The 72,089-nt window shown below is 37.8% G+C and overlaps 2 long non-coding RNA genes and 2 gene segments (V, D, J or C); 3 read left to right on the top strand and 1 right to left on the bottom strand.

Annotated features, from left to right (window-relative positions):
• Positions 1-40,355: 40,355 nt before the first annotated feature.
• LOC141369020 (uncharacterized) lies at positions 40,356-42,658 on the top strand. The gene is made up of 2 exons (XR_012372506.1): positions 40,356-40,683; positions 41,107-42,658. It is a non-coding gene; the product is annotated as an uncharacterized lncRNA (long non-coding RNA).
• Positions 42,659-44,587: 1,929 nt separating this feature from the next.
• On the top strand, positions 44,588-47,910 carry LOC129441966 (T cell receptor alpha variable 19-like). The segment is given in 2 exon segments: positions 44,588-44,636; positions 47,576-47,910. Coding segments are annotated over 2 exon segments (384 nt in total).
• An 8,009-nt stretch (positions 47,911-55,919) lies between these two features.
• LOC141369023 (uncharacterized) lies at positions 55,920-58,703 on the bottom strand. The gene is made up of 3 exons (XR_012372507.1): positions 58,403-58,703; positions 56,163-58,333; positions 55,920-56,093 (listed from the first exon to the last, which is right to left on the bottom strand). It is a non-coding gene; the product is annotated as an uncharacterized lncRNA (long non-coding RNA).
• Positions 58,704-66,516: 7,813 nt separating this feature from the next.
• On the top strand, positions 66,517-67,577 carry LOC129443348 (T cell receptor alpha variable 12-3-like). The segment is given in 3 exon segments: positions 66,517-66,707; positions 66,796-67,001; positions 67,440-67,577. Coding segments are annotated over 3 exon segments (480 nt in total).
• The last annotated feature ends 4,512 nt before the right edge of the window (positions 67,578-72,089 follow it).

The raw sequence follows: 72,089 nt of genomic DNA on the forward strand, positions 1-72,089 counted from the left end.
CCAAAACGACACATTTTTGGACTTGACAGCACAATAGAGTTTCAATTACAATAAACCACCATCATTGTGATCAGTGTTTGCACTTCATCCGCTCGTTTGCATTTTAAAAAACACACCCAAAACGACACATTTTTGCTCAAACCTACAAAGTGGCAATGCTAACATTTTCATCATATGACCCCTTTAAGGACCTTCCCCAGATAGCATGCAACTATTGAAACAATGTTAAAAATAGTAGATTTGTCAATGTTAATACCATTGAATCAATATCACGTTTGCACCCCCCCATTAATATTGAAAAAATATTGAAATTTCAACAAATCACCATTATTGTGATCAGTGTTTGCTTTAGTTGGGCATTGACTCTTGTGTTTTAATGGTAAGTTTTCTTTGGTTCTTGCAGCACACTGCAAAAAATGACTTTCTTACTTAGTATTTTTGTCTTGTTTTCAGTAGAAATATCAAAAAAATTCTTAAATTAAGATGCTTTTTCTTGATGAGCAAAGTGACCTAAGTAAAATAAGTAAATAAATAAGTCTAGTTTTGAGACAAATAATATATGAAGTTTGGGTGAAATTGTCCTTGAAACAGGCTAAGTTATCTGCCAATGGGGCGAGAAAAAAATTGTGAAATAAGATTTCTTTTTTCTTAAACACTTAATTCAAGTAAAATTTTCTCACCCCATTGGCAGATAATTTTGCTTGTTTTAAGCACGAATTCACTTAAATTGTATATTTTTTGTCTAAAACTAGTATTATTTTCTTAGGTCATTTTGCTCATTAAGAAAATACATCTTGATTTAAGAATTTTTTGATATTTCTACTGAAAACAACACAAAAATACTAAGTAAGAAAGTCATTTTTTGCAGTGCAGTGTTTTAAAATGCATCTGCTATGGCAAAAAAAACAAAGATCTAATGTTATCAAGTTGTTTAATTCTTGTAGATATACCTAATTAATATTAATGAAATACTGTTGAAGATATGTAAGAAATTGGATACTTCAGTACTAGTTGGAAGCAGTGTCAGATCTGTTATTTTGAGAATTATAAAAACACATTTAGAAGGTTAAACTACTAAATCTATCTCTGACATCATGAATTGGTCTATGAATCTCATCAATGGTGACGATCAACACAAGAAAGCTTCATGCTGCAATGCATGCTGGGTATCATCGTAGTACTCAACTAATTTTTGACTCCCAGCATGCATTGCACAAAAAGCAATCAGTTCCAACGTAATTTTCAAACACATCTTTATTTTCCAATGCACATGTGTTTCTACATAAATATACACATACAAATAGTAAAAAAAAAAATAGCGTAGTTAAGAGTCAATGACCCAACTAAAGCAAACACTGATCACAATAATCATGTTTTGTTGAAATTTCAATATTTTTCAATATCATTGGAGGGTGCAAACGTGATAATGATTCAATGGTATTAACATTGACAAATCAACAATTTTTAACATTGTTTCAATGGTTGCATGCTATCTGGGTCTGCACCGACTACTGGATCAGCAGTGCTGCAGCCACCTTACAAAAACTATCAAATACCATGAAAGATGAGAGTAGCCACATACTGTAGGTCAGGCACTGCAGTTGCCCCAAAATCTGCTGCAAAAGTCATGATGAAAACACACTGTATTTTTATTGGCCAGACTCTCTGATGACAACGACATTTGTTTAATGTTTATCCTGAAACCTTCAGTTTCACTAATACTCACAAATGTGTGTTTTTAGAATGAGTTATGAAAGTATAAACACCTTATATCCTTATAACCTTAATATGTGATAGTGCCATTTATAACAAAAGTGAAAAGACTTAATTCACTTTATTGGTATTTTATTGATAAAGACTTATCTGTTTCTATATTTTTGAACATACAGTATAAAGATTAAAGAACTATCTTACAAATATTATAAAACAAAAAAAATGTAAAATATATTGGGCGCAAACTGCGAGCTGGAAGTGTCCAGCTGCACAGCTATGTTTTTCATCTTTCCTCGCCTGTTTGCCTATAGTTTAACTCAAACACACCATGTAGTTATTTGACACACATACTTTTTACAAGAGGCTCCACCTCACTAATGTTTATGGAGTGTACACTTTACGAACCACACCCATCGAGATATTAATATTTAACACAGTTTAACTTAACTAATAAACTAATACTTTATTGATTTTAAAAACACCACAGCTTTATTTCACACTTCACAGATAACATACAGTACAGTAAAGTTGTATCCAGGATAAGATCTGAGCATTTTTTTGAAATGTCACTGTACTGTATGACTGCTAACATGAAGACACAGATGACTTTACTCATGATTCTCACTGCAGTTTCAGGTAAATATACTTTTATCACATTAAAAAATCACCAGACTGAGCTACCAGTAAATATCATTTGATTAGATGATACAGTATGTTTAAAGGACTGAGTTGTAATATGTTTTAATAATTCTGATGATAGAAATGTAGTGCATTTTATTTCAGGTGCATTTTCTGATAAAATTGGACCAAGAGAAGAAGAAACAAATATAAACAGACGTGAAGGAGAATCTGTAACACTGAGTTGCACATATAAGACAACCAGCAGTTATGTTTATCTTTACTGGTACAGACAGCATCCTAACAGTGAACCTCAGTATTTACGACATGAAGGTTCTGGATCATCAGAATCATCCACTCAACACAATATTAAGAGTGTATCTCTCTCAGATTCAGCTTTATATTACTGTGCACTGAGAGCTGCAGCCCAGTGATACAAAATGCCTGAGAGGCTTTACAAAAACGTAATGTGCTTTAAACTGTCTTTAATCAAACCACATCAAACCACTATTCGTTTTTATAAACCACAGCTCTAGAAATAAGAGTATGTGGTCACACCTGTGAATTTGGGAGATTATAATATAATTTATGTGTTATTTAAACTGTAAGATGTCTCCTCATGTCACCTCATGACAGGGGAAGATAAATAAACTTCTAAGCACATGTAATTGAATCTGCATACAGAAGTCATCACCACAAACACTGACAGTCAATTTGCTTCAGAGGGGAACAATGTGTCTCACACATCCACTTTACTATAAAATACAGTATGTGACTCAATTTGTCAGATTCAGCTTTATATTATAGTAGGAGCCCAAAAGGAGGAGCTTGCTGAAAACATCCTCTGTTAGACTGAATGAATAAGAGTAAGTTTATGTTGAAGGTGAAATAAAACATCACCCTAAAAATGATGCTGATTGTTTATATTTTACTGTTTTCTTTTGCAGGTACGTATTCTTTTCCAGACTGTCAGGAATTGATTTGTTTTACTCTTTTTCTATATAAGACTCTATGCGAACTACATGTTAAACAGACATTTTATCTTTTTTTTTCTCCAGTAGAGAGTTTTGGGAATATCACTCCAGTTCACACTGAGTTGTACAGGACAGATGGAGAAAATATTTCTCTATCCTGCAACTACTCTTCAGCGGTGAATCTATATTGGTTTTGCCAATATCCCAGATCAGCCCCTGAATTTCTTTTCCTCATTCTACATGCTACAGGTAAAGTTTTACAAAAGTCTGAAGTTGTGGATCCTCGATTTACTGGAAAACTGAATGAGAAGAAAACCCAAGTGATTCTGGAGATCTCTTCTGCTCAACTAACAGACTCTGTAATGTATTACTGTGCCATGGAGCCCACAGTGACAGGAAACTGAAGTACACTGTACAAAAACTCAAACAAAGTTACAGTAACAAAATCTACAGACACAACACAACATATTTTCATCAACATCAGTGATTCTTCAATTCCAGTAAAATCCCTGGTGTTAAATAAACACTGCTTGGTGTTTATATGGACCCCTTCAAGGTTTGTAAACATTGAATGACTATCAGGTGCACACGCAGCATGTGGTCAAACTGTTCATACCATTTCAGCTTTCTAGTTTAATCTAACAGGGCTGAAAAATGATGACTTACCTGAAATGATGAAAAGTGAGCACTACAAACAAGCCTCTTTGATCTTTGCATTGTCCCAGTCTGCACGTTTAATTGCTTGTAGCCACAGATGTTGTATTTTTTGTTTTTGAGATTCTGCAGGAATCCTGAAAAACTTAACGGCAGACCTGGTGCGATTTTCAAAGCCCACGACAAGATACCGAATAATGCGCAACTCAATCTGCTGTAATGACTTTTCTGACCCCGACATGCGCCGGGAACCGCCTGTGACGTGAACTGTGAAGGGGTCTATAGGCAGATATATCTTCATGTCATCTCCCAGCTAGAAATAAAAAGTTCTAAGAACGTTCCCTGAAAGTTCCCGAATGTTCCCAAAAACATTCTGCCAACGTTAAAAGCGGCCAGTTTTTTTTTGGGTTCTGGGAACGTTTCTGTTGTCTGAACGTTGGAGGGATGTTGCATTTTGCCATTTTTAAACGTTATGACAATGTCATGTTTTAATGTTCACACAATGTTTAAAACAACAGCTGTTTATTTTATTGACTTGTTTAATTGTTATGTAAATGATAGAGAAACATTGCATTTTATTATTTTATAAAACATTATTTCTTTATGTAGTAAATATATTGCTGTAGAAAACACAATTCACTTACTAGGTTTGGATGTTGATGTTTTGTTTCGTTTTGAGTCGCCCTGGTTGTGATTGGTGTTTGTTTTGGTTGGTCTCTTGGCACTTGACTTTTTGCTTGCTGGTTTTTTCCTGGTTGTGTTGGCTTTGTGTTGATGCACCACATTTGTTATGAACATGCCAAGTTAATAGTGTTATTCTGTGGTTGTTGGTACATAACAGTAAAGATCATCACCTAATTAATTTACGAATCAAAATTTTATTTTCTGTCAAAAATGTAAATGAGATCCAGCACTTTCACAGCAGTTTGTCATTAAGGAGTTTTAGAAACTTTGGACAAAAAATATCAGCTGTATAACTGGGATGCACAAACATCAAGAATCAGACTATGAATCTCAATCATGGTGACAATGAAATGATAAACTTCATGCTGCAATGCATGCTGGGTATTAACAACTTACAAATCTCATTCAGGACTCTCAGCATGCACTGCAGCATGGATAAATAAGGATTTTTTTAACAATTTTGGTTGTCACCCTGGTTGAGATTCGTGGTCTGGTTCTTGATGTTTGGGCATCCCAGCTGTGCAGCGGATGTTTTTTGTCCAAAGTTTCTAAAACTCCTTAATGACAAACTGCTGTGAAAGTGCTGGATCTAATAAACATTACTGACAGAAAATAAAGTTTTGATTAATAAATGAATTAGGTGATGATCTTTACCATTATGTACCACCAACTGCAGAATAACACTATTAACTTGGCATGTTCATAACAAATGTGGTGTAGTAACACAAAGTTAACACAACCAGGAAAAAACTAGCAGGCAAAAAGTCAAGTGTCAAGAGACCAACTAAAACAAACACTAATCACAATAAGGGTGACTTAAAATGAAACAAAACATCAACATCTAAACCTAGTAAGTGAATTGTGTTTTCTGCAGCGGTATATTTGCTGAACATTCAGAAATAATGTTTTATAAAATAGTAAGGTGCAATGTTTCTCTATCATTTACATAACAATTAAACAAGTCAATATAATAAACAGCTGTTGTTTTAAACATTGTGTGAACATTAAAACATGACATTGTCATAACGTTTAAAAATGGTAAAATGTAACATTACTCTAACGTTCAGACAACAGAAACGTTCCTAGAACTTAAAAAAACTGGCCGCTTTTGACGTTGGCGGAGTGTTTTTGGGAGCATTCGGGAACTTTCAGGGAACGTTCTTAGAACTTTTTATTTCTAGCTGGGCTGCTGGGTTAATAAGCAGCAAATTGAAGCAAATGAGTGGAAATAAGCAATACATGAAATAAGATTAAATAAGCAATACATACTGTGTAAGTTATTCTTTTGTGTGTGATGTATTGATTATTAATAATCTTTGACACTGTTTCTATGATATTTGTCAGATGGCTGTGAAGAGGCGGAGCTTGACACATGTCTATAAAATCAATGTAAAACACACACTAACATCACAGATCAGTGAGATGAGCAGCAGATGTCTCTTCTGACCTCTTTTAAACCCTTTTGACTTCTGCAATGTTGACATTTATATTTATATTACTGACTGTAACTGGAGGTAAAATCTTAAATTTGTCATTGCATCACAACAATGTCATTTGAATAAACTTGAACTATACTAAAATCTATACTAATCTAACCCTTTTTTGTAATGCAGGAAACATAGCCACAGATGTCATCACACCATACAGAGATACAGTATTTGTCAGTGAATCTGAGAGTGTGACACTGTCTTGTAACTACACTGGATCTGTTGATAGTCTTCAGTGGTATCGACAATATTCAGCTTCACCACCAGAATTCCTCATATTGGATTACTATGGATCAGTAAGAGAAGCTGATCTTCCAGTTTCAGGAATCTCCATCAAACACAGAAAAGCTGACAGCAGTGTGGATCTGAAGATCTCATCTGTTAAAGTCACAGACTCTACTCTGTATTATTGTGCGCTGATGCCCACAGTGACAGGAAACACAACAACACTGTACAAAAACCTCACTGACTGAGCTGTAAGACAAGAAATTGTCTCAAATGTTGAATGTGTCAAATATGAGATCGCTGATCTGAGCATCTTTTCTGAAAACCATGTGCAATGTTTTGACCATAAACAATTGTGTCTATTTATTTGTATTCAAAAGACAGATGTACTGTTTATTGCTCATACTGCAGGGTTAATGTTACGTCAGCTATTGTAGAAATATAATTTCTTTTATTTTGTATTTAACAAATTTGAATCTAAACCGTTAATCTGAATACATTAGCCTCTCATTTCAATATGAATGCAGTTATATACAAATATCTATTATGAATGCATCAGTTTTTTTTTCATACATTATAATATTTGTCATCTGCCACAAGATGGAAATATTTTAACAAACATCAGCTGCAGTCAAAGCAACATGTTTGTAATTTCAATGTAAAACACCAGGGGATTCTTTTATAAAATGCTGCATAGAGACCATCCTTCATTTCATTTAATCTTACGATCATTTATCAAAAATGCATACGTGTGATTCATAAAACGAATGTTGCATATGTGAAATCTATAAATTGCCAATTTTCTTGAACTTGTGCCCAGCTGAGCAGTTTTAGAAATCCGCCTATAAAGGGGTCATAGCGTGAAAATCTGACTTTTTCCATGTTAAAGTGCTATAGGATGATCTTTGTTGACATTTTTGTACGCATGCGCGAGTGGTTGTGTGCAGAGGTGGGTAATCCATGTGCCATGAGTAAAAGTCCTATCCAGTATTTTGTTCCAATCACCTGGATTTGCTAATTAGCACAGTTTTTCAGCAGAAGGTGAGCTCCTGTCTCGCTGGTGTTTTAAGCCCTCAACGAAGCCTTCACTGCAGCACTGCCTGAAAGGCAATCCCCATGCCCCGAGCGTTTCAGCCAATCACAGCTCTGGTGCTAGATATCGAGCCTTCCGCCAGCTTCTGGCAGTTTGAGCTCACCGTTGGTCAGGTGAGTAGCGCAGATATGGTAAGATAGGAATGTGACTGTATTTACTTTCAGCTTGAATTTTTCGAGTGTTTAAAAGGCGTGTTTCCACATTTTCACACATTTATTACTCAGTTATTTTCTCAATTTTCCCAAAACGAAAAACAGTCGTGCCATGGACACGTGAAAATGCGGAAACACATCACTTAAACACTCGAAAAATTTCAAGCTGAATTCAAATACAGTCACATTCCTATATTACCATATCTGCGCTACTCACCTGACCAATGGTGAGCTCGAACTGCCAGAAGCTGGCAGAAGGCTCGATATCTAGCACCAGTGCTGTGATTGGCTGAAACGCTCTGGGCACGGGGAGTGCCTTCCAGGCAGTGCTGCCTTAAAGGCTTCATTGAGGGCCTCCTGCTGAAAAACTGTGCCAACTAGCAAATCCAGGTGATTGAAACAAAACACTGGAGAGGACTTCCACTCATGGCACATGGATTGTCCACCTCTGCCCAGATCTCACATGAGCTTTGAATGACTTTGATTTTGTCACCAATACAAATGTTGAGCTTCTCTCCAAACCTTCTCCGGTCTTCAAATGTTAAAGTGCTTATATATTGTGATTTCGCCCGCTAACTCTCTTGAAAGTGCTCATCGCATCTTTACAGCCAGCCATACTGTTTGTTTTGTTGCCACACAACCACTTGCGCATGCGTGCAAAGATGTCAACAAAGATGTGCTTCTATCAACCTAGAAAATGTGAAAAAGATCAACCCAGTAACTTAGTTTTGGTAAACCATTTGCTGCAAGCATGTGAAAAAATAGGTCATTGTAATTTGGCTCCTATTGTGATGTCAGAATAGGATAATACCGCCCCCTTTACCTGCACTATCCAACCACAGCACAGCCATTTAGTACAGAGAGAAAGAGAGAGAGAGAAAATAATTCACAGCATAATTGAGTTAAAGGGGACATATTATGAAAATCAGACTTTTTCCATGTTTAAGTGCTATAATTGTGTCCCCAGTGCTTCTATCAACCTAGAAAATGTTAAAAAGATAAACCCAATAACTTAGTTTTGGTAAACCATTTGCTGCAAGCATGTGAAAAATAGGTCATTGTAATTTGGCCCTTATTGTGATGTCAGAATAAGGTAATACCGCCCACTTTATCTGCACTATCCAACCACAGCACAACCATTTAGTATGGAGAGAAAGAGAGAGATAAAATATTTCACAGCACAATTGAGTTTCAATTGCAACAAACCACCATCATTGTGATCAGTGGTTGCACTTCATCCGCTCATTTGCATTTTAAATGACACACCCAAAACGGCACACTTTTGCTCAGACCTATTTTAGACTTAGTTTACATCTTTAAAAAAATCTCATAATATGTCCCCTTTAAATTGCAACAAACCACCATCATTGTGATCAGTGGTTGCACTTCATCCGCTCATTTGCATTTTAAATGACACACCCAAAACGGCACACTTTTGCTCAGACCTATTTTAGACTTAGTTTACATCTTTAAAAAAATCTCATAATATGTCCCCTTTAAATTGCAACAAACCACCATAATTGTGATCAGTGTTTGCACTTCATCCGCTCATTTGCATTTTAAATGACACACCCAAAACGGCACACTTTTGCTCAGACCTAGATTAAGATTTATTATAAAACGTCTCGTTCTGGTTCTTCATTCTGATTGGTTGAAATGCATTCTAAGCCGTGATAAAATACCCCGGTAACCCCACGGTTCAGACCGCTTTACAGAAGTATCACTGCGCCAATGTTGCTGCGTACTGATTTATGAAAATAAACACCACAGTCTTTAATCATATTTGAATTTTTCTACATTTGCACAATTATGGCGATATCCAGATAAATGTCAAATATTGTCGAGTCATTTCGTCAATAAAGAGAAAACATTCTCTGAGTTGTTTTTGTCTTAAATTGATATTTCCGCTATTATCCACTAGATGGCAATCTTACCCAACTTAAATACATACGCATTCACTCAACACAACAGCATTGTGGTGGATTTAGCATGACGTGTAAGTTTTGATGGCTCTTAATCTGATCTCTTACAAAAGTTATTCACTTAAACGGAATTATCTCTGCTTTTTGCTGAAAAATTGAGAGGTGATAACTGATAAGAGAACAAATTAAGGTAGGATGAAACTTTTTTTTTTTTGGAAAGCGGATGGTCTGTTCTTTCATTTGATATTTTATGTTTATTTAAAGAAGATAATTTTTCTGTAAGGCATTAAACTAAAACTGTGTGGCAACTTAAAAAAAAAAAAAAAACGCTGACGGGGAAAGAGTTAAGCATGCTTCCAAGCATATCTGATCATCACTTCAACAGTTGCACGATATAAAGGTTAATGTATAAATTAAATTAGATGAATGTTGATTTATATTAAATGAACACCACACAGTGTTAAATCATATTTTCATTGTGTCTTTGCTGCGTCTGTGATGGTTGGGAACTGCGCTGTGTTGCAGCCACACTTGATTCTGAGGAACTACTTTGTTTGGCGGAAGACTAATATTTGTACTAATATAATTACACTTATTTGTGTTTTATTTTATGAAATCCTGCTATGTATATGAAGTAACCGTTTTATAAAAGCAATAAGTCCCGCGAAGCAGTGGGGTTACAGTGCATTTTATAACAGCTAAGGGCTTTGCGTCGTGCCTAACAACGCCCCTTAGCTGTTATAAAATGCACTGGTAACCCACTGCTTCTTGGGGCTTATTGCTTTAGTTTACATCTTAAAAATATCTCATAATATGTCCCGTTTAAGATTTAATGTGATACATTCTGTGATAATATCATATCAGAAAGAAGATTTGTCTACTAAATCACGTGTGTGGATGCTGGAATAGTTGAGCACTTGTATTTTGTTCTGACAGCTGTTTAGAAGTTAAAGGTATCATCCCGGTTTAGAAAATAACTCTGCAAGTTATAATTTTAGTTTTTTTTTTTAACAGAGATGATGATAGAGAGGCAAACGTGAAAGATTGCAGCTTTTGGAGTCATACACCCAACAATGTTCATTTGGATTTCGCTGTATTCATCTATTGCATTTTGTCTTTCTTCATCATTTTAGTATTACTTTCTCCAAAAAAAAATCCAGGACAATTTAGTTAATTTGACACAGAATGACCAGCAGGTGTTCACCAGTAATGTCTTAATCATCACTTCATTATCTCATTAACTCCAACACTGATTCAGTGTTACATTTTTAACACCCGTCTTTTTTAAACACCCATTTGGGAGTGGATTATATAAACACCAACAGTGTTTATTTAACACCGGGGATTTTACTGTGCATGTGAAAAATTAGGTCATTCAGTTCATTTGTGAGTGTGAAACTCTTGTAAGTACACTGCTTCTGTCTATACAGTAGTCTTCACTGACATTGACAATAGCTTCACCAAAGCTTCTTATACTGGATCATCCTTTAAAACAATTCAGATCAACTTCACCAATTCTCAATGTGTAAAAGCAGATAAGTGTTGTTGTTTTTTGTCACATGACCACTAGGTGGAGACATTTCACTAAAAATAATAAAACATAAAAAAGTCTATCCAATTATATATCTATTTACATCAGTTTACAACTTTACATCTGATACAAATGCATAAAAACATTGAATAGGACTGCTACTAAGGTCAAACGTTGTGACATTTTAAATCTGCAGGATATTCTGGCCAAACTGTCTATAGTAGTAAATAATTTACAGTAAAAAATGTCATTGTTACCAACCACACTGTACAAAAATATATGCTGGATTTACAAATACAGTGCTTAAAAATTCCATGTAATACTTACTCTCACCTACTAAACCCAGACTTTATTTTTTTCCAGTGCAGTGCACAACAACGTTTCAATTCGAAATGAAATGAATAAGGATTTATCTACAGTACATGGCTATCTATAAGTTATATAAAATATCTTAACTCTTGAGTAAGAATGAAGTCAAATCAGGGAGAGAGGAGGAGCTTCATAATGTAAATCTGAAGATCTTCTCATTTCACACTGTGATTAAACTTTTCTGTGTCCTCTTGAAGTCAATGTTGTATAATGGATATTTATACCTTTATTGTCCTCTATGTTCTAGCATGTATGTATATCTATTTACATTTACATTGTACATTTGGCAGATGCTTTTATTAATTTATGATCTTCTGGTAGTAACAAGTTTCTCATTATTGATCTTACTGAAAATGTATGTTTTCTTTTTTAGTGGTTGTTTCTGCCCTCACACCAGACAAAGAAGAGATTTCTGCTGAGGAGGGTTCAGTTGTTACTTTATCTTACAGTTATTCCTCTGCAGATTATCTATACTGGTACCGTCAGTATCCTGGATCAGCTCCTGAATTTCTTGTGCTTATTCTTGATGGCACAATAAATAGCAAAACATCTGATGCAGATCCAAGAGTGTCTGTGAAGCTCACTAAACAGAAACAGAAACATGTGCATCTGGAGATCTCATCTGTTAAAGTCACAGACTCTGCTCTGTATTACTGTGCCATGAGGCCCACAGTGACAGAAAACCATACAGCTCCATACAAAAACACCAGAGAGAGAGAGAGAGAGAGAGAGAGAGAGAGAGAGAGAGAGAGAGAGAGAGAGAGAGAGAGAGAGAGAGAGAGAGAGAGAGAGAGAGAGATTGGATATTCAATTCAACTTTATTTTAACAATTATACATCAGAAACAGATAACAAGACAACACATCCAAAAATCTTTCACATAAAAAAACGTATATAAAAAGACAACACCAATTTACTTCCCTCAATTACAGAACACAAAACCTTGATTTGCACCCCAAATATCTATAAACATTGTTAGACAATCTACCTTTTTACAATAAGCAAATTTAATTTTTAATCTTGCTGCCACTAAATCTAAAAACATATGAATCACATTTTTCACACCCTGCCCCAATAAATAGTTTTATCTTGTTTTCCAGATGCAGTGCAGTGCCCGATTAAAAGTTGATTAACACCAAAGTATTTTTTTCTTTGAGCAGTGTACTTTAAGCAACATAACTTTATCAATTGGACATTTGTACAAAGCAAGCCAGCAACATTTATGGGAAGATTCAAGTCCGAAAAAGTATTTTCATTCTGTTGATGAATTACCTACCTGGTTGATCTATTTCAACCGAGTGAGACTGCTGGGGGGCGATGAACCCAATCAAAGATGAGGTTGAGGGACATGAAACAAGACTTTACTAGACAAACACAAAGGAAAAACCCACAAGGGGGAAAATAGTACTAGAAATAAAACAGACTAGACAGGACTGACTCTAACAAACAGAACTGAAATAAGGACTCGACCCAAACACGGACTGGACACAAGGTGATCGACGCGATGCGGGGGGACCTGACAGACAGCACAACATAATCAAGGACAATAAATACACAAAGCACGAGCACAGGACACTAGACAACAGGGCATTATATAAGGGAACAAATCAAGAGGGAACAGTGGAAACTAATTAAACAATGATGGGCTAATGAGGAGACAAGGGGGGTGGGGACATAAAGAGACGATTCGAGATCAGCCGCCTGAGTCATCCAGCACATTTTTTGAAGAGGAGCTGCACAGGCTGTAATGATGACACATCTGTTTCACGATTGGTCGGATTCACCACATGACAACAATCACGTGTGTTTTGTGTTTATTTTCACGCCCTCAGTTCCACAAATCCTCACAAATCTGTATTTTTATAACAGTTAAAGCTATTTTCATGTAGTCGCGATGTTATATTGTGTCATCTTCATCAAAATAAAATGGATAAAAAACGTAGACCCCACTTGGTATTTGGGTTACACTTTATTTTGATAGTCCACTTTAGAATTTCTACTAACTATAAATAACTTTGCAACTACATGTCAACTAACTTTCAATAATTTGCAACTATACGTCAACTAACTGTCATTAGAGTATTAGTAGACTGTAAGGGTTAGGGAAGAGGTTTGGGTTAGTGGAATAAGTTGACATGCACATTCAAAGATACTTGGTGAATGTCTGTTGAGATATCATCGCAATCAAGTGTTAGTAGATATTAAGTAGACAGTTTACTAATTATCTAAAGATTGGTTGTTGATAAGTAGTTGATATGTAGTTGCAAAGTTACTTATAATTAGTAAAATGTCTAAAGTGGACTATCGAAATAAAGTGTTACCGGTATTTAAATATATGCGTATGTTGAACTTTATTCTTGTAAAAACAGATGCTGTAAGCCTCTTCAGTTCCACTCATGCTTATACACAGACATTCAAAACACTTTTTATGTTGTTTACATCTTACAAATGATGTTTACTGCAATAAAGCAAGCAAACGCCACGTGATTAGCCATGCCTGACGTAAATGTGGCAAACTACGGGAACCATGGCGTGTCTGACTTCACGTCTCCGTTTTCAGCTCCTCCCCGCCTGCACGTGGCTAATCTCGCCGATCGGTTACATCCAGCCACAGCCGATGTCGAACACACCTAGTAATGCTGCGTTCCAGGCAACCTGTATTGTAAATGTTGGGATGAATAAATCTAAGTCTAGTGGTTATACAAATTCGTTTCTGTTGTGTGAAATATAAACAGCTCACAGTACAAATAATTCAACACCAATACAAAAGTTTACAGGAATTCATTAAAAATATAAATTTACATAGTAATGAACAATTGAATTAATGTAAAAACTACTACAGGAATTAGAGTTTTTAGAATTAAGAAGTCATCAGCTGACATCCCCAGGCCAATGAGCATTAAGTCGTCAGCAAGTCTTTTCCCATCGTGCTTTTCGTCAACGCAGTCGGTGGAGAGTAACTGCGCTCGGCTGTAGAATCCGACGAGTCCGCCTCTCCATTGCGAGAGTTATTTTGCAACGTCAGCGTGACATCAGAGCAAGTCGGACGTAAGTCAGACACTTTTCTAACCGACATGCATCATGCGCTGATCACCGGTGATCGATTCTGCGCAGAATTTGCTCATCTCAAACAAGCCTATCGTCAACATGGTGGATGCTGTCCATACTTAAAGCAAACGTACGTACTGCGCACGTTAAGTAGGTACCCAGTGAAATTCAGTACCTACACAGAAAGTATGCGATTTCAGATTCAGCCTATGACAGGACGGCAGGATCACGACAGAGAAGTTAAGAAGTCTGATTGTGGAAAGCTGTCATTTAGTTTAAAGGGGTCATAGCGTGAAAATGTTAGCATTGCCACTTTGTAGGTTTTAGCAAAAATGTGTTGTTTTGGGTGTGTCTTTTAAAATGCAAATGAGCTGATGAAGTGCCAACACTGATCACAATGATGGTGGTTTGTTGGAATTGAAACTCTATTGTGATGCGAATTATTTTTTCTCTCGTTCTTTCTATCTGCACTAAATGGCAGTGCTCTGGTTGGATAGTGTACATTAAGGGGGCGGTATTATTCTAATAAGATATCCTTATGACATCATAACGAAAGTCAAATTTCAATGTCCTATTTTTGCTCACACCTACAAAGTGGCAATGCTAACATTTTCACACCATGGCCCCTTTAAAGGGGTCATATGATGAAAATGTTAGCACTGCCACCCTGCAGGTTCGAGCAAAAATGTGTCGTTTTGGGTGTGTTTTTTAAAATGCAAATGAGCGGATGAAGTGCAAACACTGATCACAATGATGGTGGTTTATTGTAATTGAAACTCTATTGTGCTGTCAAGTCCAAAAATGTGTCGTTTTGGGTGTGTTTTTTAAAATGCAAATGAGCGGATAAAGTGCAAACACTGATCACAATGATGGTGGTTTGTTGTAATTCAAACTCAATTGTGCTGTCAAGTCCTTCTTTTCTCTCTTTTTCAGAGTTCAGATTAAGGAGGCGGTATTATTCTAATAAGATATCCTTATGACATCATAATGAAAGCCAAATTTCAATGACCTGTTTTTGCTCACACCTACAAAGTGGCAATGCTAACATTTTCATCATATGACCCCTTTAATGGTGCAATACAAAATACACAAACTTGCCACAGGGGGGCAACATTATGTGTGACCCTGAAGTATCCTTCTTAGGAAGGATTAGAAATGAGCTATAGTATTGAGACAGAGACACATTTGAAGGAGCACTATAGTAAGAGACAGAGGTATATTTGTAGGTTTCAGTTTCTCAGTCATGGTTAAATGGGTGATTTTTACTCTGCTCTTTACAACATATGAATTTGGTAAGAACATTCATTGTTTACAATTTAGTATTTGTTTTAGTTACTTAAAGGGGACATATTATGAAAATCTGACTTTTTCCATGTTTAACTGCTATAATTTTGTCCCCAGTGCTTCTATCAACCTAGAAAATGTGAAAAAGATCAACCCAGTAACTTAGTTTTGGTAAACCATTCTCTGCAAGCATGTGAAAAAATAGGTAATTGTAATTTGGCTCCTATTGTGATGTCAGAATAAGGTAATACCGCGCCCTTTATCTGCACTATCCAACCACGGCACAGAGAAAGAGAGAGAGAGAAAATAATTCATAGCACAATTGAGTTTCAATTACAACAAACCACCATCATTGTGATCAGTGTTTGCACTTCCTCCGCTCATTTGCATTTTAAATGACACACGCCAAAACGGCACACTTTTGCTCAGACCTAAGACTTAGTTGACATCTTAAAAAAAAATCTCATAATATGTCCCCTTTAATAAATGTTTATGATTCATATTTAAATATATTTCTACAGTGTGTTGGGCTAAATGACTGCAAATGAAGGAGATCAGATCACTTTAATGTGTACTTATTCTACCACTGATACACAAGCATATCTGCAACATTCATGTTGAGCAAATATTCATTTGGTGGAGGATCAACTAAGGAGGATTTTAAGAAGAGATTTTCAGCAACACTGGATTCTACATTGAAATAATTTCCTCTGATAATTCAGGATCTTCATGTGTCTGACTCTGCTGTGTATTATTGTGCTCTGCAGCCCACTGTCACTAACACATTCAACACTCATACAATAACCTTGTCTGAGTATATTCATTAGTATATAAACATTGAATTAAAATTAAACAAGCAGTGTCTTTTTTTAATTTACTGATTTTTTTAATTCAGTGCCAAAATTTACTTTATATGCAACATTAATACAGTTTGTCTATATATCCTGTGAACTTATATTGAAATCAATCAAGATGTGTCATTATATGGAGCATGTCAATTTGTTAAACAATAATGTCATATAATCTCTCAAATAATTTGCACTTTGTGGTTTAAATGACTAAATATCACAAATGATCTAAAAGTTTTAAATTAACTCAAGAAAAACTCAACACATACAACATCTTCACCACTAGGGGGAAGCATTGCTTAAATTCAGACATGATGCTGCAACATTGCTTGAAATTTCAAGAGATAAACAGAGACTCACATCAGATCATATAACATCTTTCTCTGTGCGATTGTGTTTAACTCACAGCAACAATGACACGGTGGATGATTATTGCTCTTTTATTCAATGCTCATCTTTTTGGTAAGAACATTCATTATTAACATTTATCTGTTTAAATTACACATGTGATAAATACAATGATGCTGTAATTTTAATATGAACAAAGATCATCATGAATGTTGTTTCACATTTAATTTTAGGATGTAACTCTCAGGACAGTGTTGACCAGAAAACAAGATTTCAAACAGCTCTTGAAGGAGCAGCTGTAACAATCTCTTGTACATATAAAAGCACTGATCCGTCTCCAACTCTCTTCTGGTACCAGCAAAAAGTCAATGGATTCCCAAAGTACATGCTGAGCAGATTTAATAATGACGACAAAGAGTTCAAGGCGAGATTTAATGCAAATATTGACACATCTTCAAAATCATTTCCATTGATAATTCAGGATCTTCATGTGTCTGACTCTGCTGTGTATTATTGTGCTCTGCGGCCCACAGTCACTAAACACATTCAACACTCATACAAAAACCTTGAGCAGCTAAATATCTAAACACAACTGCACTAGCATTAGTAAGATTTACCAAACAGCTGCAGGTTGCTGGTTTAAGCTTCATACTCAGATAGCCACTGGATGCTGTAACGGAACAGGACCGCAACCGCAAAACGATAGAGCCGGACTCATTCCTGAGTCCAAACGCACATCGGGCCGAAGCCGTTTCTGGTCTGTTTTTCGGGATTGTTGCGGACAGAGGTGTAAAATGTGCCATGAGTAAATGTCCTCTCCAGTATTTTGTTTCAATCACCTGGATTTGCTAATTAGCACAGTTTTTCAGCAGGAGGTGATCGAGCTTCTGGCTCGTTGCGCTGCCTTGAAGGCTCCGTTGAGGGCTTAAAACACCAATAAGCAAGGAGCTCACGTTCTGCTGAAAATTTGTGCTAATTAGCAAATCTAGGTGATTGGAACAAAATACTGGAGAGGACTTTTACTCATGGCACATGGATTTCACACCTCTGGTTGCGGATATGTGCCAGCTCCGATTCAGCACCGCCTGATAGTCAGTATCGGCTGAGATTCGTATTGCAGATCTGGACCAAATCAATGTCAGACACAGCTAATGTCTTTCGGTTACCTATGGGAAAAGTGATCTGGGCCAGATCTGTAAAATGATATAAATACTGAACTGATGGCAGTTAGAGGGGTCATAGCGTGAAAATCAGACTTTTTCCATGTTTAAGTGCTATAATTGTGTCCCCAGTGCTTCTATCAACATAGAAAATGTTAAAAAGATCAACCCAATAACTTAGTTTTGGTAAACCATTTTCTGCAAGCATGTGAAAAAATAGGTCATTGTAATTTGGCCCTTATTGTGATGTCAGAATAAGGTAATACCGCCCCCTTTATCTGCACTATCCAACCACAGCACAACCATTTAGTATGGAGAGAAAGAGAGAGATAAAATATTTGACAGCACAATAGAGTTTCAATTGCAACAAACCACCATCATTGTGATCAGTGGTTGCACTTCATCCGCTCATTTGCATTTTAAATGACACACCCAAAACGGCACACTTTTGCTCAGACCTATTTTAGACTTAGTTTACATCTTTAAAAAAAATCTCATAATATGTCCCTTTTAATGTTTATCTAAGATTTTGTCTGTAGTTTAGTTGTAAATGTGTTTTGACTGCTCTCTATTTCATCATTAATGTTCATTCATCGTGTAATTATTTAAGTGTCACTTTTTAACTCTGTAAAATGGACTCATAGACACTGAGCCATTTAATAACTTACCCTGATGTTGTTATGTATTTGTTTGTATGATACAACCTTTGTGTATGTCCAATGTCTCTTTTTAAATTGTTGGCATAATTAAAAAACAATTTGTAATAATTTAACAACAAACTTTGTTTCTTTGTGCAGCTGTCTATTCCATCACCTGGATCTGCATATATTAAAATATGAATAAAATTATATTAGTTAAATAAATACAAGAAGTTGTTAACATGTTAATATATTTTCAAGACGGTTTTCTGGCAATCACATCTGCATTTTACCATTTAAAAATAAGAGTTCCTAAACACTTAATAAATTAAAAAAAAATCTGTAAACAGGTAAGATTTGTAAAATGTACAAAGGTTCGCTGTAATGCATACAACTGTGTTGTTGTGTACGGTTTTAATTTGTGTTTTTTACAGATTTTTTCTGGTACACTCTAAAAAAAATCCGTAAAAAAACGGACAAAGTACTGTGTAAATATGAAGGAATTTTCCGTATTTATGTTTTACAGGCATTTATCCGTTGTTTTAATAACATGTTGCATATGGGTACAATAACTCCTGCTGCAATCTTTCACTTTTGCCTCTCTATCACCATCTCTGTTTGAAACCTAAGATTACAACTTGCTTGCAGAGTTATTGTCTAACATGGATGATAACAAATGCTGTCAGAACAAGATACAAGTGTTAAACTATTCCAGCATCCACACATGTGATTTAGTAGACAAATCTTCTTTCTGACGTGTAAGTCAAATGGATATTTACCACAACATTTATCACATTAAATCTCCAGTTTGTGTTTGTTTTAGATTCATTTGAAGTCACCACTATGGTGATTAGTGTTCCCTTTAGTTAGGCTTTTGTCCCTTGACCTACCAAAACTGACTCTACTCTTTTAGCATTGCAACAGTGTTTTTGCTTGTAGCAACTACAACTTGTTTGTTGATTGAGGAAGGAGAATTTTCTATGATGTCATATAAGCTTAGTTGTTTTTGTGTTATGCTGTCTAACATTTAAATATGAAATGATAAAATAAGAATAATGAACTTAAATGTATAAGAGTGGGACCAGGGACGGATTATGGCGATGATGTGCCCTGGGCACGGATGTCTCAAAGGCCCCCCTTTACCAATTTTTTGGGCAACAGCGTTGCACCTGTATGCACAGGGCTGTTGGTTCGCCTCTGCCTGTATGCCCCATTTTACAGGATTAATTAGATAATTAGTTTATTTATATCTCACCAGTATCTGACAACATACTGTACAACATACTCAATCAAAAAGCCCGGTTGCATGAAAGTCCTTAAGCTAAGAAATCCCTTAAAGGGGTCATATGATGAAAATGTTAGCATTGCCACCCTGTAGGTGTGAGCAAAAACAGGTCATTGAAATTTGGCTTTCATTATGATGTCATAAGGATATCTTATTAGAATAATACCGCCTACTTAATCTGAACTCTCCAACCACTGCACTGCCGTTTAGTGCAGAGAGAAAGAGAGAGAAAAGAAGGACTTGACAGCCAATTGAGTTTGAATTACAACAAACCACCATCATTGTGATCAGTGTTTGAACTTTATCCGCTCATTTGCATTTTAAAAAACACACCCAAAACGACACATTTTTGGACTTGACAGCACACTAGAGTTTCAATTACAACAAACCACCATCATTGTGATCAGTGTTTGCACTTCATCCGCTCATTTGCATTTTAAAAAACACACCCAAAACGACACATTTTTGCTCGGGCCTGCGGGGTGGCAATGCTGACATTTTCATCATATGACCCCTTTAAATATAAGGTTAAGGGTGTTCTTAATAAAAAATGGGTTGCAAGAAAAAACCTTAAGTGAACCTTAAGGCTGTCAATAAGTATTTACCCTTAAATGCTAAAGTATTACCTTAAGTTCTGTTATTCGTTGCTACAAAGTACTAAAGTACCATTATTCCCTTAAAACTTAAGTGACTATAACAGGTACCTTAACCTCACACGCGATGGCTGATTATATGTTTATTTAAGAAAATGAAGTAGCAACGCGAATTTCTAAAGATCGAAATAATCCCTAGAGTATAGTGATTCGCATTTATTAGGAGAATAGCGGTTTGATCGTCCGTCAATCTAAACAGTTTCCAGTTTGAATGACTTTCAGGTTTTAAACATGCGGCACTTTACAGTCTGTTATTTGCGATGTTTCATTGTACACAAATCCGCCGTCTGTTGAGCTGCGTGCGTTGATTTGTTTACGCTGTGAGATTTTGTAATTATAGCAACCGCTCCTCCTCTGCTGTCTTTTGGCAGAGACTATTGTAAAATACTTAGAATAGACACTTAGGTAAGGGTGACAGTTAAGACCTTTGTTGCAACGCTCTTAAATAAATCCCTTACCTCAGAGATTTTTTTCTCCCTCAGGGAAACCCTCACTTAAGGAGTTTCATGCAACCGGGCAGGCACACCTCTCCAAATCATATCACAGGAGAAAATTCTTATTTGAAAAACGCAGAATCAATTGAAAACATGCGCTGGCCGCGAGTGTAAAAGCTTTGTGTGTCCAGCCCCTTAAATCTTAGAATAAAAAGTTGGTTTAAATTTACCTTAGCTTCCACAACATCATAAATAACCTAATACTACAGTTCCCTCACAAGATCGCATTCAATGGCCATTAAAGACAGTGAATTTAGACGTCCTTGACACATTTTGCTTAATTAGTTCGTTTTTTACTCTTGCCATTAGAGAAAATGAACGTTCTACTTCACAGTTGCTGACTGGCAAGGTGATGAAAAGCTGTCCTTTTTGTGCTTTCTTATCACTCATCCACTTGGTTGTGGTTTTAAACTCATTTTTGTTTTGGTTTTTGAGTAACCGTCTTCTACGCGTGACTTTTATATTACGCAATAGTTTTCACTCGCCTCTAGATGTCCCTCTCAACAGCGCAGCAATACATAAAAATTATTTATTTGATTTATTTACTAGTTAATACTTTGCAACTGCAAAAAACACATTATTCCTCAATATTTAACACAATTTTACTGAAAATAAAATTAAAATAAAAATATTTATTTGAAAAGAATAGACACAGTAAATTTGACAGGGCCCCCTGGTGGCCAGTGCCCTGGGCAAGTGCCCAGTAGGCCCGTGCGTTAATCCGTGCCTGAGTGGGACTGTATGCTGATCTAAAAACACAATGTATTGAATAAGATGGCTGAAAATTTGTCGGCTGTGGTTTTTGCTTCAGAGACATCAACACTTTGGGTACAAATCTCAACAATGGTGAGAGTAAATGTTAGGAGAGTTTTCTACAATCCTGGTACCCAGCATGCATTGCGGCATGAAGCTTTGTTGTTGATTGTCACCATTGTTGTGTTTCATAGGCAGATTGAAGTGTCCCTTAAGGCTACGGAAAATGTTCTGTAAATTTACGGACAGTGTTGTATAAATCTACAGAATGTTCAGTTTTTAAAGGGGTCATATGATGAAAATGTTAGCATTGCCACTTTGTAGGTGTGAGCAAAAACAGGTCATTGAAATTTGGCTTTCATTATGATGTCATAAGGATATCTTATTAGAATAATACCGCCTCCTTAATCTGAACTCTCCAACCACTGCACTGCCGTTTAGTGGAGATGGGTCTGTCTGCGGACCGCAAGAGAGGGGCGTGCCGTTAAGGGGCGTAACTTTTAGCAGGGGGCATAACTTTAAGTTGTCCAAGTTACACAGAACCACGCGAGACGTCAGGACGAGATGTTGTCATTCAGTCTTCTCTGCCCGCATAGAGATACGGCGGCTAAAGGCGTTATTAAAGTTGCTCATCCAAGCGCCCTCATGTTTGTTCGTACCAATTTTAATGGACGGGAAGCTGACTGACGAACATCCTTTTCCAGAGAAATGGTTCGGCTACGACACATGTTAAGAAGTCACGCCAGGGGCTGAATTAAGGTCGACCGTTTCAGGTAAGCTCGCTAACGTTAGCTATGTGTTGTTAGCCTAATGTTAGATTTGTGAAGTCCGTTCTGTGATTACACTTATGATCAGTAGTAACGAGTAGTTACTAACGAGTAGTTAACAAAATGCAACAAATCTTGCATGAGTTTCATTGCTCACCTATATATTTTCCTGTTTACGATAGTAACGTTAGATATTAGTACATTAGAATTTTACAGTTATTCCTGTAAGTTGTCGACATTTCAAATGACAGTTAATTAATTAATGACCTATTAAACGTCATAACAACACTGGAGTTAAAGGATGTGTGTACTACTGTCTCGTTTATAATGTATCTCTCTCAAACCCTATTCTGTTTAAGTATGGGTGCCATTGTATATTCTCATAATGTAAGCTTATTTTAAGTACAAATGTAAAATATGTTTGTTTATGGTTATTATTTTCACAGCTGCATTGATGTAAAGTGATGCAGTGGACAACTTGTGAGGGTGATACCATCCACATGCACCTTAACTGTGATGCAGACATACAATAGGATGATCCATCTGTCTACACTTCAAAATCACAACTCAACCTTAAACAACCCATATCTGTTATGGTAAAACAATGTGGCGGTTTTCCAGACAGGGCTTATACTGTTCCTGGGCTAAAATGCATGTTTGAGCTACTGTAATTAAGAAAACACCTTGTACTGACACATCTCAACATATATCAGTGCCATTGTTTTGTTTCAAGATGCACACCAGTCTTGTTTTTGTAAGGTTTGTTTCTTAAAACTAAAATGTCCTAATATAAGTGCCCAGTCCTGGTTTAATCTAAACCATTGGTGACCAAACCTGTGTCTTGAGATCTACTGTCCTGCAGAGTTCAGCTCCAACCCCAATCAAACACACCTGAACCTGCCAATCAAGCATTTCAGGGCAACCTTAAAATTATAGTCAGGTGTGTTTGTTAAAGCTGGGTTGGAACTGAAATATGCAGGAGGGTAGATCTCCAGGAACAGGGTTGGTCACCCCTGATCTAAACAAAGGGTTTCCAAACTGTGACTACGTTTACATGCTGTCAATATTCGGGTTATGGTCGAGTTAAGGTCGGGTTTCGGGTTTCTGAAACATTCGGAATAATCCGTTTACATGCGTGAGCAGAGAGAGTTACCCCTGTATACATGGAATTGGCAATATCCCGATGTAAACTGTGATTGAAAGGTAAATGCGGTGATTTTGCGTGGCTCACTAGTGCGCTTTGCGGTTTTACTGCCTTCATTTACTAAAATAAAAGTATTATTTAAATCCAGAACAAGCTGCACCGATGTAGAAGCAGGGTAGGCTAAGTTACATGTCTATCCTTTTTTTGATAAAAAGATTAACAAGCTATATACTAGCCTTCAGCTAAATATATTTTTGAAAAAAAAATTAATTGAAGAACAATTTTCTAACAAGAAGGTTTTTAAGTGCAAATTTACAGAGCATCGGTAAATAGAGAACAACCACGTCTTAAAGAAATTTAAATTAGACAGTATTTATGCACCTATAAATGTACAAAACGAATGCAATAGCTTACAGAAGGCAATGAATATTTATTTATGGCATTTTCAATAATGTATTAGTAGATAAATTAACATATATAAAGTATGAAAACGAATACATCATTATTTTGGCTAAATTAAGCTGGAAAGATCGTTTTTTATAATTGTCATCCTTTCAGAACAAGCTTTTATGCTATCTATAATAACTTACATTATATCCTGAGTGTTACTTGGCCGAAAATATGTAGAAATACATGCAAGTAAAAAAGTACAGAACAAAAATGTTTAGCTCACGCGGATAGAACGAAAAGCCGTTAATTAAGCAGAGGACGTGCAGAAACAGTCGAGTCGGCAGATGATCACCAATGTTAATAATGTTTCACGCAGGTACTGTTGATGATAAACTTTCATATCTAAATGTCAGGTATAAGTATTCAGTCAGTTAATAATAAAGCCACCAGCGTTATTGCAACATCCTAATTCACAGAGCGGACGCTGCATACAAAGAAAAAACCTAAGGTTTTTATTTTAAGTGGTTTTAATGCTGGTAAGCAATCAGTTATATTATGCCGCTTTGTATATGTGTGGATCAGTTAAATTAAAGTAATTTTAATCTTAGAAACTGCATCTATGCAGACGACGCTATGCAGTTATTCTGTCATCTTTCACTTTTTTTCACACATTCACTGTATTTAACGAAACATGAATAGCATAGTATTACATTTTGAATTCAAATTCACAAAAAACCAAGTTACTCTCATAACTATTGACAATCTATTTGAACTTTATTATACATGTATGATGTGAAAAACAAGAAGGGCATATATTAATTTAACGTGCAAAGCGCGGTTGTTGCAATTGGTTTCCTCCTCGCTCTAAAATTGTATACAAGAAGTTCCTCTACTCAAAAGACCAAGATTCCTTGCGAATAGAACATGCGCAGAACACAAATCAATGTTCCTTTTGATGGGAATATCCCGATGCGCGTTTACATGACCAAAATTTCGGGCTAGAAAAGAGGTAACCCAGGGGTAATATTCGGGATTTTAAAAACAGGAATATGAGCATATTCGGGTTTTTGCCGGTGTTTACATGGACGTGCGCGACCGGGTTATTGCTAATATTCCGGATTTGAACGGGTTATTGGCTGCATGTAAACGCAGTCTGTGTCCTGCAAAGTTTAGCTCTAACCCTAATCAAACACACCTGAAGCAGCCAATTAAGGTCTTACTAAGCATACTAGAAACTTACTGGCAGGTGCTCTGATGCAAGTTAGAGCTAAACTCTGCAGGACACCGGCCCTCCAGGACTGAGTTTGGGCACCCCTGACTAAGCCCTCCCTGGGAAACAAGCTGGCACCATTGAACATTACTGCTGCTGAGAAACAACCACATTTCTCAGCTTTACACAGGGTTGACATTGGATGCATTATTATTATAAAATGCATTCATGTGCACTTTACCAATACTGTACATACATCAACAGCTTCCAGCTATACACTTGGGATCAGCTCCTGATGCCTCTCATAATGCTGTGTTATAATTTATTGCAGGGTGATCTTGCTGAAAGGATATTTTTATAAACCTTTACAATGTCACCAGATGTTACATGTTGTGAATGGTTATTTTTATAAACCTTTACAATGTCACCAGTTGTTACATGTTGTGCATAGTTATTTTTATAAACCTTTACAATGTCACCAGATGTTACCTGTTGTGAAACGTTATTTTTATAAACCATTACCGTTACAATGTCACCAGATGTTACCTGTTGTGAATAGTTATTTTTATACACCTTTACAATGTTACCTGTTGTGAATAGTTATTTTTATACACCTTTACAATGTTACCTGTTATGAATAGTTATTTTTATAAACCTTTACAATATCACCAGATGTTATCTGTTAGCCATTTCTTATAAAACCACGTGAGCTCTGTAGATTCCTCTTAAAACCGCCCCAAAAAGAATTAAGTCTTTGCAAGTTTGCAAATGAATTTCATCTTGATTCAACACACATCAAACTGTCTGAGGTGCACATTCACTTCCAAAAAAAAGACGAAATCACCCTCACTGTGTAACAGTTCACGATTTAAATATTGGTATGCCTCGGTACTTTAATAATTTTAGGTTGGTAAATATGTCCATATATGCCGTATATGGCCATATTGTCTACCCACGTTAACAATGACGATGGATGAGACAATATAAGACCATCCGAGCGTCTTATGAAGCTTCCTCCGTGCCCTCAATTTAAAACATTTACGGCAGTAACGTTATTTGTCATTACGCTAAAGTTGAAAGAGAGTTATAAACAATCGTCTTACTATTAAACTAGCTATCGGATGTGCTGTGTCAGTTTAGCGGAAGTCGGACATCTCGCGGCATTCTGTGTGACTTGGACAACTTAAATTTCCGCCCCCTGCTAAATGTTACGCCGCTTAACGGCACGCCCCTCTCTTGCACTCCGCAGACAGACACTATTGGTTTAGTGCAGAGAGAAAGAGAGAGAAAAGAAGGACTTGACAGCACAATTGAGTTGAATTACAACAAACCACCATCATTGTGATCAGTGTTTGCACTTTATCCGCTCATTTGCATTTTAAAAAACACACCCAAAATGACACATTTTTGGACTTGACAGCACAATAGAGTTTCAATTACAATAAACCACCATCATTGTGATCAGTGTTTGCACTTCATCCGCTCATTTGCATTTTAAAAAACACACCCAAAACGACACATTTTTGGACTTGACAGCACAATAGAGTTTCAATAACAACAAACCACCATCATTGTGATCAGTGTTTGCACTTTATCCGCTCATTTGCATTTTAAAAAACACACCCAAAACGACACATGTTTGGACTTGACAGCACAATAGAGTTTCAATTACAACAAACCACCATCATTGTGATCAGTGTTTGCACTTCATCCGCTCATTTGCATTTTAAAAAACACACCCAAAACGACACATTTTTGCTCAAACCTACAAAGTGGCAATGCTAACATTTTCATCATATGACCCCTTTAAATAAACGGAAATTTTGTAAACATAACGGAAAAGGTGCCGGTAATTTTCTGCCAGGACATTATCCGTTTTTTTACGGATTATTTTTTTTAGAGTGTAACCAAAGCTGCCAGTATTTCTTTGTAAAAACTACAGATTTTTTACAGTGTAGGGTCGGGCTTGGTTTTTTGGGCCCGATCTAAGCTCTAAAACAGATGACGGCGTGAAAAAAGCATGTTGGCGCTCTAAAGGTTCCAGATATGCCTACCTGCAATACTTCAATATTGCCACAAGGAAACGTGTGTACGTCAAGTCGGAACCTGACGTGGAGGTAAGTACTTTTACACGTCAAAGACGAGTTAAATCTTAGCGTTGGAGTGGACGGTCTAAGATCAAATCTGTGCGTAAAAACACTTTATAAATGAGGCCCCGAGTGTCGATCTACTGCAAAGTTGAGCTCCATCTCTAATCAAGCACACCTGAACAAGCTAATCAAGGTCTAAAAAGTCACATGAAACTACAGGTATAGCCAAGGTTTTATAAGGGTTGGAGCTAAAATCTGCAGGACACTGGCACTCCAAAACTGACGTTGCCTACCCCTGGCCTAGTGCATCACAAATTTTTTAACATTAACATTTTAATATAACACTGTACTTATTATGGCTCAGTTTGAGGAGATAGGATAGTGAACAATAGGCCCTGGCGCGGCCTAGGCTTATTTCCTTAATGGCTTTTTTCCTTTATTACTTTTATACTTTAAGTAGTTTTGAAACCAGTACTTTTACACTTTTACTTGAGTAAAAAGCTTGACTTGATACTTGAACATCTACAGAAGTCTTTTAAACCCTAGTATCTATACCAAGCGTGCCACACAAGCCCTGAAAAGTGAAGCTAAAACGTCTCGATCGCACCCCAGTGACTGGTCCCAGTATAGGTCATAAAGCTCGCCTCCCCATGTTATTCAATGGGACTTGAGACCAACTAAAAAAATTAATTACACTTCAATTATCTTTTTTCCGAAGCTGGTTTCTGTCATGTACTGTAGTTTTTATCACGCTGATCTACATTCAAATGTTTGTTTTTAAAATAGGTTTGTGTTTAGTTAGTTATTTAATAATATAAAAACGGTGGTGTCACGCCATGATTGACAGCTGTGATATCGTGTGATATGCGCATTCTACGGGGGCGAGGGCAGGGTTTTGATTTCGCGGCTTCACTTCCTGCTCACTACTGTGCATGACTGGTCCCGAAATCATTACTGTGCAGACTCAAGAACCAAGATGTCAGCGCAATATCGGGACACTGGCAGCTACACTTTTCACCAATGGAAGAGAGCGAACAGGCGTCGTCCATCTTTTTTACAGTCTATGATATATACTACTTGAGTAATGAGTTTGAATACTTTTGACACCAGTGCATGCATAGAACAGCAAATAATATGAACAAAAGCCTGTTGGGTCAATTTAACCCCATTTATGCATAGGGTGCTGGTTGAAACAGACATTTCAGTATCTGCTGTAAATGATGACATCGGTCTATGTCACAAACCACACCCACATTTACCAACTTTATAGCTTCACTGCATTTACATTTTACCTTACAACTTTTATCTATGAAGTCAGAACATTATAGTTTAGTTATGGAGAGATGTATTTTGCTGATTCTTATAGGAGCAGCAGGTAAAGTGGACTCTATAAACTCTGTCAGACTTAAATATGCAAATACATTTAAATTAATAACTTTCACCCATGTACATATATTACATGTTAAATACTAAAACAAACACAGTGTTTAATATTTTTGTTACCCTTGATGTTGTGATTTTAATCTTCAATTTCCTTGCAGGTGTATTTGCTGATAGCATTGAACCAAAAGACAAGAATACAAATATAATCAAGACTGAAGGAGAATCTGTGACACTGAGCTGCACATATGATACAACCAGCAACTATGTTTGGCTTTACTGGTACAGACAGCATCCTAACAGTGAACCTCAGTATTTATTGTATAAAAGTGCTCGATCAAGTGCTAGTGCTGAGAATATAGCAGACCGTCGGTTTAAGTCGACAACATCTTATTCATCCACTGAACTCACTGTTAACAGTGCAACTCTGTCAGATTCAGCTCTATATTTCTGTGCACTGAGAGATGAAGCACAGTGATACAAAATACCTAAGATGCTTTACAAAAACATAAACTAAATTTTGCTTTGAACAGTTTTTAATCAAGTGAATATCAAACCACAGCTGTTGTTAATGTGAACCACACAGCTTCAATATACGACAGGATGCAGTAACACCTGCTTCAACCCACATTAATGAGATAAGCACAAAATCATATAGCAACAATTTAGTGTTTATGTTTGTGATTATATAAATCATAATACGTTTTTGATAGTGATGGGTCGTTCGCAAACGAGCCGCCCTAAGAGCTGATTCTTTGTAGCGAACGAGCAGAGCCGAATCTTCAGACGCAGGCAGGGGTGGGACCGTAAGAGCCGGCTCTTCTAAGGGAGCCGAGCCAGAAGAGCAGAATCTATGAAAAGAGCCGGACTGCCATCACTAGTTTTTGAGTGATCATTTATGAATCACAGAGTATGAATTTCCACCATGGTTTAAATGAAAAACTTCATGCTGCAATGCATGCTGGGTTTCAACAAATTACAAATCTCATATAGGACTCCCAGCATGCACTGCAGCATGGATAAATATTGTTTTTTTTTTACAATTTTATTTGTCACCATGGTTGAGATTCATAGTCTGATTCATTATGTTTGTGCGTCCCAACTATTAAGTGGATTTTTTGTCTAAAGTTTCTAAAACTCATTAAGGGGGTTAAGGGAGTGTCTTGTGTGTATTTTGTGAACATGAGTGTCTCTTTTATCATAAACATAAAATGCATTTGTTTTGATGCATCTGCAAGAGGGACTGATTTGACAAAACACGTGATGCACATATTTTGAAAACAAGAGCAACACATGACACTTCAAACACATTTTTTGAAAACACAACCAAATTACATGACACTCCAAACCCATATTTTGAATTAGCGCCCCTCGAAAAAAATGATGTCACCGGCCGCCACTGTTAAAAACACGTTAAAGGTCATGTTCTTTCTGATCCAATTTTTTAAACCCTAGTTAGTGTGTAATGTTGCTATAATAGCATCCCAGAAAGCAAGCACATGTTGGCTACTTCAAGCAAAGATGCTGCACTGTTGGCCTTCTAATGGCCCGAATAAAAGGGATGTGAACCTAAAGTGGCTCACATTTAAAATAGCAAAAATGGGCCAAATATTTCAAATCACATGTGGGCCTTTTTAGGTAAAGATGCGGTGCCCATGGCAACATGACCAAAGAAAGTGGCCCATCCGACAAATAGTGAATATGGCCCAATTATCAAATAACACCTGGGCCACCTTTGTCAAGAATGCTGCACAACAGACATGACCTAATCTTGGAATAAACCAAATGTGGCCCCCACATGTTGCAGCAAATGTGGCCCAGTTCTTTACAAATGTGTCTGGGACAGTTTTAGCAAAGTTATGTCACAGTAAACACCGGCTCATGTGTGTGTGTGAGTCTGAAGTGGCCCATATATGTTGCAAATGTGGCCCAGCTGTATAAAGACGCATCAGGGCCAGTTTTGGCAAAGATATTGCAGTAAGCATCGGCTCATGTGGGTGTTCATGTGGAACGTTCCCAAAAACATTCTGCCAACATATAAGTGTCCAGTTTTCTTGATGTTCTAAGAATGTTTTGTTGTTGTTGTTGTTTTCTGAACGTTAGAGAAATGTTACATTTGACCATTTTCAAACGTTATGAAAACGTTTAAGACATATGTTTTAATGTTCACACAATGTTTAAAACAACAACTGATTTTAATATTGACTTGTTTGCTTGTTATGTAAATGATAGAGAAACATTGCATTTTATTATTTTAAAATTATTATAAAAATATTTCTGGATGTGCAGTAAAAATATTTCTGTAGAAACCACAAATCACTTATTAGGTTTAGATGTTGATGTTTTGCTTAATTTTAAGTTATTATTTTTGTGATTAGTGTTTGTTTTAGTTGGACCCTTGACTTCTTTACTAGGTTTCTTGGTTTCCTTATGTATGAATTTCAACCATGGTGAAAAAGAAAATTGTAAAAAGTTAATTATTTATCTATGTTGCAGTGCATGTTAGGAGGTCTGGATGAGATTTGTAATTTGTTGATACCCAGCATGCAATACAGCATGAAGTTTTTTATTTAATTGTCACCATGGTTGAGATTCATACTCTGATTGTGGCATCACTCTAGCTTGCTCGTGGTTGAGATGTGTCAAAAAGGAGTGGACCACACAAGTACCATTATTCTATGCCAGGTGTGGGCCGGAGACAGGTGTTGAGTCTGGGCCGAATCTGGATCAAAATTTAAATCAACTGTTACCCAGATTTGGGCCAGTTCTGCATTAATTGCTTTGTGCTTGGCTGACGTGTAACATTTTTATGGTTTGCTTATGGTAAAGATCTGGAAGAAAGGGGTGGACCACTCAAGTGCCATCATTCCACATCAAAGGTGGGCCAGATGTGAGTCAGATCTAGGCTACAGCAATTTTGCTCTCTGGGATAAATAATACCTGTAAAATGATAAAGCTCAAAGTCCACTGCCAGGCGATATATTTTCTTTAACCTAATTCGCCTTTCAAAGCCTACAAGGCCCTGTTTACATTAAAGCATTTGAATCTTTATCCACACTATACACAACCATAAAGGCATGAAACATGACCAATCATGTAACTGGGCATGTGCATAAAAGTGTAAAATAACTTATTACTCTAATAATAGCTTACCTTTGCACATTTATGCAGCCTAGGGGTGTGCAATATTGACAAAAATTCATACCTGGATCCTTTGGCGGCAACTACAACAGACACTATTTTTGAACCTATAAAACTGTTGAGTGTGTGTGTGTGTTCCCTCACACGCGTTCTCTGACAAAAAAGCGTGGCCGGCTAAAGTATTAAAAATTAATATGACGTTAATTTTTAAAAGTGTGCGAGGTTCATGCACGTCCGCCGCTAGCAACACAGAAATAGCAAAAATAGCAAAAAGCGCAATTGGCTAAACGAGCATTAAATATTAATATGACGTTGATTTTATTGTTTTTATTAATTTAAATTCACACAACATATCAACAAAACATCAATTAAAATTAAGAAACAAGTTATATGAAACAAAATTAATTTTAAAGTAGCAAACAAAACTTAAATTAAACTCCAAAATAATGTCTGACCCATTACAATTCTCCCTTCATATTGGCCTTTACAAATGCCCTGTATGGCATTTAAAATTACATGTCTATCTTTCGTAATAAGTTAACTAAATTTAAACAAATCATATACAACATTACAACAATATTCAAACCCAACAATACTCAAACATAAATATAAAAGAGACATTATCTATAAGGATACATGTTAAAACAATCTGATATAGCGTTTATAATAGCTGGTTGGTAGATGTAAGATGATTACTATTTTTGCAAAACCTCCATTGCAAACCTCCATTAATAAATTTTTACTTTGAAAATTATGCGCTGTCACGTTAACATCAGCTGTTTGTTTACATAAGACTCCGTCTACGTTCATTTACACTGCAGCGCAACATCTGAGCTCTCAAACTAAAACAGGGTCTTCAGCGTTTACGAACAATTCAGTTTTTGAGGGTCGAAAACAGTGGCGTAGTGTAAATGATAGACGTAAACGTGGCAAAAGTAATGCGTTTTAAAAGGTAAACGCATTAATGTAAACATAGCCCAAATGGCCGGTTTGGACTACAGCCCTCTACTTTCTGCTTTAATGACGTCACTAGAACAGGTTTTTTGACTAAGCTCCGCCCACAGGAATACGATTAGACGAATAAGATTCTGTCGGATCACAACACACTAAACAAACTACACAATCAGAACTTGTTATGTATTCCTGAAGGAGGGACTTAACAAGGAAGACATCAGCCTGTTTTTAGGACAGTGAAAACAGCGGTATATAGATAAGTAAATAGTGTGAAAAATTCAGCGTTTTTTTACACGTGAAACATGAACACATGTTATATTGCGCACTGTTAACACAATCAAAGCTTCAAAAACAAAGAAAGAACAGGACCTTTAATGTTTTAAATTCTTGACTAACATGCAATGGATTTCAGTGTTGGCAACATTACTTTTAAAAAGTAATTAGTTATAGTTACTAGTTACTTCTCAAAAATAGTAACTGAGTTAGTAACTGCGTTACATCATTATAAAAGTAACTAATTACCAGGCAAAGTAACTATTGCGTTACTTAAAAAAGGTTCAAATATTTCAAATAACTTGGATGCCCCCAAAATAACATTTGTTGAATGAATTGGACACTAAAGAGAAACCACAAATTTTGTCCCTTAAGAAAACTAACCATGGTTTTACTACAGTTAAAACCAAAAAACATGGTTACTGCAGTAAAACCATGGTTACCACAAAATAACTATGGTTTTGACAACAAAACATAATTCACCATGGTTACTGTAGTAAAACCATGGTTTTACTGATAGCAATCAATACGCCAAAAAAACATGGTTACTGCACTTTTACCACAAAATCCCCTGGTTAATTTTCCCATGTGATGATGTGGGGTGCTTTATTAGATCAGAATTACAGACGTGAAGAGGCTCGTTCTTACTCTGCATAAGTTGCACATTACATAAGCATTCTTGCGGTTCACCTCAACGATGGAAAAGTAGTGCATATTATACTTTGTGTTTGCGACTGCTACCTTTGAGTGTGTTGTACTTGTCATAGTAGTTGCAGGTGTGAGGGACTCGGACGGACTGCAGCGCGAGGACCGGGCTGCCTGTGAGTGTCTAGCAGCATCAGCCACTGCTCGTTGAGAAGAGAGAGCAATACATGCTCTGTAGGAAGTGCTACCTGGAAGGCACTCCACACCCCCTAGCGTTTCAACCAATCACAGCACTGGTGCTACATATCGAGCCTTCCGCCAGCTACTGGCAGTTTGAGCTCACCGTTGGTCAGGTGAGTAGCGCAGATATGGTAAGATAGGAATGTGACTGTATTTGATTTTAGCTCGAAATGTTTTAAAGGGGACATATTATGAGATTTTTTTTAAGATGTAAACTAAGTCTAAAATAGGTCTGAGCAAAAGTGTGCTGTTTTGGGTGTGTCATTTAAAATGCAAATGAGCGGATGAAGTGCAACCACTGATCACAATGATGGTGGTTTGTTGCAATTGAAACTCAATTGTGCTGTGAAATATTTTATCTCTCTTTTTCTCTCCATACTAAATGATTGTGCTGTGGTTGGATAGTGCAGATAAAGGGGGCGGTATTACCTTATTCTGACATCACAATAAGGGCCAAATTACAATGACCTATTTTTTCACATGCTTGCAGAAAATGGTTTACCACAACTAAGTTATTAGGTTGATCTTTTTAAAATTTTCTAGGTTGATAGAAGCACTGGGGACACAATTATAGCACTTAAACATGTGTAGCAGAGCCAGGAGAGAGCGTTGGTTTAGGTCACGTGATGTGATGAGAATTATATAAAAGGCAAGTTTTGGGGCTACCTAGTGATGCGTCACCTTTGGCTCCGCCCTCTCGTGGGACCCGATTCACTGTTTTTGCCAAGGTATGTGCGTTCGCATGGTGTGTTGATCTTTTTGGTTACTTTATGGATGCGCTTGCTCATGTTACTCTGTTCGACAATAGGACCATTTGGCTAACTGGTTGTTGGCGTGGGCTGTCGGCTACCTCAGGTATGTGCGTTTTATTTGTTGTTTTATATGAGCTGGTGTACTGAAATTTACGTGCTGCACCATTTCAGTGTGGTTTGCCGTTCGTTTGAACTGAACGAGCCAGTGCGAGGACGTTCTTGTTAGGGGTCATTCCCGCAAGCTTTCGGTACGTATTGTTTTGGTTGCGTCATGAGCCAGTTTCTTATTTATTTTATTAATACGCTGCTATGTGCTCGACAGGTTGATCTGGCCTTTCTGATTACCGTCCAGGAACAGAGAGGGTATTTGGCCTGAGTGTGTGACGGCGCTGCTGTTTTGCCTGTGGGGAAATTTTATTAGTGTTTTGCTCACCACCACTTGCCAGTTCGGTCGTCGACGGCAAGCTGTTTACTGTATTGCCAAGGGCGATTTAATTGCCGCTTTGCCTACGGCAGATTAGCTGCTGTGTACAACTCCTGTCAGTGTTTGATTTTATTAATGAAGACTTTACGCGTCGTTCCTTTACGGACAAAGTTACTGTTACCCGCCTTAGGAGAAAGCCCTTTGGACCACTGTGACTTCGGCTCGAGGTATTGGGCGTCATGTTATTTACCGGTGTTTGTATCGGCCAGGGTAATGCTGTTTACTTGAAGTCTTCCTGATTTTGTGTTTTACACTGAGTCTTGTGATGCTGTGTTTTATGTGTGTTATGTATTTTTGTTTTTTTTCTTATTTCTTTGTTTTTGGTTTGTTTCCTTTATTTTTGATTTTATTCCCTTACTACTGGTGAGTGTTACTGTTATGCGACCAGTAGCCTATTAGGTCATCCTACCTACTGTTTGAACCGTACTTTTGTATAGCCACCTTTACTCCAAATGTGTGCCTCATTCTGAGTACTTACGATCTGAACCGTATCTCGTATAGTTCTTGTCTATTGTGAACCACCATTGTACATCCGTATATGATGGTGGGCTGACCAACTATGTGAACAGACACTTCTGGGTAGTTATTTATTCTGGCTACAAACTAATACTGCTGCAAGTGTACGGAGGCAGGGTGTTGGCCTCGTAAGACCTTTATTAATGGGGTATTGTGTCCATGAGCAGTAGTGAGTGTTTTGTCTCTTTACGAGAACACAAATACATGTACTTCCGATTTGAGCATTGGGTTCATCCCCGTGGTAATTTTGATTAAAGTGTTATTTTGTTATTTTTGTTTTCATTTATTTGATGTTTGTCATTTAAGAGTGTAATTTTCTTTAAAGGTTGAGTGTTTTCTGTTTATTGTCATATTTTGTTTTGGGTTATTTGTGTGGGGTGGGTCATCCTTTTGGAGGGAGGTATCTTCTCATTCTTTTCTTTGTGTGGGTTTCTGACACTGTGTGCCGTGCTTACCTGATGATTTTCACCTGTGTGCCGTGTGCATAACTTTGGGATTATAAATTATATGTGTGCGCAGCTAGGGGTTATCTCCCGTTCCATTAAGTATTGGCCCATTTCCAGTAGGTGTGTTTAAATGTTGTGTGTTATTCTAAGAGTGACCTTTTATGTGTTGTGCTTAAGATTTTAAATATAAATAAAAGTATATATATTTTATTATTATTCTGGTGCCTTCGTTCCTTGCTCCCCTCCTGGTAACGAACCTGTGTCCTTTGGATTGTTCCCCTGACAGTCAGGGGTGGCGTAGTCGCAATTTGGCCCTTCGGGGTCTGGTTATTTACATCTTTAACCTTTTGGATAGACGTATTCGCTGCCCACTCGACCGCTCTATTACCCTTTCGGGTTTAGGCCGGCCGCAGTGGAGTGTTTACATTGTGTTGAGAAGCGCACCGCTCCGCTACACATGGAAAAAGTCAGATTTTCATAATATGTCCCCTTTAATGTTTAGATCATGTTTAAAGGGGACATATTATGAGATTTTTTTTAAGATGTAAACTAAGTCTAAAATAGGTCTGAGCAAAAGTGTGCCGTTTTGGGTGTGTCATTTAAAATGCAAATGAGCGGATGAAGTGCAACCACTGATCACAATGATGGTGGTTTGTTGCAATTGAAACTCAATTGTGCTGTGAAATATTTTATCTCTCTCTTTCTCTCCATACTAAATGGTTGTGCTGTGGTTGGATAGTGCAGATAAAGGGGCCGGTATTACCTTATTCTGACATCACAATAAGGGCCAAATTACAATGACCTATTTTTTCACATGCTTGCAGAAAATGGTTTACCAAAACTAAGTTATTGGGTTAATCTTTTTAACATTTTCTAGGTTGATAGAAGCACTTAAACATGGAAAAAGTCAGATTTTCATAATATGTCCCCTTTAAGTAAAAACTTTATTCAGTTCTGCCGTGAAAAAACGTATAATGTCCTGTCTGAAAATTGCTGGTACTTTTCCGTTATATTTACAGACGCTTCCTTTTATTAAAAAACTGAAAATTCTGTAGATTTACAGAACATTGTCCATAGCCTTTAGGGCAGGAGTAGGGAACCCTGGGTCCTGGAGGGCCACTGTCCTGCAGAGTTTAGTTGCAACCCTAATCAAACACACCCGAATTTAATTTCCAAGCGACGATTTGCAATTAGATTTTTCAGGTGTGTTTAATTAGGGTTGGAACAAAACTCTGCAGGACAATGGCCTTCCAGGACCAGGGATCGCCACCCCTGCTTTAGGGACACTTCAATCCACCTATGAAACGCAACAATGGTGACAATCAACAACAAAGCTTCATGCCGCATGCATGCTGGGTACCAGGATTGTAGAAAACTATTTCTTACCATCTACTGTGACCATTGTTGAAATTTGTATCCAAAGTGTTGATATCTCTCTGCAGCAAAAAAAACACAACTGATACATTACAGCAATCATATTCAAAACAGTGTCACTTTTATAGATTCAGTTCGTTATTCTTATTTATCTTTCATATTCAAATGTTAGGCAGCAAAACATAAAAACAACCAAGCTTAGATGACAAAATAGATTTTTCTCCTCCTTAAAAAAATAAACAAGTTGCAATGATTAAAAGAACAAAGTCAGTTCTATGAAGGTCAAGGGACAAAAGCCTAACTAAAGGGAACACTAATCACCATAGTGGTGACTTGAAAATAATCTAAAACAAACACAAACTGGAGAATTCATGTGATACATTTTGTAGTAAATATCCATTTGACTTACACGTCATGTCAGAAAGAAGATTTGTCATGACTAAATCACATGTGTGGATGCTTGAGTAGTTAAAGGGCTTTCTTTTTCGTGCCAGTTTCACGTATTGGTTATTCAATTGTTTTTCCTATTTTCTTTCCATTGTTGCTTGGGATTGGGGTTAGAACAACTTTCATTTTACATAAAACGACATCCTCACCCTAACCCAACTCTAACCCCAACTCCAAGCAAAAACAGTTTAAGTTTCTGACAAATAGACATATAAACCAATGCCATTCTAACCCAAACCCAACTTTATCCTCGCACGAAAACAGTTAAAAATCTGACAAAAAAAACACAAATCTAACCCCAATCCCAAGCGACAATGGTTTGAAAAACAGGAAAAAAATTGAATAACCAATACATGAAACTGGCACGAAAAAGAAAGTCATTCCACAGACAAGTGAAAACACGTAAACACATCACTTAAATGCTCGAAACATTTTGAGCAGAATTCAAAAACAGTCTCATTCCTATCTTACCATATCTGCGCTACTCACCTGACCAACGGTGAGCTCGAACTGCTTCACTGCAGAAGCTGCCTTGAAGGCTCCGCTGAGGGCTTAAGCCAGTAACAAGCATTTTGATTGGTCGTTTTTGTGAACCAATCATATTTCTTGCTGCCCTCAGAACATGTTTGAGTAAGGAAAACTCCTATCTACTCACAGCACACAGGCGAAATCTAAACAACCTAATTTTTCACATGCTTGCAGTGAATGGCTTACTCAAATTAAGTTACTGGGTTGATCTTTTTCACATTTTCTAGTTTGATAGAAGCACTGGGGACCCAATTATAGCACTTAAACATGGAAACATGTTCGCAGCTCCAGTTGTATCAAGAGGGAACAGTGGAAACTAATGAAACAATGATGGGCTAATGAGGAGACAAGGGGGGTGGGGAAATAATGAGACACTGCAGCACACGTTAGAGGTCTTCACGGGTCCACTTAGATCAGAAAACCAGAGGCCAGACCCGAGACCCGAGCGGATTTGGGTCTAAAAGTTTCACATGTGCCTCAGACACGGGTTGGGTACAATAATAGCGGCATCGGGTCTCGGGTAATTTAAAAATGAATGTGTTTTTTCTGAACAGACCCGAGAAGACCCGAACTCTCTCGCCTGTGTGCGTCAATGTCCTTTTCAAACCTCTCATCTGTTTGCCAAGAGCGCTTGCGACATTGTGTGGTTGTCGGAGGTTCATTTTCGTTGAGACAAACATGTCAGTCAATTATAAATGTACGTTATAAATGTTACGTTGGTGTCGTCATCAGATAACAAAGTAAAACGAATGGAGCAGCTCGCCAAATTGGTTGCAAGGCCACCGGAGTTTCTTTCTGTCTGACTGCTGCGCGTGTGTCTGCAGAATGCACACACGTCAGTGCCGTTTACATTCGGGTCCAGTCGGGTTAAAAAAAAAATTCACTAGTTCGGGTCGGACTCGGGTCTAATTTTCTCGGGTTTGTCTCGGGTCGGGTCTTTCTTTAAAATTTTTTTTTATTTATGCACGTCGGGTTCGGGTATGAAGTGATTCGGGTCATTTCGGGTCGGGTACATTTCTTTGGACCTGAGAAGACCTCTAGCACATGTCCCAAACAGAGGTCTTGTGCTACCACACACAACATGGGTATTACCACGATTCTGCCACATGACTATGAACAACTATAAATAACTATAACAGGACGGCAGGATCACGGCAGAGAAGTTCAGAAGTCTGATTGTGGGAAGCTGTCATTAAAGGGGTCATATGATGAAAATGTTAGCATTGCCACTTTGTAGGTGTGAGCAAAAACAGGTCATTTAAATTTGGCTTTCATTATGATGTCATAAGGATATCTTATTAGAATAATACCGCCTCCTTAATCTGAACTCTGAAAAAGAGAGAAAAGAAGGACTTGACAGCACAATTGAGTTTGAATTACAACAAACCACCATCATTGTGATCAGTGTTTGCACTTTATCCGCTCATTTGCATTTTAAAAAACACACCTAAAACGACACATTTTTGGACTTGACAGCACAATAGAGTTTCAATTACAATAAACCACCATCATTGTGATCAGTGTTTGCACTTCATCCGCTCATTTGCATTTTAAAAAACACACCCAAAACGACACATTTTTGCTCAAACCTACAAAGTGGCAATGCTAACATTTTCATCATATGACCCCTTTAATGGGAGATGGGTCTGTCTGCGGACCGCAAGAGAGGGGCGTGTCGCCAAGGGGCGCAACTCCCAGCAGTGGGCGCAACCCCAAGTTGTCCAAGTTACACAGAACCACGCGAGACGTCAGGACGAGATGTTGTCATTCTGTCTTCTCTTCTGCCCGCATAGAGATACGGCGGCTAAAGGCGTTATTAAAGTTGCTCATCCAAGCGCCCTCATGTTTGTTCGTACCAATTTTAATGGACGGGAAGCCGACTGACGAACATCCTTTTCCCGAGAAATGGTTTGGCTACGACACATGTTAAGAAGTCACGCCAGGGGCTGAATTAAGGTCGACCGTTTCAGGTAAGCTCGCTAACGTTAGCTATGTGTTGTTAGCCTAATGTTAGATTTGTGAAGTCCGTTCTATGATTACACTTATGATCAGTAACGAGTAGTTAACAAAATGCAACAAATCTTGCATGAGTTTCATTGCTCACCTATATATTTTCCTGTTTACGATAGTAACGTTAGATATTAGTACATTAGAATCTTACAGTTATTCCTGTAAGTTGTCGACATTTCAAATGACAGTTAATTAATTAATGACCTATTAAACGTCATAATAACACTGGAGTTAAAGGATGTGTGTACTACTGTCTCGTTTTTTATGTATCTCTCTCAAACTTTATTCTGTTTAAGTATGGGTGCCATTGTATATTCTCATAATGTAAGCTTATTTTAAGTACAAATGTAAAATATGTTTGTTTATGGTTATTATTTTCACAGCTGCATTGATGTGAAGTGATGCAGTGGACAACTTGTGAGGGTGATACCATCCACATGCACCTTAACTGTGATGCAGAAATATAATAGGATGATCCATCTGTCTACACTTCAAACTCACAACTCAACCTTAAACAACCCATATCGGTTATGGTAAAACAATGTGGCGGTTTTCCAGACAGGGCTTTTACTGTTCCGGGGCTAAAATGCATGTTTGAGCTACTGTAATTAAGAAAACACCTTGTACTGACACATTTCAACATATATCAGTGCCATTGTTTTGTTTCAAGATGCACACCAGTCTTGTTTTTGTAAGGTTTGTTTGTAAAAACGAAAATGTCCTAATATAAGTGCCCAGTCCTGGTTTAATCTAAACCATTGGTGACCAAGTCTGTGTCTTGAGATCTACTGTCCTGCAGAGTTCAGCTCCAACCCCAATCAAACACACCTGAACCTGCCAATCAAGCATTTCAGGGCAACCTTAAAATTATAGTCAGGTGTGTTTGTTAAAGCTGGGTTGGAGCTGAAATATGCAGGAGGGTGGATCTCCAGGAACAGGGTTGGTCACCCCTGATCTAAACAAAGGGTTTCCAAACTGTGTCCTGCAAAGTTTAGCTCTAACCCTAATCAAACACACCTGAAGCAGCCAATTAAGGTCTTACCAAGCATACTAGAAACTTACTGGCAGGTGCTCTGATGCAAGTTGGAGTTAAACTCTGCAGGACACCGGCCCTCCAGGACTGAGTTTGGGCACCCCTGACTAAGCCCTGCCTGGGAAACTGCACCAATGTGTTGAGCTGGCACCATTGGACATTACTGCTGCTGAGAAACAACCACATTTCTCAGCTCTACACAGGGTTGACATTGGATGCATTATTATTATAAAATGCATTCATGTGCACTTTACCAATACTGTACATACATCAACAGCTTCCAGCTATACACTTGGGATCAGCTCCTGATGCCTCTCATAATGCTTTGTTATAATTTATGGCAGGGTGATCTTGCTGAAAGGATATTTTTATAAACCTTTACAATGTCACCAGATGTTACCTGTTGTGAATAATTATTTTATAAACCTTTACAATCTCACTAGTTGTTACATGTTGTGGATAGTTATTTTTATAAAGCTTTACAATGTCACCAGATGTTACATGTTGTGAATGTAAAGGTTTATAAAAATAACCAATGTCACCAGATGTTACATGTTGTGAATGGTTATTTTTATAAACCTTTACAATGTCACCAGTTGTTACATGTTGTGCATAGTTATTTTTATAAACCTTTACAATGTCACCAGATGTTACCTGTTGTGAATAATTATTTTATAAACCTTTACAATCTCACTTGTTGTAACATGTTGTGGATAGTTATTTTTATAAACCTTTACAATGTCACCAGATGTTACATGTTGTGAATGTAAAGGTTTATAAAAATAACCAATGTCACCAGATGTTACATGTTGTGAATAGTTATTTTTATAAACCTTTACAATGTCACCAGTTGTTACATGTTGTGCATAGTTATTTTTATAAACCTTTACAATGTCACCAGATGTTACATGTTGTGAATGGTTATTTTTATAAACCTTTACAATGTCACCAGTTGTTACATGTTGTGCATAGTTATTTTTATAAACCTTTACAATGTTACCTGTTGTGAATGGTTATTTTTATACACCTTTACAATGTTACCTGTTGTGAATGGTTATTTTTATAAACCTTCACAATATCACCAGATGTTATCTGTTAGCCATTTCTTATAAAACCACGTGAGCTCTGTAGATTCCTCTTAAAACTTAAAAAGAATTAAGTCTTTGCAAGTTTGCAAATTAATTTCATCTTGGTTTAATACATATTAAACTGTCTGAGGTGCACATTTACTTAAAAAAAAGACGAAATCACCCTCATTGTGTAACAGTTCACGATTTAAATATTGGTATGCCAAGGTACTTTAATAATTTTAGGTTGGTAAATATGTCCATATATGCCGTTTATGGCCATATTGTCTACCCACGTTAACAATGACGATGGATGAGACGATATAAGACCATCCGAGCGTCTTATGAAGCTTCTTCCGTGCCCTCAATTTAAAACATTTACGGCAGTAACGTTATTTGTCATTACGCTAAAGTTGAAAGAGAGCTATAAACAATCGTCTTACTATTAAACTAGCTATCGGATGTGGCGTGTCAGTTTAGCGGAAGTCGGACATCTCGCGGGATTCTGTGTGACTTGGACAACTTAAATTTCCGCCCCCTGCTAAAAGTTACGCAGCTTAACGGCACGCCCCTCTCTTGCACTCCGCAGACAGACACTATTGTTTAATGGTGCAATACAAAATACACAAACTTGCCACAGGGGGGCAACATTATGTGTTATGTGTGACCCTAAAGTACACCGTCTTAGTAAGGATTAGAAATGAGCTACAGTATGGAGACAGAGACACATTTGAAGGAGCACTGCAGTAAGAGACAGAGGTATATTTGTAGGTTTCAGTTTCTCAGTCATGGTTAAATGGGTGATTATTACTCTGCTCTTTACAACATATGAATTTGGTAAGAACATTCATTGTTTACAAATTAGTATTTATTTTAGTTACTTAAATTTTTTTTATGATTATATTTAAATATATTTCCACAGTGTGTTGGGCTGAAGACAGTGTTGAACAGCCTAAAACACAAATGACTGCAAATGAAGGAGATCAGATCACTTTAATGTGTACTTATTCTACCACTGATACAAATGCATACTATCTCTACTGGTACAAACAGCTACCAAACACATCACCAACATTCATGTTGAGCAAATATTCATTTGGTGAAGGATCAACTGAGGAGGATTTTAAGAAGAGATTTTCAGCAACACTGGATTCTACATTGAAATCAGTTCCTCTGATAATTCAGGATCTTCATGTGTCTGACTCTGCTGTGTATTACTGTGCTCTGAAGCCCACTGTGACTAAAACACATTCAACACTCATACAATAACCTTATCTGAGTATTTAAAAGTCTATACTCATTGAATTACTAACATTAAACAAGCAGTGTCTCTTATACATCAAAGGGGAAGGGAAACTGATTTTTATTTTAATTTACTGATTTAAATTCAGTGCCAAAATGTACTTTATGTGCAACATTTATACAGCTTGTCTACATATCCTGTGAACTCATATTGAAATCAATCAAGATGTGTCATTATATGGAGCAGGTCAATTATACATTTGTTATACAATAATGTCATATACTGTAATCTCTCAAAGAATTTGTACTTTTTGTAATTTTGTACTTTTTGTGGTTTAAATGACTAAATATCACAAATGATCTAAAAGTTTAAAGAAAAACTCAACACATCTTGTCACCACTAGGGGGAAGCATCGCTTAAATTCAGAGGCTGGAACATTGCTTGAAATATCAAGAGATAAACAGAGACTCACATCAGATCATATAAGCTCTCACTCTCTGTGTGTTTAACTCACAGCAACAATGACAAAGTGGATGATTATTGCTCTTTTCTTCACTGCTCATCATTCTGGTAAGAACATTCATTATTTAAATTTTACTATCTGTTTAAATTACACCTGTGATAAATACAATTATGCTGTAATATGAAGAAAGGTAATCATTAATGTGGTTTCACATTTAATTCTAGGATGTAACTCTCAGGACAGTATTGACCAGAATACAAGATTTCAAACAGCTCTTGAAGGAGCAGCTGTAACAATCTCATGTACATATAAAAGCACTGATTCATCTCCAACTCTCTTCTGGTACCAACAAAAAGTCAATGGATTCCCAAAGTACATGCTGAACAGAATTGGTGCTTATGGAGATAAAGACAAAGATTTTCAAGAGAGATTTAATGCAAATATTGACACATCTTCAAAATCATTTCCATTGATAATTCAGGATCTTCATGTGTCTGACTCTGCTGTGTATTACTGTGCTCTGCGGCCCACAGTCACTAAAACACATTCAACACTCATACAAAAACCTTGAGCAGCTAAATATCTAAACACAACTGCACTAGCATTAGTAAGCTTAACTAAACAGCTGCAGCCCAGCTAGAAATTAAAAGTTCTAAGAACGTTCCCTGAAAGTTCCCAATGTTCCCAAAAACATTGTGCCAACGTTAAAAGCGGCTAGTTTTTTTTAAGTTCTAGGAACGTTTCTGTTGTCTGAACGTTAGAGTAATGTTACATTTTACCATTTTTAAACGTTATGACAATGTCATGTTTTAATGTTCACACAATGTTTAAAACAACAGCTGTTTATTATATTGACTTGTTTAATTGTTATGTAAATGATAGAGAAACATTGCATTTTATTATTTTATAAAACATTATTTCTGAATGTTCAGTAAATATATTGCTGTAGAAAACTCAATTCACTTACTAGGTTTAGATGTTGATGTTTGTTTCATTTTAAGTCACCCTTATTGTGATTCGTGTTTGTTTTAGTTGGTCTCTTGACACTTGACTTTTGCCTGCTAATTTTTTCCTGGTTGTGTTAGCTTTGTGTTAATGCACCACATTTGTTATGAAAAGTTAATATTGTATTTCTGTGGTTGTTAGTACATAATGGTAAAGATCATCACCTAATTAATTTACTAATCAAAGGTTTATTTTCTGCCAATAATGTATATTAGATCCAACTCTTTCACAGCAGTTTGTCATTAAGGAGTTTTAGAAACTTTGGACAAAAAAATATCTGCTGTATAGTTGGGATGCCCAAACATCAAGAATCAGACTATGAATCTCAACCATGGTGACAAATAAAATTGTTTTAAAAAATCCTTATTTATCCATGCTGCAGTGCATGTTGGAGTCCTGAATGAGGTTTGTAATTTGTTAATACCCAGCATGCATTGCAGCATGAAGTTTATCATTTAATTGTCACCATGATTGAGATTCATAGTCTGATTCTTGATGTTTGTGCATCCCAGTTAGACAGCAGATATTTTTTGTCCAAAGTTTCTAAAACTCCTTAATGACAAACTGCTGTGAAAGTGCTAGATATCATTTACATTTTTGACAGAAAATAAAGTTTTGATTAGTAAATGAATTAGGTGATGATCTTTACCATTATGTACCAACAACCGCAGAATAACACTATTAACTCGGCATGTTCATAACAAATGTGGTGCATTAACAGAAAGTTAACACAACCGGGAAAAAACTAGCAAGCAAAAAGTCAAGTGTCAAGAGACCAACTAAAACAAACACTAATCACAATAAGGGTGACTTAAAAACATCAACATCTAAACCTAATAAGTGAATTGAGTTTTCTACAGCAATATATTTACTGAACATTCAGAAATAATGTTTTATAAAATAATAAAATGCAATGTTTCTCTATCATTTACATAACAATTAAACAAGTCAATATAATAAACAGCTGTTGTTTTAAACATTGTGTGAATATTAAAACATGACATTGTCATAACATTTAAAAATGGTAAAATGTAACATTACTCTAACGTTCAGACAACAGAAACGTTCCTAGAACTTAAAAAAAACTGGCCGCTTTTGGCGTTGGCAGAGTGTTTTTGGGGGCATTCGGGAACTTTCAGGGAACGTTCTTGGAACTTTTTATTTCTAGCTGGGAGGTTGCTGGTTTAATCTTCATATGAACTGAAACATGAACTGTCAACATTGAAATAAAACTCGCGTGCGGCGCGGGTGCTGCAATCACTTTATTTTTCAATCACTCTGCAAAGAGACTTAAATTACTCTGCTGATTTTGGTCATACAGATATGATTTATACATAATTTAAATGTTAAAGTGTCTATTTTTGTCCACTACCAATAAAAACAGCATGTTGTGCTTTTCGCAAAATTATTAAAATAAACATGATGTGCGTTCTGTTCTCTCAGTGAAGTCCTCTCAGAAACGTGTCAGAAAAAATAACTTTTAAATAATGTAAGTGAAATTGAAAAGGAATAGTCTCATTTGGTTTTAACTGACAGACAAACTAAAAGTACACAGAATAAATGACAATACAATATCACAAAATTCATAACATTCTTTTTTAGCTTCTGGTCTTAAGTGTTAAGATTTTGTACTGCTTTAAATGAAAATATTAAGGTGTCTTTATTTTATTTTTTACATGTGATAATGTGAACATCAACTGTAAATATCAATACCACTCTTAACCTGAGGATGGCAATATCTACACATACATGACAAAACCTAAAACTGAAGCCTTGACTGTAAGAAACTCATCAGTTGTTGAACATTATCATGACATCAGTCAACATGACAAGCAGCAAACAATCTGTCTCTTACAGCTGATCACTTACAATTTCAGATTTAATCAAAGATGACTTATAGACTGCTTATTTTATTCATTTTTATCTTTAATTTGTATGGTAAGCAATAAAAAATCCTTCATGAAATCTTTTCTTGATGTACGTTTTCATTATTTTCATATAAATGTAATTGATTGTGTGACTGTTCTCTTCTGCATTACAGGATCTTTTGGCAAAGACGCTGTCAATCAACCAAAGGAGGACAGAACTGCCATTGAAGGAGAGCAGATTACTCTGAACTGTGAATATGAAACAGCTCAACCTGATCCATATCTTTACTGGTACATTCAACGCTCAAACAACCTCCCTGAATATATACTGATGAGAAACAAATATACATCAAGCAACAGTTCTGATTTTAAAGACAGATTTGATGCCAGTTTGGGTACAAAATCAGTTCGTCTGATAATTCAGGATCTTCATGTGTTTGACTCTGCTGTGTATTACTGTGCTCTGCAGCCCACTGTGACTAAAACACATTCAACACTCATACAATAAGACTGTGATCAAACAATCAAATTCATCTTCATCACAACACGACTGCAGTGTTAGCTGACATCTCATTGGCACTATTGTTGGATTGTTGTGGCAGCCTATAAACAGATTAGAATTGATTAGTGTTATTTAAATAATATTTTTCATTTGAGATTTTTTGTAAAGCCTCTCTGAGATATTTCATCACTTGACCAGTGTGCAGAGTAATATGGAGTTGAATCTTGTTTATATTACATTTAGATGACGTATCTGATGTTGTCCACAACTGATTCAGATTAGCCAAAAGGACTAATTATTTTTTTTTAGATTTGTAATAATTTATTATTGTTTAATTAATGATATTATTTTAAATAATATATTATTATTTATTAATATTAGTAATTTCATTATTAATCAAAGAATAAAAGCATTTAATTGTGTTGCAATATCAAAAAGAACCAGTAGAGGTCGTGATGTACCACATGCATTTGAACTCCTCCCATGCAAAATCCCATTACAAAATAACAACTGCTATGTAGGAAAGCATTGAAGATTACACTTCTGTCATTGCCTGATCATCATCATTAAAAAAAAAAACGTTATCATCTTTGAGAATAAACAATGATAATTTGGCTGGAGGTATCAATGTTGGCATTACTTATTCTTGGTATGTATTTTTTTTCTTAAAACTGCTGTTTGTAACATTGAAGAATGCCTTAATGCCTATCAATTTTATGATATGTTTCCAGAATGCAGATCAGAGAATAAAGTTGATCAGCCAGATAAACAGATAACTCAAACTGAAGGAGGATCAGTAACATTGGACTGTAAATATACAGCATCTACATCAAAACCAGATCTCTTCTGGTACATCCAGAGACTAAATGAGCTTCCTAAATATATACTGATGAGAAACACATACAGCGCAGGAGATAATGGCACTGAATATCAGAAGAGATTTTACTCTGAAGTGAAGTCAGATTCAGTTCCTCTGATAATTCAGGATCTTCATGTGTCTGACTCTGCTGTGTATTATTGTGCTCTGAAGCCCACAGTCACTAAACAGACTGAAACACTTAGACAAAAACCTGATGTTCATCAGTGCTTGTGCCTTATGTTGAGATGCAGTTTGATTCTTTCTTTATTTTACCCCTTGTTATTATTGATCAGAACAGGTTTGTGGTTTTATAAAAAAAATAATCTTCCCCAAAATATGACAATTAATAATTTTTACTTGTTAACAGCATGTTTTAAATGGATCTGTTAAACAATTGTGAAAGGTTTATTACTCATATCAGTGTCAATTAAATACATCTTAACAACTGACAAACATGCATTTTTTGTGTACAGTGCAACTTCTGTCAGCTTCATCTCTTTATTTATTATTGTGCTATTAGAGTCAGCGTCCCAATAAAAAAGAGTGCCTAAAGTGTCTTGCTTTAAAATTTAAATGTGTAGTGTCTCTACTAACAAAAATAAGTTGAAACAATGTTCCTTAAAAGTTGCTTAAGTTCTCAATAACTCAATAACAGTAAAATGTTTAAGAAGATTCTTGAATGTTAGAGGAATGTTACATTTTGGTTACACAGTGCAGCAATGGCTCAGTGGTTCATGTAGGTTGTCTACAAACCGGAAGGTTGGTGGTTCAATCCCCGACTCCACCGGACCAAGTGTCGAGGTGTTCTTGAGCGAGAAACCTAACCCCAGCTGCTCCCAATGAGATGGCTGACACCGCTGTCGGTGTGTGAATGGGTGAATGTGAGGCTAATTGTAAGGCGCTTTGGATGGCCATAGGTCTGTTAAGCGCTATATAAATGCAGTCAGTTTACATTTTGATATTCAAGATGAGAACTTGTTTGCTTGTTATGTAAATGATAGAGAAACATTACATTCTATTAGTTAGAAAGTGTTTTTGAACGTTATATTTTAATTTTTTGAAAATCTCATTTTAAAATGTAGACGGAATGGAAATCTAAATCGACCACAATGTTTAACTTTTTCCAAACCATTGACAAATTAACTCGTCAATTATAAGAAAAGGTTTTCCTGTCAATGACGGGTTTTACGGCAAACCATATTTCCGCTATTATCCACTAGGTGGCGCTCTTCATCGCTCTGAATCTTATCTACAACAAAAGTCCTTTACAAAAATGCAATATTTCAACTTTTTGCTCAAAATGTTGTATTTTTTAAGAAACCTAGTAAAATTTTTTGCTGGTTGCTAAACTGAGTTACGACTGTGATTTTGAGTAACCACACAGCTGTGCATCTAGTGTTTAACACGCATTGTGATTATGTCTCTCGTCTTGTGACACGCAGTGTGATTATTTCTCTCGTGGGTGGTTTTGAGGATATAATGGTAAACTAATGTTTGTTTTTTTTATTAGGGGTAAATGAAGAATATTATTACTTGAGCCCATATTCTTAATAAAGGACCTCACGTTACATCGCTGCTCACAGATATAGATGATTCATGTGTGTGGTCTATGGATATCATGCAAATGATGAGCATTTAAGTTTGGCTGCCCTGCGAGTGTTGTGTCTGGTTACAACGGCTGGGCTTTCGGTGTGGTCCTCTGTCCTGTTTAACGTTTTTGTTTATTTGATTTCCATTGTATTACATTTTTTGTGTGTTATTCATATAATTGGTGTGTGTTGTGGTTTGATTTATTGTAATTCTTTTCTTTTTGTTATATTTTGTGTATTGTTAGTTATCTTTGTGGTGTTTCAGTGTCACACAAGTGTCACGAGTGACTTCTAGGGTGGAACCAAAGAATAGGAAGAAAGGTTCCGCCCGGTTTGCGCAAACACCGCCACTTCCGGGTAACCCCGGGTGTAGCGGTACGGCACCGAGTGGGTACTAAAGTTGAGTAAGCTTTACCACACTTTTACCAGATGACAATATACGATCGACTACGCCACCCTGGAAACCCAGGGAAATAGCCCTAAGGGCACACAGGTTCGTTCTGAGTGGGTGGGTGAGAGGACATGAGGCAGGTATAGAAAAAGTAGAAAAGCTTTATTCGTCAGTTTTCAATAAATAGTTGGAAATTTCACTTTAAAACTTAGACTGGCATTTTACACATGATCAAGAAGAAGCTACTCAAGACACACAAACATTTCTCAATTTTAAGATCTCAAGAGCAGAGGTATCTGGAGGTCCAGGCCAGCTGCCAAATTTGGAAACCTATTCGCCAAAATAATCCACTACAAATACCCACACACACACGTGAAGGGTTAAAATGTCAGAAGACACACAGCACTAAGTGTGAATACACCACCCAAATGGCGACGTTGCTTGCATCCTCCAGAAACCCCCTAGCTCCTGTAACCAGACAAAAATTGAAAACACACAAAACAAAAATACAATCCAAAATAATAACACATGCCAAATAATCCAAGGGTCTAACCACATCACATAAATAAGACCCAATACCACAAAAACACATTGACATTAACATTAAATTAAACCAAATAAACATACATATGAGGTGCTTCAGACCAGTGGAAGTGAATAAACTGGGGCCAGATGAAACGCCCAACCAGTTAGCACAGTTAGAGGAATAGTGGACACAATACCCAGTAGCCACGTATAGTAGAGTCACAACGGTTGCCATGGGGATAAACGTTGAGGCAAAACAGCGACGCAGTCGCAATTATACACGATCACAGTTCATCATTGGTACGCTCGTGACTAGCCCAAGAGGCTCTCAGTTATGCAGGGAAGTCCTGCTGAGCAGAAAGATAATATTAAAAACAGAAACAAATTTTAACACAAAAAGCTATAAATGTACATACCGCAAAACGATCCCGCCGCGCAAACCGCTCTGCAGTCGCGCACCATCTTGCAGTAAAGCAACTCAGTCAGAAACACCATGCTATCAATGGCATGCTGTGTGGCGTGGGCAGCCAACACACAGCAGACGAGGAAACCAGCTTACAGTCCAAGCCTGCGGCAACCATGGATGACGTCACAAGGCCGATACCAAGACGCATGCCATATGACAAACACACATCCCTTATATCAACCAAGAAAGGGGCGGGGGCTTAAATTAAGCACAGGTGAATGAAATCCTCACTAACGAATTCAGTCACCCTGCTACATTCCACCCCCACATTATGAATCGTCGACCCGACGATTAGTTCCCAGCCCCAAGAGACTCACCTCTACTGTGGGACCTAACAAACACTGAAGAAGACCCTTATTACAGGTCTTCTGGCCACAACAGCCACCCAGCGAGAAACAAGTGATACACAAGGTTCTCTGCCTTGACGGCTATACAATAAAAAGAAACACTGGTTACAAGTGCTCTTCAATGACGGCTACACAGTGAGAAACAAGTGATACACAAGGTTCTCTGCCTTGACGGCTATTCAATAAAAGAAACACTGGTAACAAGTGCTCTTCAATGATGGCTATACAACGAGAAACGAACGATGATGACTACACAGCGAGAAACAAGTGATGCACAAGGTTCTCTGCCTTGACGGCTATACAATAAAAGAAACACTGGTTACAAGTGCTCTTCATTAATGACTCCACTGTGGGAAACTAGTGATGCACAAGGTTCTCTGCCTTGACGGCTATACAATAAAAGAAACACTGGTTACAAGTGCTCTTCAATGATGACTACACAGTGAGAAACAAGTGATGCACAAGGTTCTCTGCCTTGACGGCTATACAATAAAAGAAACACTGGTTACAAGTGCTCTTGTCATGATGACTACACAGTGAGAAACAAGTGATACACAAGGTTCTCTGCCTTGACGGCTATACGATAAAAAATAATTATCCGGGTACCCCTTTTTTTACCCATAAAACAGTACTGAATTTCTTCCCGTGTTCCCCCCCCATAATAAATACACTCAACTCACCAATCATAGAGGGAACCCAACTGACAGGGGAGACCCGATTCACACCAACTACGCCGCTGTTTTGCCTCAATAATAAAAAAAATTCCAACAAACACAGAATTATGCAAACATTCTCTTTTCCTTTCTCCAAATATACATACCCATGTCTTCACCCAATACACCCAAGAAAAGAAACAATCCTGCCGACTACGCCAGTTTGTAGCGGTACGGCACCGAGTGGGTACTAAAGTTGAGTAAGCTTTACCACACTTTTACCAGATGACAATATACGATCGACTACGCCACCCTGGAAACCCAGGGAAATAGCCCTAAGGGCACACAGGTTCGTTCTGAGTGGGTGGGTGAGAGGACATGAGGCAGGTATAGAAAAAGTAGAAAAGCTTTATTCGTCAGTTTTCAATAAATAGTTGGAAATTTCACTTTAAAACTTAGACTGGCATTTTAAACATGATCAAGAAGAAGCTACTCAAGACACACAAACATTTCTCAATTCTAAGATCTCAAGAGCAGAGGTATCTGGAGGTCCAGGCCAGCTGCCAAATTTGGAAACCTATTCGCCAAAATAATCCACTACAAATACCCACACACACACGTGAAGGGTTAAAATATGTCAGAAGACACACAGCACTAAGTGTGAATACACCACCCAAATGGCGACGTTGCTTGCATCCTCCAGAAACCCCCTAGCTCCTGTAACCAGACAAAAATTGAAAACACACAAAACAAAAATACAATCCAAAATAATAACACATGCCAAATAATCCAAGGGTCTAACCACATCACATAAATAAGACCCAATACCACAAAAACACATTGACATTAACATTAAATTAAACCAAATAAACATACCTATGAGGTGCTTCAGACCAGTGGAAGTGAATAAACTGGGGCCAGATGAAACGCCCAACCAGTTAGCACAGTTAGAGGAATAGTGGACACAATACCCAGTAGCCACGTATAGTAGAGTCACAACGGTTGCCATGGGGATAAACGTTGAGGCAAAACAGCGACGCAGTCGCAATTATACACGATCACAGTTCATCATTGGTACGCTCGTGACTAGCCCAAGAGGCTCTCAGTTATGCAGGGAAGTCCTGCTGAGCAGAAAGATAATATTAAAAACAGAAACAAATTTTAACACAAAAAGCTATAAATGTACATACCGCAAAACGATCCCGCCGCGCAAACCGCTCTGCAGTCGCGCACCATCTTGCAGTAAAGCAACTCAGTCAGAAACACCATGCTATCAATGGCATGCTGTGTGGCGTGGGCAGCCAACACACAGCAGACGAGGAAACCAGCTTACAGTCCAAGCCTGCGGCAACCATGGATGACGTCACAAGGCCGATACCAAGACGCATGCCATATGACAAACACACATCCCTTATATCAACCAAGAAAGGGGCGGGGGCTTAAATTAAGCACAGGTGAATGAAATCCTCACTAACGAATTCAGTCACCCTGCTACATTCCACCCCCACATTATGAATCGTCGACCCGACGATTAGTTCCCAGCCCCAAGAGACTCACCTCTACTGTGGGACCTAACAAACACTGAGGAAGACCCTTATTACAGGTCTTCTGGCCACAACAGCCACCCAGCGAGAAACAAGTGATACACAAGGTTCTCTGCCTTGACGGCTATACAATAAAAAGAAACACTGGTTACAAGTGCTCTTCAATGACGGCTACACAGTGAGAAACAAGTGATACACAAGGTTCTCTGCCTTGACGGCTATTCAATAAAAGAAACACTGGTAACAAGTGCTCTTCAATGATGGCTATACAACGAGAAACGAACGATGATGACTACACAGCGAGAAACAAGTGATGCACAAGGTTCTCTGCCTTGACGGCTATACAATAAAAGAAACACTGGTAACAAGTGCTCTTCAATGATGACTACACAGTGAGAAACAAGTGATGCACAAGGTTCTCTGCCTTGACGGCTATACAATAAAAGAAACACTGGTTACAAGTGCTCTTCAATGACGGCTACACAGTGAGAAACAAGTGATGCACAAGGTTCTCTGCCTTGACGGCTATACAATAAAAGAAACACTGGTTACAAGTGCTCTTGTCATGATGACTACACAGTGAGAAACAAGTGATACACAAGGTTCTCTGCCTTGACGGCTATACGATAAAAAATAATTATCCGGGTACCCCTTTTTTTACCCATAAAACAGTACTGAATTTCTTCCCGTGTTCCCCCCCCATAATAAATACACTCAACTCACCAATCATAGAGGGAACCCAACTGACAGGGGAGACCCGATTCACACCAACTACGCCGCTGTTTTGCCTCAATAATAAAAAAAATTCCAACAAACACAGAATTATGCAAACATTCTCTTTTCCTTTCTCCAAATATACATACCCATGTCTTCACCCAATACACCCAAGAAAAGAAACAATCCTGCCGACTACGCCAGTTTGTAGCGGTACGGCACCGAGTGGGTACTAAAGTTGAGTAAGCTTTACCACACTTTTACCAGATGACAATATACGATCGACTACGCCACCCTGGAAACCCAGGGAAATAGCCCTAAGGGCACACAGGTTCGTTCTGAGTGGGTGGGTGAGAGGACATGAGGCAGGTATAGAAAAAGTAGAAAAGCTTTATTCGTCAGTTTTCAATAAATAGTTGGAAATTTCACTTTAAAACTTAGACTGGCATTTTACACATGATCAAGAAGAAGCTACTCAAGACACACAAACATTTCTCAATTTTAAGATCTCAAGAGCAGAGGTATCTGGAGGTCCAGGCCAGCTGCCAAATTTGGAAACCTATTCGCCAAAATAATCCACTACAAATACCCACACACACACGTGAAGGGTTAAAATGTCAGAAGACACACAGCACTAAGTGTGAATACACCACCCAAATGGCGACGTTGCTTGCATCCTCCAGAAACCCCCTAGCTCCTGTAACCAGACAAAAATTGAAAACACACAAAACAAAAATACAATCCAAAATAATAACACATGCCAAATAATCCAAGGGTCTAACCACATCACATAAATAAGACCCAATACCACAAAAACACATTGACATTAACATTAAATTAAACCAAATAAACATACATATGAGGTGCTTCAGACCAGTGGAAGTGAATAAACTGGGGCCAGATGAAACGCCCAACCAGTTAGCACAGTTAGAGGAATAGTGGACACAATACCCAGTAGCCACGTATAGTAGAGTCACAACGGTTGCCATGGGGATAAACGTTGAGGCAAAACAGCGACGCAGTCGCAATTATACACGATCACAGTTCATCATTGGTACGCTCGTGACTAGCCCAAGAGGCTCTCAGTTATGCAGGGAAGTCCTGCTGAGCAGAAAGATAATATTAAAAACAGAAACAAATTTTAACACAAAAAGCTATAAATGTACATACCGCAAAACGATCCCGCCGCGCAAACCGCTCTGCAGTCGCGCACCATCTTGCAGTAAAGCAACTCAGTCAGAAACACCATGCTATCAATGGCATGCTGTGTGGCGTGGGCAGCCAACACACAGCAGACGAGGAAACCAGCTTACAGTCCAAGCCTGCGGCAACCATGGATGACGTCACAAGGCCGATACCAAGACGCATGCCATATGACAAACACACATCCCTTATATCAACCAAGAAAGGGGCGGGGGCTTAAATTAAGCACAGGTGAATGAAATCCTCACTAACGAATTCAGTCACCCTGCTACATTCCACCCCCACATTATGAATCGTCAACCCGACGATTAGTTCCCAGCCCCAAGAGACTCACCTCTACTGTGGGACCTAACAAACACTGAAGAAGACCCTTATTACAGGTCTTCTGGCCACAACAGCCACCCAGCGAGAAACAAGTGATACACAAGGTTCTCTGCCTTGACGGCTATACAATAAAAAGAAACTCTGTTTACAAGTGCTCTTCAATGACGGCTACACAGTGAGAAACAAGTGATACACAAGGTTCTCTGCCTTGACGACTATACAATAAAAAGAAACACTGGTTACAAGTGCTCTTGTCATGATGGCTGTACAACGAGAAACGAACGATGATGACTACACAGCGAGAAACAAGTGATGCACAAGGTTCTCTGCCTTGACGGCTATACAATAAAAGAAACACTGGTTACAAGTGCTCTTCAATGATGAATACACATTGAGAAACAAGTGATGCACAAGGTTCTCTGCCTTGACGGCTATACAATAAAAGAAACACTGGTTACAAGTGCTCTTCAATGATGACTACACAGCGAGAAACAAGTGATGCACAAGGTTCTCTGCCTTGACGGCTATACAATAAAAGAAACACTGGTTACAAGTGCTCTTGTCATGATGACTACACAGTGAGAAACAAGTGATACACAAGGTTCTCTGCCTTGACGGCTATACGATAAAAAATAATTATCCGGGTACCCCTTTTTTTACCCATAAAACAGTACTGAATTTCTTCCCGTGTTCCCCCCCATAATAAATACACTCAACTCACCAATCATAGAGGGAACCCAACTGACAGGGGAGACCCGATTCACACCAACTACGCCGCTGTTTTGCCTCAATAATAAAAAAAAATTCCAACAAGTACAGAATTATGCAAACATTCTCTTTTCCTTTCTCCAAATATACATACCCATGTCTTCACCCAATACACCCAAGAAAAGAAACAATCCTGCCGACTACGCCAGTTTGTAGCGGTACGGCACCGAGTGGGTACTAGAATTGAGTAAGATTTACCACACTTTTACTAGATGACAATATACGATTGACTACGCCACCCTGGAAACCCAGGGAAATAGCCCTAAGGGCACACAGGTTCGTTCTGAGTAGGTGGGTGAGAGGACATGAGGCAGGTATAGAAAAAGTAGAAAAGCTTTATTCGTCAGTTTTCAATAAATAGTTGGAAATTTCACTTTAAAACTTAGACTGGCATTTTACACATGATCAAGAAGAAGCTACTCAAGACACACAAACATTTCTCAATTTTAAGATCTCAAGAGCAGAGGTATCTGGAGGTCCAGGCCAGCTGCCAAATTTGGAAACCTATTCGCCAAAATAATCCACTACAAATACCCACACACACACGTGAAGGGTTAAAATGTCAGAAGTCACACAGCACTAAGTGTGAATACACCACCCAAATGGCGACGTTGCTTGCATCCTCCAGAAACCCCCTAGCTCCTGTAACCAGACAAAAATTGAAAACACACAAAACAAAAATACAATCCAAAATAATAACACATGCCAAATAATCCAAGGGTCTAACCACATCACATAAATAAGACCCAATACCACAAAAACACATTGACATTAACATTAAATTAAACCAAATAAACATACATATGAGGTGCTTCAGACCAGTGGAAGTGAATAAACTGGGGCCAGATGAAACGCCCAACCAGTTTGCACAGTCAGAGGAATAGTGGACACAATACCCAGTAGCCACGTATAGTAGAGTCACAACGGTTGCCATTGGGATAAACGTCGAGGCAAAACAGCGACGCAGTCGCAATTATACACGATCACAGTTCATCATTGGTACGCTCGTGACTAGCCCAAGAGGCTCTCAGTTATGCAGGGAAGTCCTGCTGAGCAGAAAGATAATATTAAAAACAGAAACAAATTTTAACACAAAAAGCTATAAATGTAAATACCGCAAAACGATCCCGCCGCGCAAACCGCTCTGCAGTCGCGCACCATCTTGCAGTAAAGCAACTCAGTCAGAAACACCATGCTATCAATGGCATGCTGTGTGGCGTGGGCAGCCAACACACAGCAGACGAGGAAACCAGCTTACAGTCCAAGCCTGCGGCAACCATGGATGACGTCACAAGGCCGATACCAAGACGCATGCCATATGACAAACACACATCCCTTATATCAACCAAGAAAGGGGCGGGGGCTTAAATTAAGCACAGGTGAATGAAATCCTCACTAACGAATTCAGTCACCCTGCTACACGGGGAACCCCAAATCAAGTGTAAGCTGTAGCAGGTGTACCAAGCAACATGGCGATCGCTGGTTGGGTGATTCGGATGCCGTGGTGAGGATAAAAGCGGCCTGCAAAATACAGGAAGTGTTGTTGTTTGGGCCAACGAACGCACAGGCGGGACGAAATACTGGAATACTGCAGCAGGGGTATACAGGCAGCGGTATTGAGTGTATTCGCTAAGCAAATGTGACGACTGAGACAAGCATTTGAAAAGGTTTGGAACAAATTAATGAAGTTGATGTGAAGTATACTTACCAGTGGTGTGTGTTTGCACTGAAGGTTGTTGTGGAGAGTTGATGTTGAGACGGAGTAAAAGCGTCTCTCTCTTGGACACTTGGAGGACAGCTAAAACAGGAGAAAGAAACGAAGAAGAGGATTAAGATCATCCGAACAGTGAGTAAAGTGGAATACATACCTTGTCATTTACCTGTGGAAATGAACACATAACATTGTCTTGAAGTGTGTACAGCTGTCTAGCGGCCCAATCGTGGAGGAACGGGTGGGCGAGCCGAAGTTAAGTGAGGCAGCCGGGCGTTGTGGACGGTCACCAGCCACCAGTGGATCACTGTCTGTGCAAGCGACCGAATTCCCCCTGTCGGGGCCAACCGCCGTCCAGGCGTGCAGTACGGACCTTATTAAAGTCACCGAAGTGTGTATAGTGCAGTGGGGTGAGTTTACCTTTTGATGTGTGTGCACCCGAAGCTTTGCAGTGTTGTGCTGTGTCCTTTGTCGTCTGTACTCGCCCCTTCAGGCTGAGAGGAGCCCGGTAGGAGAAGGCGTGAGCTGCCGCAGGCGATGGCCATCTAACATCCACCTGTCCGCCCGTAACGCCGACCCCCGGCTGTAACCAGACGAAAGCAGAGTGAGAACGCTGGTAAAGGTACTGTGGGAAAGATTGTATTGTTGGAAAGGGAAATCAGTGGAACTTGGTGCAAGAGAGACTGACTGTGGTGTGTACTGCTGTATTTGGGTGAGCACGGACCTGTGGTGTGTAGCCGCCTGGACCCATCGACCTAGACCTCACCAGTCATCGCTGGCCTCCGTACAGCAGCTGGAAGTGGTAAAACCCCCTCCCTGTCCTGGAACAACGACGAGAGGTGACATATGGTTTTCCTACTTACTCGTTAGGATCAGCATACGAGCCTTGCGCTACCTATCCCGCTTAAGTCCTGTACGGCCCTACAAGTGAAGAAATAGAGCTATCTTAGAACACGTACCTGAGAGAACGAGCCTGGTGCTACTTACCCCGCTTAAGTCCTGTACGACCCTAAAAGGGAAGAAATAGAGAGAAACCTAGAACACTCACCTGAGAGGACGAGCCTAGTGCTACTTACCTCGCCTAAGTACTGTACAACCCTAAAAGGGAAGAAATAGAGAGAAACCTAGAACACTTACCTGAGAGGACGAGTTGAGCATTACTTACCTTGTGCATTCCCTTTGTGCACAGCAACCAGCCTCAGTTGCCGATGATGTACTGGCCTGCCGTGTAGGACTGCCTGGCCCTGAGTGGGACGGGAGGACTCACTGAATTGCTACTTACCTTTGTCATCCGCCTGTGTCCTCAGGAACGCCCCGCCAAAAGAACTGAAGATCCCTCAGTGGCAGGTAGTTGAATTCTATCATCTCAAATACTCATTGTGTGTTTCACTCTGCCTTCAGGAGAAGGGCGCCACGGGGAACAAAAACAAAGCAGAGTCATCAACGAGTGGGTGGAAAAAAGGGACGAAGGAGCTCCGCCCCCCTGTGGGCACTTACCCTTGACGTTTCGTTCTCTCGGGCCCAGGCCTCCCCTGTGGACAAAAGAAGATTCATTTTAGCTTCCCTTTCCCCAAATTCCTTTTAAATATTTAAATAAAGTTTGTTTTAAGTATACTCATTCTTCTTGTGTGTCTGGTCATTGGGGTGCTCTTGGGACCTCCTCGAGGTGAAAGTTAGGAAGGAGCGTGACTCACAAAGTTTGTGGTCCGCTCCGACCGGTGACACAAGCATTGGCTAATTGTTGATTCGTGTTGTCTGAGGGTAACTGTTCTCACACTCTGTGTATGTGTGATTTAAGCAATATCGCTCGAGTAGGAGTGTGATATAGCTCTATATCATCACGGCTGTGATATGTATTATACAGGGTTGTAGTCGAGTCCAAGCCGAGTCCGACTCAAGTCCACATCAATCACGCTGTGTTAATTGATTTTATTGATTTCAATTGCATGAAAGAGCATGAGAGAGCGTGATTGCAGACGCAGACAGTTAAGGTGGAACTTGTATATTTGGGAGTTATCTATAAGCAATATTTTTGAACATTTATTCATATATAAAGATTATACATACACATATAATGCCTAAAATAGCCACATTTTAAATAGTTTTACTTTGCGTGGAGGTCCCCTTGACATCAATATTGTATGGTCAGAACACGTCATAAAAAGACATCATAAAAACGTTCATTCTGGCTCCTCATGTGACGTCTTTTTGAGACGCTTCGCTCAGTGGGCCAGCACTTTCACAGCAGTTTGTCATTAAGGAGTTTTAGAAACTTTGAACAAAAAAACTATCCGCTGTATGGTTGGGACGCACAAACATCAAGAATCAGACTATGAATCTCAACCATGGTGACAAATAAAATTGTAAAAAACAAATCCTTATTTATCCATGCTGCAGTGCATGTTGGGAATCTTGAATGAGATTTGTAATTTGTTAATACCCAGCATGCATTGCAGCATGAAGTTTTTCATTTAATTGTCACCATGATTGAGATTCATACTCTGATTCTTGATGTTTGTGTGTTCCAATTATATAAGAGATATTTTGTGTCCAAAGTTTCTAAAACTCCTTAATGACAAATAGCTGTGAAAGAGCTGGATCTCATTTGCATTATTGACAGAAAACAAACTTTTGATTAGTAAATTAATTAGGTGATGTAAGTAAACTATTAAGTTTAAATACTTATAAGGTTCTATCTGCGTTCTGAACAGTTTTGAGATATTGAGCTTCAAAGTTTTTGCATTACATATAGAAAAACTTACATGGGGAAGAAGTTTCTTTCAAACATGAAAATAACAGGGACCCTAAATGTATTCTAAATATGCAATATCAAAATCCTCTCAAATTTCTAAATGTGGATTTTTGGAAGGGGTCAAATGCAGATAGAACCTTATAATTCTAAAACAACACTTTTCGCTTAGAATTATAAGGTTCTATCTGCCAAAACATTATTTAAACATTAAATATTAAATTAATGTTGTAACAATTTTTCAACATGTGTTAGAAAGCAACATTTTAATCCTTTCTATGACATTTTATATTTTTAGCACTTTTATCTCTAAAAGTCTGATTTTACATTTTACAACATTGCTTCTTCCCTCTTCTGCCTCAGTTTCTCTACCATCCTCATGTATATGTTGGGTTCATTACAAAACTAGACGAATTTGTTTTAGCATGTTATACCATTGCCTACTGAAAAATCCAGCTAAGAACAGCATAAGCTGGTGAGCTTGCTTTAGCTGGTCTCAAAACTTGGTTTTAGCAGGTCTCCCTTGGTTTTAGCAGGTATTGCTGGTGTAGTAAGCTGGTCTAGTTGTGTTTTGGTCACTTTTTAAGCTGGTCTAGCTGGACTTACCCAGCTAGAAATAAAAAGCTCCAAGAACGTTCCCTGAAAGCTCCCGAATGTTCCCAAAAACATTCTGCCAACGTTAAAAGCGGCTAGTTTTTTTTAAGTTCTAGGAACGTTTCTGTTGTCTGAACGTTAGAGTAATGTTACATTTTACCATTTTTAAACGTTATGACAATGTCATGTTTTAATGTTCAAACAATGTTTAAAACAACAGCTGTTTATTATATTGACTTGTTTAATTGTTATATAAATGATAGAGAAACATTGCATTTTATTATTTTATAAAACATTATTTCTGTGTGCAGTAAATATATTGCTGTAGAAAACTCAATTCACTTACTAGGTTTAGATGTTGATGTTTGTTTCATTTTAAGTCACCCTTATTGTGATTAGTGTTTGTTTTAGTTGGTCTCTTGACACTTGACTTTTTGCTGGCTAGTTTTTTCCTGGTTGTGTTAACTTTGTGTTAATGCACCACATTTGTTATGAACGTGCCAAGTTAATAGTGTTATTCTGCGGTTGTTGGTACATAATGGTAAAGATCATCACCTAATTCATTTACTAATCAAAACTTTATTTTCTGTCAAAAATGTAAATGAGATCCAGCTCTTTCACAGCAGTTTGTCATTAAGGAGTTTTAGAAACTTTGGACAAAAAATATTTGCTGTATAACTGGGATGCACAAACATCAAGAATCAGACTATGAATCTCAATCATGGTGACAATTAAATGATAAACTTCATGCTGCAATGCATGCTGGGTATTAACAAATTACAAACCTCATTCAGGACTCCCAGCATGCACTGCAGCATGGATAAATAAGGATTTTTTAAACAATTTTAATTGTCACCATGGTTGAGATTCATACTCTGATTCTTGATGTTTGGGCATCCCAACTATACAGCGGATATTTTTGTCCAAAGTTTCTAAAACTCCTTAATGACAAACTGCTCTGAAAGAGTTGGATCTAATATACATTATTGGCAGAAAATAAACTTTTGACTAGTAAATGAATTAGTTGATGATCTTTGCCATTGTGTGCCGACAACCACAGAAATACACTAATAACTTTTCATAACAAATGTGGTGCATTACCACACAGTTAACACAACAAGGAAAAAACTAGTAGGCAAAAAGTTAAGTGTCAAGAGACCAACTAAAACAAACACGAATCACAATAAGGGTGACTTAAAATGAAACAAAACATCAACATCTAAACCTAGGAAGTGAATTGAGTTTTCTACAGCAATATATTTACTGAACATTCAGAAAGAATGTTTTCTAAAATAATAAAATGCAATGTTTCTATATCATTTACATAACAATCAAACAAGTCAATATAATAAACAGCTGTTGTTTTAAACATTGTGTGAACATTAAAACATGACATTGTCATAACGTTTAAAAATGGTAAAATGTAACATTACTCTAACGTTCAGACAACAGAAACGTTCCTAGAACTTTAAAAAAACTGGCCGCTTTTAACGTTGGCAGAATGTTTTTGGGAACATTGGGAACTTTCAGGGAACGTTCTTAGAACTTTTTATTTCTAGCTGGGTAGCTACTGCCACCTTAAACCAGCTAAAACCAGCTACCAGCTTATGCTGGTCTTTGCTGGATTTTTCAGTAGGGTTGAGCAGCTACAGGCTACAATCATTCTGAAATCATTTTAATACTGAGGTGACTGCTTTAACAATCTTTCACATGTTTACATTTTGACATAACGATCATAACTTACTGTAAACACACTTTTTTTGGTAGGATAGGTTAGTTCGTTTTTTCTGTATTTTTTATCTTAGTGCTTGCCTCTTAATATCAGGAACTAAGAAGCCAGCACTGCTGGCTAGTGTGGTGTCTAACTATGAAAACAATCCTCAGCAAGACCTAAAAAAAGACTGCCCCTACTGAAAAATCCAGCAAAAACCAAGCTGGGAGACCAACTAAAACCAGCTCACCAGCTTAAGCTGGATTTTACAGTAAGGTTGCCTGGAATTCGAGCTGTCGATCTTAAGGTTTCTTAAAAACTTTGCGTTGCGCGGCATAAACCTCACAGATATTGGGTGTCTGTGATTTTTCCTGTCGTCAAGGACAACACGACATATAGGGGCGGTTTCCCGGACCAGGATTAGCTTAATCCAGGACTAGGCCTTAGTTTAATTAGGAAATATAACTAGTTTTAACAAACATACCTTACTATAAACATTACTTGTGTGCATTTTGAGGCAAAACAAAGGGCACAGATGTATTTTAAGATATGTAAGTGCAAATTGTTTTCAGTTTGGAGAGATCTTTAAAGTGTTTAAGTCTAGGACTAGTCTAATCCCTGTCCTGGAAACCGCCCCATAGGAACAGTTTCCCGGACAGGGATTAGACTAGTCCTAGACTAAAATATATGTAAGAGCTGTCCAAACTAAAAACAACTTGCACTGACATATCTTAAAATACATCAGGGCCCTTTGTTTTGCCTCAAAATGCACACAAGTAATGCTTTTAGTAAGGCATGTTTGTTAAATATTTCCTAATGAAACTAAGGTCTAGTTCTGACTTAAGCTAATCCCTGTCTGCGAAACTATCCCATAAAGATGATCCTGATTGGTCCTCTTCTGTGCATTCGAAGTGCTGATTAGCTCACGTAGATAGAACCTTATAGAGCCAAGTTAGAGTTCGACTTTGTAGATAGAACCTTTTTGTTTTTTTAATAAAACGTCCCAAAATGTACATAACTTTAAAAAAAACCTCACATAATGTAAATAAGTTGTCAAAGAGTAAGAATATGTGAATAACTCAATTTTGACAAAAATGTCAGATAGAACCTTATAATTCCAAGGGGACGAAATGTTGTGTATTAACACAAAGTTAACACAACCCGGAAAAACTAGCAAGCAAAAGTCGAGGGTCAAGAGCCCAACTAAAACATACACTAATCATAATAATAGTGACTTTAAAGGGGACATATTATGAAAATCAGACTTTTTCCATGTTTAAGTGCTATAATTGTGTCCCCAGTGCTTCTATCAACCTAGAAAATGTTAAAAAGATCAACCCAATAACTTAGTTTTGGTAAACCATTTTCTGCAAGCATGTGAAAAATGGGTCATTGTAATTTGGCCCTTATTGTGATGTCAGAATAAGGTAATACCGCCCCCTTTATCTGCACTATCCAACCACAGCACAACCATTTAGTATGGAGAGAAAGAGAGAGATAAAATATTTCACAGCACAATTGAGTTTCAATTGCAACAAACCACCATCATTGTGATCAATGGTTGCACTTCATCCGCTCATTTGCATTTTAAATGACACACCCAAAACGGCACACTTTTGCTCAGACCTATTTTAGACTTAGTTTTCATCTTAAAAAAAAACTCATAATATGTCCCCTTTAAATTAAACAAAACATCAACATCTAAACCTAATAAGTGTATTGTGGTTTCTACAGCAATATATTTACTGAACATTCAGAAATAATGTTTTCTAAAACAATAAAATGTTATGTTTCTCAATCATTTACATATCAAGCAAACAAGTCAATATAAAAAACAGTTGTTGTTTTAAACATTGTGTGAACATTAAAACATGAATTAGTCAAAACGTTTGAAAATGGTAGAATGTAACATTCCTCTAACGTTCAGACAACACAAAAACGTTCTTAGAAAATCAAGAATACTGGACACTTTTTATGTTGGCAGAACGTTTTTGGGAACGTTGGGAACTTTCAGGGAACGTTCTTAGAACTTTTTTCTGTTAGCTGGGAAGCCAGCATGGGGCCCATAGCATGTTTGCAGAGTTGGCAGTAAACCTCTATTAAATACCAGAGATATGACATGACACAAACAAAGGCCATGCGCGACATTAACTACAATTATGTCACTAAACAATAAACAACCTCACAGAGGTGACAGAATCAGATTTACTCAACACAATTAACATATCAAGGCTACACACAACAACATTTCCATGTATGCATACATAATCACACACAATAATAAAAAATAATATGTAATGTACAACAGTATTGACTTTCATGTTGTTGGTTGATAGTCAATAGTCAGTGTGTTGTGAGACACATGAGAGATGAGGAGTTCAGAAGTCTGATCGTGGGATAAGCTGTCATCAAGTTTACTGGTGCCATACAAAATACATGAATTCGCCACAGGGGGGCAATATTCTTTAAAACTGTCATATGTGTCACCCTAAAGTACAACTTCTTAGTAAGGATTAGAAATGAGCTACAGTATAGACACAGAGACACATTTGAAGGAGCACTACAGTAAGAGACAGAGTATATTTGTAGGTTTCAGTTTCTCAGTCATGTTTAAATGGGTGATTATTACTCTGCTCTTTACAACATATGAATTTGGTAAGAACATTCATTTTTTTTACACTTAAGTATTTGTTTTAGTTACTTAATACATGTTTATGATTAATATTAATTTATATTTCCACAGTGTGTTGGGCTGAAGACAGCGTTGAACAGCCTAAAACACAAATGACTGCAAATGCAGGAGATCAGATCACTTTAATGTGTACTTATTCAACCACTGCTACACAAGCATATCTCTACTGGTACAAACAGCTACCAAACACATCACCAACATTCATGTTGAGCAAATATTCATTTGGTGGAGGATCAACTGAGGAGGATTTTAAAGGGGTCATATGATGAAAATGTTAGCATTGCCACTTTGTAGGTTTGAGCAAAAATGTGTCGTTTTGGGTGTGTTTTTTAAAATGCAAATGAGCGGATGAAGTGCAAACACTAATCACAATGATGGTGGTTTATTGTAATTGAAACTCTATTGTGCTGTCAAGTCCAAAAATGTGTCGTTTTGGGTGTGTTTTTTAAAATGCAAATGAGCGGATAAAGTGCAAACACTGATCACAATGATGGTGTTTTTTTGTAATTCAAACTCAATTGTGCTGTCAAGTCCTTCTTTTCTCTCTCTTTCAGAGTTCAGATTAAGGAGGCGGTATTATTCTAATAAGATATCCTTATGACATCATAATGAAAGCCAAATTTCAATGACCTGTTTTTGCTCACACCTACAAAGTGGCAATGCTAATATTTTCATCATATGACCCCTTTAAGGAGAGATTTTCAGCAACACTGGATTCTACATTGAAATCAGTTCCTCTGATAATTCAGGATCTTCATGTGTCTGACTCTGCTGTGTATTATTGTGCTCTGCGGCCCACTGTGACTAAAACACATTCAACACTCATACAATAACCTTGTCTATAAACATTGAATTACTAACATTAAACAAGCAGTGTCTCTCATACACCAAAAAAGAAGGACAACTGTTTTTATTTTAATTTACTGATTTTTAATTCAGTGCCAAAATGTACTTTATATGCAACATTAATATAGTTTGTCTACATATCCTGTGAACTTATATTGAAATCAATCAAGATGTGTCATTATATGGAGCATGTCAATTATACATTTGTTAAACAATATTGTCATGTAATCTCTAAAATAATTTGGACTTTGTGGTTTAAATGACTAAATATCACAAATTATCTAAAAGTTTTAAAGGGGACATATTATGAAAATCTGACTTTTTCCATGTTTAAGTGCTATAATTGTGTCCCCAGTGCTTCTATCAACCTAGAAAATGTGAAAAAGATCAACCCAGTAACTTAATTAATTGGTAAACCATTCTCTGCAAACATGTGAAAAATAGGTCATTGTAATTTGGCCCTTATTGTGATGTCAGAATAAGGTAATACCGCCCCCTTTATCTGCACTATCCAACCACAGCACAACATTTAGTACGGAGAGAAAGAGAGATAGAGAGACAATTGCAACAAACCACCATCATTGTGATCAGTGTTTGCACTTCAACAGCTCATTTGCATTTTAAATGACACACCCAAAACGGCACACTTTTGCTCAGACCTAGATTAAGACTTAAAGGGGTCATATGATGAAAATGTTAGCATTGCCACTTTGTAGGTTTGAGCAAAAATGTGTCGTTTTGGGTGTGTTTTTTAAAATGCAAATGAGCGGATGAAGTGCAAACACTAATCACAATGATGGTGGTTTATTGTAATTGAAACTCTATTGTGCTGTCAAGTCCAAAAATGTGTCGTTTTGGGTGTGTTTTTTAAAATGCAAATGAGCGGATAAAGTGCAAACACTGATCACAATGATGGTGTTTTTTTGTAATTCAAACTCAATTGTGCTGTCAAGTCCTTCTTTTCTCTCTCTTTCAGAGTTCAGATTAAGGAGGCGGTATTATTCTAATAAGATATCCTTATGACATCATAATGAAAGCCAAATTTCAATGACCTGTTTTTGCTCACACCTACAAAGTGGCAATGCTAATATTTTCATCATATGACCCCTTTAAGCTGTGTCCCAATTCAAGGGCTGCGACCTTATAAGCATGGGACCTTAAAGACGAGCACTCGATCTTTCAAGGTGGCAGCCTCAGAAGTTCGCAAAGAGAACTGAAATGAGACGTTCTAACCTTCGGACGACCCATAATTGGCGTCACCTGCTGCACGCGCCTGTTAGCAGGACATAGCGGAAACGTTTCTGACTTATTTAAATAAATATGAAATCAGAAAAATATTAATTTAGTTTAGAAAATATGACATGTTGATGTAGATTAAACTTTTCAACAGTATATTAAATTAATCAACCTTACAAATATATGCATCATAAAAATAATAATATTAACACAAAACATAACTTATAATACTAAAACAGTGACAAACTTTTTTTGATAAATACACACTTTTATTTAATGAAGGTTTTAATTGTTTATTTTAGAATATTCAGCCGTTATATGCAGCCGGTGCAGGCGCGCAATGAATCTTGGGATATCCTCGGCTGTTAAGGATCCATTCGTTCTATCCTTAACATCGCGGAGAAATGAGGACGCATTTTGAGGCTTCATTCTAAGCATCCTTTGAATTGGGACGTCCTTACCAGCCTCAAGTCGCGCTGCTGTGACGCAATCGGTCTTAAAATACGTCCTTAGAAGGTCGCAGCCTTTGAATTGGGACACAGCCTTAGTTTACATCTTAAAAAAAAATCTCATAATATGTCCCCTTTAAATTAACTCAAGAAAAACTCAACACATACAACATCTTCACCACTAGGGGGAAGCATTGCTTAAAGGGGACATATTATGAAAATCAGACTTTTTCCATGTTTAAGTCCTATAATTGTGTCCCCAGTGCTTCTATCAACCTAGAAAATGTTAAAAAGATCAACCCAATAACTTAGTTTTGGTAAACCATTTTCTGCAAGCATGTGAAAAATAGGTCATTTTAATTTGGCCCTTATTGTGATGTCAGAATAAGGTAATACCGCCCCCTTTATCTGCACTATCCAACCACAGCACAACCATTTAGTAGGGAGAGAAAGAGAGAGATAAAATATTTCACAGCACAATTGAGTTTCAATTGCAACAAACCACCATCATTGTGATCAGTGGTTGCACTTCATCCGCTCATTTGCATTTTAAATGACACACCCAAAATGGCACACTTTTGCTCAGACCTATTTTAGACTTAGTTTTTATCTTAAAAAAAATCTCATAATATGTCCGCTTTAAATTCAAACATTAGGCTGCAACATTGCTGAAAATTTCAAGAGATAAACAGAGACTCACATCAGATCATATAAGATCTTTCTCTCTGTGATTGTGTTTTACTCACATCAACAATGACACGGTGGATGATTATTTCTCTTTTCTTCACTGCTCATCATTCTGGTAAGAACATTCATTATTTACATTTTACTATCTGTTTAAATTACACATGTGATAAATACAATGATGCTGTAATTCTAATATGAACAAAGATCATCATGAATGTTATTTCACAATCAATTTTAGGATGTAACTCTCAGGACAGTGTTGACCAGAAAACAAGATTTCAAACAGCTCTTGAAGGAGCAGCTGTAACAATCTCTTGTACATATAAAAGCACTGATCCGTCTCCAACTCTCTTCTGGTACCAGCAAAAAGTCAATGGATTCCCAAAGTACATGCTGAGCAGATTTAATAATGACGACAAAGAGTTCAAGGCGAGATTTAATGCAAATATTGACACATCTTCAAAATCATTTCCTCTGATAATTCAGGATCTTCATGTGTCTGACTCTGCTGTGTATTACTGTGCTCTGCGGCCCACAGTCACTAAAACACATTCAACACTCATACAAAAACCTTGAGCAGCTAAATATCTAAACACAACTGCACTAGCATTAGTAAGCTTAACTAAACAGCTGCAGGTCACTGGTTTAATCTTCATATGAACTGAAACATGAACTGTCAACATTAAAATATAACTGTGCCCACAACAGGCCTTAACACTCTGGGATCATTCTTTATTTTTCAATCACTCTGCAAAGAGACTTAAATTACTCTGCTGATTTTGGAAATACAGATATGATTTTTATGTCACAAGGTGACGATCTTTTGGGCGGAACCAAAAGTCGCGAAACTTTGGTTCCGCCCGGATGTTTCCGCCCAGACCGGGAAGAGGAAACACCGGACATCCGGTAGCATCACGAGGGCTGTAATCAGCGAAATCAAGCGCAGCTGTGCGTGTTTAAGAGGAACGCCGTATGTAAGAGCAGTGTAAATCACAGTTTGCGTGCGTAGTGTGTGAGTTGAGGTGCGGAGCTGTGCTCGTCCGTTACACATTTGGCAGTTGGTTGTACTTTCTCTCTCTCTCTCTCGTAGTTCTCAGTGGGTGCTACAGTAAAAGGAAACCCTGTGGGTAGAAGAAATCATCGATAATTGTGACACGTTTGGAGTGACTAAGGAGGAAGGAAACGAAACAGCTTGTAAACTATTTACCAAGAGGACCGCTGTGAGTATTGGCTCTGGATATAACTGAAGCGTAACTACTAACCTGTGTATTATTGGACGCCTCCAGGAAGAGGAAGGCAGCCCTACCCCTGATCTAGCGCGGTAGGTGAGCCGCAGGAATAAGTGGATTCAGTAGCCATAGCAGCAGAACTAAAAGCTCCGGCCGTAGTGCCATCGCCCTCATCTGACCCCAGCGAAGTGGAGGACGTCGGGCGTCTCGTGTGTACACCTGTAGTGTGGTGGGTGAGTCCATGTAATTTGAAAACCTTTCACGTTGAAGTGGTGCTGTGTATTTGCTGTGGGTTGCTGTACAAGTGCTGTGTGTCTTGTCAGACGTACCCCGCATCATCCCTTCTACTGAGGAGGAGACAGAGAGGCTGACGGTTGTGAGTAACATCATTTATTGTACGCTGTGTGCGATTCTAGTGGGAAGTGACGGTGTGGGCTTTTGGAAGTTGCCCCCGTCTGTGTGTCGACAGTTTCAGAGTGTGGCGGTGAAGACTTGGAAGCTGGCAGTGCGTGTGTGAGTACAACCACGAGCCTGTATATTGCTACTTTACCTGTGTGTTCTATCTTGTGGCAGAGTGAGAGGCGAAGGAGTTCCGCCGCCCCGTGGTCTCTACAAAGGGGCGCCCCTGTCCGGTATTCGATCGACCTACGGGCATTGAGGATAGGGCAGCGCTCGGCCCGGTGAGACGGTGTGACGGTTCGCCCCCTGCTGATCAGCGCATACGCCGAGAGGGTTTTTGGCCCCCGGCGCCCCCTGGAAAAACCATCGCCGTTCGCCTTTCTGTGCAGGCCAGCTGTCGTAAGCCCGCCCACGTGCATTGTCGACCAGAACGCCGTAGAACGAACTGTGGACAGTTATACATACCCCGAGCTGTAAACAGCAGAGAGGTGAGAAGTAT

Source organism: Misgurnus anguillicaudatus, chromosome 2, assembly GCF_027580225.2.
Source record: "Misgurnus anguillicaudatus chromosome 2, ASM2758022v2, whole genome shotgun sequence".
NCBI lineage: Eukaryota > Metazoa > Chordata > Actinopteri > Cypriniformes > Cobitidae > Misgurnus > Misgurnus anguillicaudatus.